Raw genomic sequence first — 70016 nt, 5'->3', positions numbered from 1 at the left:
ACTTCATGATCTTCACTGAAGTAACGCACAGCACTGCAGCTGTGCGCCATTGCTCCCATACACCTCACATACTCTGGTCACTGTAAGGGTGCAGGGCGCCCTGGGCAGCAATATAAACCTCTTTTTGCCAAAAATATAACATATATACAGCTGAGCACTGTATATATGTATGAGCCCCCGCCAATTTTACAGTTTAAGCGGGACAGAAGCCCGCCGCCGAGGGGGCGGGGCTTCTCCCTCAGCACTCACCAGCGCCATTTTTTCTCCACAGCACCGCTGAGGCAGCTCCCCAGACTCTCGCCTGCTGAAACCACGGTAGACAAGAGGGTTGAAAAGAGGGGGGGGGGGCACATAATTCGGCGCAAATTACATACAGCAGCACTACTGGGCAAACATTAAGTTACTGTGTTATTCCTGGGTTATATAGCGCTGGGGTGTGTGCTGGCATACTCTCTCTCTCTGTCTCTCCAAAGGGCCTTGTGGGGAAACTGTTTTCAGAAAAAGCATTCCCTGTGTGTGTGGTGTGTCGGTACACGTGTGTCGACATGTCTGAGGAAGAAGGCTATATTAGAGAGGAGCGGGAGCAAATTAATGTGGTGTCTCTGCGACAGCTGATTGGATGGATATGTGGAATGTTTTAAATGCTAGTGTAAACTCAGTGCACAAAAGATTAGACAAGGCTGAAGCTTTGGGACAGTCAGGGTCTCAACCCATGCCTGATCCTATGTCGCAGGGACTGTCAGGGTCTCATAAGCGCCCACTATCCCAGATTGTTGACACAGATACTGACACGGATTCTGACTCCAGTGTCGATTACGATGATGCAAAGTTACAGCCAAAATTGGCAAAATCCATTCGATATAGGATTATGGCAATAAAAGATGTTTTGCACATCACAGAGGAACCCCCTGTCCCTGACAAGAGGGTACATAAGTACAAGGGAAAGAAGCCTGAGGTAACCTTTCCCCCCTCACACGAGCTGAACGAGTTATGTGAAAAAGCCTGGGAATCTCAAGATAAAAGACTGCAGATTTCCAAAAGGATTCTTATGGCGTATCCTTTCCCATCAATGGATAGGTTAAGATGGGAATCCTCCCCTAGGGTGGACAAAGCATTAACACGCTTATCCAAGAAGGTAGCCCTCCCATCCCAGGATACGGCTACCCTCAAAGAGTCTGCTGACCGCAAACAGGAGATAACCCTGAAGTCCATTTATACACATTCGGGTACCTTACTCAGACCGGCAATTGCGTCGGTCTGGGTGTGTAGTGCTGTAGCAGCATTGACGGATACCTTATCTGAGGGGATGGATACCCTAGATAAGGATACTATTTTATTGACCCTGGGGCATATAAGAGATGCTGTCCTATATGTGTGTATGCAAAGTACAGGTGGTGCTGCAGGGCTCACACCCTTTTACTTGTCTTGTAGAGCAACTCTGGAGCTGTTATTGGATCCATCTGCTGCAGGCCTTCCCCCAGGAATGCTTGCACTAGTTGTTGCATTTGGTTTGTTGTTTGGGGGTGCTTCAGTATTAGGCAGCCTTCTGCCCTCCCACATTCATCTGAAAATGTGTTCTCCCTGCAGTTGTTGTCCCCAGATGAGAGTTCCCTTGTGCTTCCTCAGTTGAATCTCCTTAACTTGACGGGGGTGTGCCCGAGCAGCCGCCCTCCACAGCCCTATCCCAACACATACTTATCTTGCATATGAGATCTCTTGATCATGAAGATAGTTCTCACAGGGTGAGGTTCATCCATTACATTTTAAAGTAGGAAGGTACAAATTACATATTCGAATTACATATATGTGCTGGATTCAAATGTTTCCCCCCCTTCCTTTCTCAATTGTGCCCATCAGCAGCTATTCTTATGTTGCTGCCAATGGTTGTGACACATTTTTTTCTTCTGTGGGGTACACTGGACTCCACAAGGATTCATATTGGGGTGTAGAGTAGGATCTTGATCTGAGGCACCAACAAGCTCAAAGCTTTTGACTGTTCACAAGATACTCAGCGCTAGAGATGAGCGGGTTCGGTTTCTCTGAATCCGAACCCGCCAGAACTTCATGTTTTTTTTCACGGGTCCGAGCGACTCGGATCTTCCCGCCTTGCTCGGTTAACCCGAGCGCGCCCGAACGTCATCATGACGCTGTCGGATTCTCGCGAGGCTCGGATTCTATCGCGAGACTCGGATTCTATATAAGGAGCCGCGCGTCGCTGCCATTTTCACACGTGCATTGAGATTGATAGGGAGAGGACGTGGCTGGCGTCCTCTCCATTTAGATTATAAGAGACTGAGAGAGATTTACTGGAGCTGACTAGGAGGAGTACTGTTACTGTAGAAGTGTAGAGACTGAGTGGAGAGAGTTTACTAGTGAGGACAGTGCAGTTTACTTTATAATCCGTTCTCTGCCTGAAAAAAGCGATACACAGCACACAGTGACTCAGTCACATACCATATCTGTGTGCACTGCTCAGGCTCAGGCCAGTGTGCTGCATCATCTATTATCTATATATAATATTATATATATCTGTCTGACTGCTCAGCTCACACAGCTTATAATTGTGGGGGAGACTGGGGAGCACTACTGCAGTGCCAGTTATAGGTTATAGCAGGAGCCAGGAGTACATAATATATTATATAGTGAGTGACCACCAGACACACAGTGCAGTTTATTTAATATATCCGTTCTCTGCCTGAAAAAAGCGATACACACAGTGACTCAGTCAGTCACATACCATATCTGTGTGCACTGCTCAGGCTCAGGCCAGTGTGCTGCATCATCTATTATCTATATATAATATTATATATATCTGTCTGACTGCTCAGCTCACACAGCTTATAATTGTGGGGGAGACTGGGGAGCACTACTGCAGTGCCAGTTATAGGTTATAGCAGGAGCCAGGAGTACATAATATATTATATAGTGAGTGACCACCAGACACACAGTGCAGTTTATTTAATATATCCGTTCTCTGCCTGAAAAAAGTGATACACACAGTGACTCAGTCAGTCACATACCATATCTGTGTGCACTGCTCAGGCTCAGGCCAGTGTGCTGCATCATCTATTATCTATATATAATATTATATATATCTGTCTGACTGCTCAGCTCACACAGCTTATAATTGTGGGGGAGACTGGGGAGCACTACTGCAGTGCCAGTTATAGGTTATAGCAGGAGCCAGGAGTACATATTATATTAAAATTAAACAGTGCACACTTTTGCTGCAGGAGTGCCACTGCCAGTGTGACTGACCAGTGACCTGACCACACTGACCACCAGTATAGTTAGTAGTATACTTATATTGTGATTGCCTGAAAAAGTTAAACACTCGTCGTGTGACTTCACTTGTGTGTTTTTTTTTTTTTTATTCTATAAAAATAAAACTCATTCTGCTGACAGACAGTGTCCAGCAGGTCCGTCATTATATAATATATAATATATACCTGTCCGGCTGCAGTAGTGATATATATATATTTTTTATATCATTTATCATCCAGTCGCAGCAGACACAGTACGGTAGTTCACGGCTGTGGCTACCTCTGTGTCTCTGCACTCGGCAGGCAGTCCGTCCATAATTGTAATACCACCTAACCGTGGATTTTTTTCATTCTTCTTTATACATACATAGTTACATAGACATCTTCTCTTTATCAACCAGTCTATATTAGCTGCAGACACAGTACAGTACGGTAGTTCACGGCTGTGGCTACCTCTGTGTCTGCACTCGGCAGGCAGTCCGTCCATAATTGTATACCACCTAACCGTGGTTTTTTTTCATTCTTCTTTATACATACATAGTTACATAGACATCTTCTCTTTATCAACCAGTCTATATTAGCTGCAGACACAGTACAGTACGGTAGTTCACGGCTGTGGCTACCTCTGTGTCTGCACTCGGCAGGCAGTCCGTCCATAATTGTATACCACCTAACCGTGGATTTTTTTCAGTCTTCTTTATACATACATAGTTACATAGACATCTTCTCTTTATCAACCAGTCTATATTAGCTGCAGACACAGTACAGTACGGTAGTTCACGGCTGTGGCTACCTCTGTGTCTGCAGTCGGCAGGCAGTCCATAATTGTATACTAGTATCCATCTCCATTGTTTACCTGAGGTGCCTTTTAGTTGTGCCTATTAAAATATGGAGAACAAAAATGTTGAGGTTCCAAAATTAGGGAAAGATCAAGATCCACTTCCACCTCGTGCTGAAGCTGCTGCCACTAGTCATGGCCGAGACGATGAAATGCCAGCAACGTCGTCTGCCAAGGCCGATGCCCAATGTCATAGTACAGAGCATGTCAAATCCAAAACACCAAATATCAGAAAAAAAAGGACTCCAAAACCTAAAATAAAATTGTCGGAGGAGAAGCGTAAACTTGCCAATATGCCATTTACCACACGGAGTGGCAAGGAACGGCTGAGGCCCTGGCCTATGTTCATGGCTAGTGGTTCAGCTTCACATGAGGATGGAAGCACTCAGCCTCTCGCTAGAAAAATGAAAAGACTCAAGCTGGCAAAAGCAGCACAGCAAAGAACTGTGCATTCTTCGAAATCCCAAATCCACAAGGAGAGTCCAATTGTGTCGGTTGCGATGCCTGACCTTCCCAACACTGGACGTGAAGAGCATGCGCCTTCCACCATTTGCACGCCCCCTGCAAGTGCTGGAAGGAGCACCCGCAGTCCAGTTCCTGATAGTCAGATTGAAGATGTCAGTGTTGAAGTACACCAGGATGAGGAGGATATGGGTGTTGCTGGCGCTGGGGAGGAAATTGACCAGGAGGATTCTGATGGTGAGGTGGTTTGTTTAAGTCAGGCACCCGGGGAGACACCTGTTGTCCGTGGGAGGAATATGGCCGTTGACATGCCAGGTGAAAATACCAAAAAAATCAGCTCTTCGGTGTGGAGGTATTTCACCAGAAATGCGGACAACAGGTGTCAAGCCGTGTGTTCCCTTTGTCAAGCTGTAATAAGTAGGGGTAAGGACGTTAACCACCTCGGAACATCCTCCCTTATACGTCACCTGCAGCGCATTCATAATAAGTCAGTGACAAGTTCAAAAACGTTGGGTGACAGCGGAAGCAGTCCACTGACCAGTAAATCCCTTCCTCTTGTAACCAAGCTCACGCAAACCACCCCACCAACTCCCTCAGTGTCAATTTCCTCCTTCCCCAGGAATGCCAATAGTCCTGCAGGCCATGTCACTGGCAATTCTGACGAGTCCTCTCCTGCCTGGGATTCCTCCGATGCATCCTTGCGTGTAACGCCTACTGCTGCTGGCGCTGCTGTTGTTGCCGCTGGGAGTCGATGGTCATCCCAGAGGGGAAGTCGTAAGCCCACTTGTACTACTTCCAGTAAGCAATTGACTGTTCAACAGTCCTTTGCGAGGAAGATGAAATATCACAGCAGTCATCCTACTGCAAAGCGGATAACTGAGGCCTTGGCATCCTGGGTGGTGAGAAACGTGGTTCCGGTATCCATCATTACTGCAGAGCCAACTAGAGACTTGTTGAAGGTACTGTGTCCCCGGTACCAAATACCATCTAGGTTCCATTTCTCTAGGCAGGCGATACCGAAAATGTACACAGACCTCAGAAAAAGAGTCACCAGTGTCCTAAAAAATGCAGCTGTACCCAATGTCCACTTAACCACGGACATGTGGACAAGTGGAGCAGGGCAGGGTCAGGACTATATGACTGTGACAGCCCACTGGGTAGATGTATGGACTCCCGCCGCAAGAACAGCAGCGGCGGCACCAGTAGCAGCATCTCGCAAACGCCAACTCTTTCCTAGGCAGGCTACGCTTTGTATCACCGGTTTCCAGAATACGCACACAGCTGAAAACCTCTTACGGCAACTGAGGAAGATCATCGCGGAATGGCTTACCCCAATTGGACTCTCCTGTGGATTTGTGGCATCGGACAACGCCAGCAATATTGTGTGTGCATTAAATATGGGCAAATTCCAGCACGTCCCATGTTTTGCACATACCTTGAATTTGGTGGTGCAGAATTTTTTTAAAAACGACAGGGGCGTGCAAGAGATGCTGTCGGTGGCCAGAAAAATTGCGGGACACTTTCGGCGTACAGGCACCACGTACAGAAGACTGGAGCACCACCAAAAACTACTGAACCTGCCCTGCCATCATCTGAAGCAAGAAGTGGTAACGAGGTGGAATTCAACCCTCTATATGCTTCAGAGGTTGGAGGAGCAGCAAAAGGCCATTCAAGCCTATACAATTGAGCACGATATAGGAGGTGGAATGCACCTGTCTCAAGTGCAGTGGAGAATGATTTCAACGTTGTGCAAGGTTCTGATGCCCTTTGAACTTGCCACACGTGAAGTCAGTTCAGACACTGCCAGCCTGAGTCAGGTCATTCCCCTCATCAGGCTTTTGCAGAAGAAGCTGGAGACATTGAAGGAGGAGCTAACACGGAGCGATTCCGCTAGGCATGTGGGACTTGTGGATGCAGCCCTTAATTCGCTTAACAAGGATTCACGGGTGGTCAATCTGTTGAAATCAGAGCACTACATTTTGGCCACCGTGCTCGATCCTAGATTTAAAGCCTACCTTGGATCTCTCTTTCCGGCAGACACAAGTCTGCTGGGGTTGAAAGACCTGCTGGTGACAAAATTGTCAAGTCAAGCGGAACGCGACCTGTCAACATCTCCTCCTTCACATTCTCCCGCAACTGGGGGTGCGAGGAAAAGGCTCAGAATTCCGAGCCCACCCGCTGGCGGTGATGCAGGGCAGTCTGGAGCGACTGCTGATGCTGACATCTGGTCCGGACTGAAGGACCTGACAACGATTACGGACATGTCGTCTACTGTCACTGCATATGATTCTCTCAACATTGATAGAATGGTGGAGGATTATATGAGTGACCGCATCCAAGTAGGCACGTCACACAGTCCGTACTTATACTGGCAGGAAAAAGAGGCAATTTGGAGGCCCTTGTACAAACTGGCTTTATTCTACCTAAGTTGCCCTCCCACAAGTGTGTACTCCGAAAGAGTGTTTAGTGCCGCCGCTCACCTTGTCAGCAATCGGCGTACGAGGTTACATCCAGAAAATGTGGAGAAGATGATGTTCATTAAAATGAATTATAATCAATTCCTCCGCGGAGACATTGACCAGCAGCAATTGCCTCCACAAAGTACACAGGGAGCTGAGATGGTGGATTCCAGTGGGGACGAATTGATAATCTGTGAGGAGGGGGATGTACACGGTGATATATCGGAGGGTGAAGATGAGGTGGACATCTTGCCTCTGTAGAGCCAGTTTGTGCAAGGAGAGATTAATTGCTTCTTTTTTTGGGGGGGTCCAAACCAACCCGTCATATCAGTCACAGTCGTGTGGCAGACCCTGTCACTGAAATGATGGGTTGGTTAAAGTGTGCATGTCCTGTTTTGTTTATACAACATAAGGGTGGGAGGGAGGGCCCAAGGACAATTCCATCTTGCACCTCTTTTTTCTTTTCTTTTTCTTTGCATCATGTGCTGATTGGGGAGGGTTTTTTGGAAGGGACATCCTGCGTGACACTGCAGTGCCACTCCTAGATGGGCCCGGTGTTTGTGTCGGCCACTAGGGTCGCTAATCTTACTCACACAGTCAGCTACCTCATTGCGCCTCTTTTTTTCTTTGCGTCATGTGCTGTTTGGGGAGGGTTTTTTGGAAGGGACATCCTGCGTGACACTGCAGTGCCACTCCTAGATGGGCCCGGTGTTTGTGTCGGCCACTAGGGTCGCTAATCTTACTCACACAGCTACCTCATTGCGCCTCTTTTTTTCTTTGCGTCATGTGCTGTTTGGGGAGGGTTTTTTGGAAGGGACATCCTGCGTGACACTGCAGTGCCACTCCTAGATGGGCCCGGTGTTTGTGTCGGCCACTAGGGTCGCTTATCTTACTCACACAGCGACCTTGGTGCAAATTTTAGGACTAAAAATAATATTGTGAGGTGTGAGGTATTCAGAATAGACTGAAAATGAGTGTAAATTATGGTTTTTGAGGTTAATAATACTTTGGGATCAAAATGACCCCCAAATTCTATGATTTAAGCTGTTTTTTAGTGTTTTTTGAAAAAAACACCCGAATCCAAAACACACCCGAATCCGACAAAAAAAATTCGGTGAGGTTTTGCCAAAACGCGTTCGAACCCAAAACACGGCCGCGGAACCGAACCCAAAACCAAAACACAAAACCCGAAAAATTTCAGGCGCTCATCTCTACTCAGCGCCCCCTCCTCTATAACCTCGCTTCCATGAACAGGGAGCTCAGTTTGTAGTTGGTGCCTTCAGTAGCAGGCCACTTAACAGGGGGCTGCCTCAGGCAGCCTATTCTTAGCTATTAATTTTGACAAGAAAAGAAGAACTTTTTTAATAAGAATCTACAAGGGCTGCAGCAGGCTAGGTCTAATAGACATATTTACTGCAGCTCCATCACTCCCAGCGGCACAGTATACTCCAGTGCCCCGGTTGCTGGGTCACTGCAGCGGAGGCTCCGGTTTCTTCCTAAGGTCAGTCACACACACACCGCCCTCCGGGATCACGAGGCCGCTGATGAAAGGGTGGTAAGGGGCTTCTGTGCCCACTTTATACCGTGATCCAGCGTGGCTGTAGGGGGCGGGCCGTGTGCGCACTGGCGTGGACACTGATTACTGGGCAGCTGCTCCACTAGCCACCAGGGACAGTTAAGGAGCACAGCTCTGGGGGTTTTTCTCCTATATTAACCCCATTTTGTACTACCCGCAGTGCATTGTGATAGGTAATAGGGCCTGATTCAGGTTGGATTGCAATCGCAATAAGCAATCCAACTGCAAAAATTGCTAAGAGCATACGCATCCGCCTGCAGATAATGCGATCGCCTCTGCCTGTCAATCGGTGCAGGGGGGGGGGGGGGGGTCAACAACACTCCATTTCCAAGTCGGAGATGGAGCGGTGCGGGGGCAGGGTTTTCAATATTGGGTCGGCAATGGAGAAACAGGAGGCGTGGTCAGAGCGGCTGCATGACATCACATGGGCCGGACTCCGCCAGTGGAGCCCCAGCGTCATGCAGTAGATTTTGTAGAGGCCGGGGAGGACTTCTGTTCCTGGGAGCTAGCTGTGTTGTGCATCTTTTTTCCTCTGCCCCTACCTCTGGCAAGAAAGGACGCACCTCGCACTTTCTTGTTTCTTTGTGACCGAAAGGACTGCATTTGATAATGCAGAGCTTTCTTATGCTGTGAGGGAACATAAGGTAAAAAATTTGATTTTCCAGCTGTAGCTGTGCGTGTTAATGCTTTGTCCATCCTAGGGGAGGATTCCCATCGTAACCTATCCGTTGATGGGAAAGGATACGCCATAAGAATCCTTTTGGAAATCTGCAGTCTTTTATCTGGAGATTCCCAAGCTTTTTCACATAACTCGTTCAGCTCGTGTGAGGGGGGAAAGGTTACCTCAGGCTTTTTTCCCTTGTACATATGTACCCTCTTGTCAGGGACAGGGGGTTCCTCTGTGATGTGCAAAACATCTTTTATTGCCATAATCCTATATCGAATGGATTTTGCCAATTTTGGCTGTAACTTTGCATCAACGTAATCGACACTGGAGTCAGAATCCGTGTCGGTATCTGTGTCAACAATCTGGGATAGTGGGCACTTATGAGACCCTGACAGTCCCTGCGACATAGGATCAGGGATGAGTTGAGACCCTGACTGTCCCAAAGCTTCAGCCTTGTCTAATCTTTTGTGCAATGAGTTTACACTAGCATTTAAAACATTCCACATATCCATCCAATCAGGTGTCGGCGGAGACACCACATTCATTTGCTCCCGCTCCTCTCTAATATAGCCTTCTTCCTCAGACATGTCGACACACGTGTACCGACACACCACACACACACAGGGAATGCTTTTTCTGAAGACAGTTTCCCCACAAGGCCCATTGGAGAGACAGAGAGAGAGAGTATGCCAGCACACACCCCAGCGCTATATAACCCAGGAATAACACAGTAACTTAATGTTTGTCCAGTAGCGCTGCTGTATGTCATTTGCGCCGAATTATGTGCCCCCCCTCTCTTTTCAACCCTCTTGTCTACCATGGTATAAGCAGGGGAGAGTCCGGGCAGCTTCCTCTCAGCGGTGCTGTGGAGAAAAAATGGCGCTGGTGAGTGCTGAGGGAGAAGCCCCGCCCCCTCGGCGGCGGGCTTCTGTCCCGCTTAAACTGTAAAATTGGCAGGGGCTCATACATATACAGTGCCCAGCTGTATATATGTTATATTTTTGCCAAAAAGAGGTTTATATTGCTGCCCAGGGCGCCCCCCCTGCGCCCTGCACCCTTACAGTGACCGGAGTATGTGAGGTGTATGGGAGCAATGGTGCACAGCTGCAGTGCTGTGCGTTACCTCAGTGAAGATTATGAACTCTTCTGCCGCCTCTGAAGTCTTCTTTTCTTCTCATACTCACCCTGCTTCTATCTTCTGAATCTGCAAGGGGGACGGCGGCGCGGCTCTGGGACGGACGGCGAGGGTGAGATCCTGCGTACCAATCCCTCTGGAGCTAATGGTGTCCAGTAGCCTAAGAAGCAGGACCTTGCAACTCAGAGAGTAGGGCTGCTTCTCTCCCCTCAGTCCCTCGATGCAGGGAGTCTGTTGCCAGCAGTGCTCCCTGAAAATTAAAAACCTAACAAAATACTTTCTGTCAGAAAGCTCAGGAGAGCTCCTGAAAAGCACCCAGTCTCAACTGGGCACAGTATCAAACTGAGGTATGGAGGAGGGGCATAGAGGGAGGAGCCAGTGCACACCCAGAACTAAAGTCTTTCTTAAAGTGCCCATGTCTCCTGCGGAGCCCGTCTATCCCCATAGTCCTTACGGAGTCCCCAGCATACTCTAGGACATTAGAGAAACTAGAATTTTAATACCTACCGGTAAATCCTTTTCTCTTAGTCCGTAGAGGATGCTGGGCACCCGTCCCAGTGTGTACTGTGTCTGCTGTTATTAAATGGCCCTTAACTCTAGAACATTTATGTGGAGACAACTTTCCTGACTTGACCATCTTCCTTGGACGTTTTCCCCCTGTGTGACTGCTCCCCACCTCGAAAGGGTTGCATCCGTGGTCCCTAGGATCCAGTCCTGGATCCCGAACCATCGCCCCTCTAGGAGGTGAGAACTGTGCAGCCACCAATGGAGTGAGATTCTGGTCTTGGAAGACAGGATTATCCTCCGGTGCATGTGTAAGTGGGATCCGGACCACTTGTCCAACAGGTCCCACTGGAACACTCTGGCATGGAACCTGCCAAACTGAATGGCCTCGTAGGCCAAAACCATTTTCCCCAGCAACCGAATGCATTGATGGATTAACACTCTTGCTGGTTTCAGAATTTGTTTGACCAGACTCTGGATCTCCATAGCCTTTCCACTGGAGGAAAACCTCTTCTGTGTCCAGTATCACTCCCAAAAACAACAACCGCGTCATTGGGACCAACTGCGATTTTGGCAAGTTTAGGAGCCAACCATGTTGTTGAAGAACTGTCAGGGAGAGTGCAATGTTTTGCACCAACTGGTCCCTGGATCTCGCCTTTATCAGGAGAACATCCAAGTACGGGATAATTGTGACTCCTTGCTTGCGAAGGAGAACCATCATTTCCGCCATCACCCTGGTGAAAATCCTCGGAGCCGTGGACAGACCAAATGGCAACGTCTGAAATTAGTAATGACAATCCTGAATTGCAAACCTCAGGTAGCTTGATGCAGTGGCTAAATGGGAACATGTAAGTAGGCATCCTTTAAGTTTACCAAAACCATGAAATCTCCTTCCTCCGGACTGGAGATCACTACCGTGAGAGATTCCATCTTGAAATTGAATTTCTTTAGGTAGAAATTGAGGGATTTCAGATTTCAGATTGGTCTGACTGAGCCGTCCGGCTTCGGGACCACGAAGCGGCTTGAATAAAAACCTTCTCACTGCTGACTAAGGCTGATTTGAACAATCGGTGAGGGGGAACGTCTTGAAACCCCAGTTTGTACCCTTGGGACACTATTTATAAAACCCACGAGTCCAGGTCCGAATGAATCCAGAACTGACTGAAGAGTTTTAGACGTGCCCCCACTGGTGCGGGCTCCTGCAAGAAAGCCCTAGCGTCATGCAGTGGATTTGGCAGAAGCAGAGGACAATCTCTGCTCCTGCAATCTTGAAGAGGCTACAGACCTCTTCCCTCTTCTCCTTCCTCTACCTGCAAAGAAAGGGGAATCTTAACTTCTTGCATATCTATTGGGCCGAAATGACTGCATCAGATAATGATGCGTCTTTATCCGTTGAGAGGGAACATAGTGCAAGAAGGTTGACTTACCTGCGGGAGCTGCCGAGATCAAATTAACTAGGCCGTCGCCAAACAAGGCTTCACCTTCATAGGGAAGAGACTCCCTTTCTTCTTGGAGTCAGTATCAGCATTTCCTTGGTGAATCCAGATATACAGGGAATGGGGGGAAGGGGATGTGTTCTGCACCAGCTATTAAATTCTAAATATTTGTATGAAGAGGCCCCAATAAATGTCCATCAGTTATATTAAATATTAATTGTAGGACGTTCGGGGGTGCTACCAGAGACAAGTAATGTTATGCAGGAAAGGAGAAGAGAAAAGAATGTCTCTTTTGCTGGCGCACAAATGATGATTTAAAAATTAACTTTTAATAAATTCGTTAAAATTGTCTAAACACGAAATAAAGTACAATAAGTTTGTATAATGTAATTACCATATATAATAAATGGAAATACATTTATTAATATCAAGGTTCGCTACCTGTGTTATGTCTTTATTATTGATCCAAATTGACTATATCAATTAGTCTGATACTGAATTACTGGACACTATGTAATATTAGTTGAATGTATATTAGTAATTCACTTGACAAATGTCAGAACCTGGCAATAGTTCTACATATCATACACTTACAGCACTCTTTCCACAATATTTTCCCTTTATTCCAGATCAAATGGTATAATCCCCCACAGTAATTATTCCTGTTGTAGTATAGTACAGTATGGTTGCTGGGGACGTCTTTAATGAAAAGAGAGGGAACATCTAATGTGTCTCCTTATGGGTAAAATACTTGCAAGCTAAGTGCTATGAATAGCATCAGCATGTAGATAAATGCTGAGTGTTAGGTGAGTAATGCAGATAAATAGGGATATCTAATAATTCTATAGAATAGTGGGTGAATTATTAGATATCCCTATTTATCTGCACCTCTAAGCACACTATTTGACTGTCCACACCCTGCTGTGCCTATTACCCATCTCCTCCACCACCCTCAACACTGACCCACACATCATTCACCCACAAAGATACAATAAAGGTAGTTTGGATAAATTAGCTAAATGAAATGGATTTAACCAATTTATCTAAATGACCATTTTTGGATGTTTTCCAGTGTTTGGGAGCAAATGGTCAATTGTCATTTGCTGCCACATATTAGCATAATTTTGTTTCAACTAGAAAAAAAAATTGGACAGATAATCTAAGTGTGGATCCAGTTTAATGCTGATTTCAGAGCCAACTATAGACTTGATTGAGGTACTGTGTCCCCGGTACCAAATACCAATTAAAATAATATTGTGAGGTGTGAGGTGTTCAAAAAAGACTGAAAATGAGTGGAAATTATGGTTATTGAGGTTAATAATACTATGGGATCAAAATGACCCCCAAATTCTATGATTTAAGCTGTTTTTTAGGGTTTTTTGAAAAAAACACCCGAATCCAAAACACACCCGAATCCGACAAAAAAATTTCGGTGAGGTTTTGCCAAAACGCGTCCGAACCCAAAACACGGCCGCGGAACCGAACCCAAAACCAAAACCCGAAAAATTTCCGGTGCACATCACTACTTAATTAGAACTTCGGTCAATGTGAATTAATTATTGGACTCAACCATGGTTATCCTTAAAACCCAGGGGTCTATTTAAGATCGATCTTAATCGATGTTGGGCTTCCAGGTTGAAAAAAACACACATTTACTAACATTTTAAAATTTATATAAAAAAATCATCTGTTCGTAAATGCAGTGCACATGGTTTTGCCCAACTGCTAACAAAATTCCTGCTGCGATCAACTTGGAATTACCCCCATCGATTGATGTTTTCACACTGCTCGTTCCAACCCCAAAAACTATGAAGAGGATGGGGGCATATACGCAGGGTCCATTCTGTGCATGTGCCTACATTTTCTCCGGGTGCCCCGCAGAAAATGCGAATGCCTCTGCCTGTCAATCAATAGAGGGCGTACCTTCGCAGGTATATCGCGATCATGAGCCATGTCTCCCATTTTTGTCATTATAGGTGCTCTGTGAGCTGCTGACCATGCCCCAGCCCCTCTGTCTCCCGTGAATAGACATTCGGGCTTATTCAGACCAGATCGCTTCAATTTATTTTCACCCAGCGGGCAATCAGGGCAATCAGGTCACATGCGTATGCGCCACAATGCGTAGGTGCACAAGAAGATTGACAAGAAGAGGGTGTTTGTGTGGGTGGCAACTGAATGTTTCTAGGGAGTGTCCGGAAAAACACTGGAGGGACCCGGCGTTTTGTGGGAGGATTTGTGACGTCACCTCAATGGCTGAGTAAGTGCTGAGCTGTGCAGCTCTTGTGCACATGTGATCACACACCTGCACAGCAAATTTTCCCTTCCGCTGTAGGCGGCAACCACCTGATCACAGGGATGCAAAAAACACACCCTAGCGATCAGGTCTGAATTACCCACAATGTGCATATTTGCAGAGCAACAAGCTACAGGGAGCCTTCCACCCCCCCCCCCCCCTTCCCCATGACTATGGGACACTGGGGGGGGGGGGTTGTTTGGGTTAGCTGGACATTCCCAAAAAAAGTGACTGTCCTGCAAAAATTGGGTTAGTTGGGAGGTATGTGCAAATACATTTATTGTTTTGCATGCAGGGTAAATACTGGCTTCTTTGACATTTAGCCACAAATGCTGCACAGTTGAATTACAGTATTACACTGCAATTAACAGTTATGCTAGGACATTCCTTCTCCCAAAATCTACCTCTCTTTGCATGTTACATCTGTCCCACAGTGGCGTGCGGTGAGGTCAGTGGCTAGTGAGGCACTACAGCCATAATGTCCGCCGAATCCTGCCGATGACCCTTAGCCAATGCCCGCTACTGCCTCTGAGCCGATACCCACTGCCACCGCCAATGGCTTACAAACTCTCCCACAATCAACTGACCCAGCCCTCCACCACTAATTTCTATCTCAGTCCGATGCCGCCAATGCCCGCTGCCTGCCTGCTCATTGTTCTTGTGATATATTATAAATTTTTAAAGAAAAAAAATGAGTGTTTGGGACTGGGAAGGGTGAGGGAGGAGGACATGAATGCAATTTTGTTGTCCAGGGCTTCCATTAACTTAAAGGAGAAGGGTCTGAATGGGTTAAAAAAAAATGTGTGAGGACCCCCCTCCTTAGTATAACCAGCCTCTTTGAGCCGGTCCTGGTTATTTAAATACTGGGGGAAAAATTGGACAGAGGTTCCCCGTATTTAGACAACCAGCACCGGGCTCTTAGACGGGTCCTGGTTCCAAAAATACGTGGGACAAAATATGTAGTGGTCCCCCATATTTTTAAAACCAGCACCGGGCTCCACTAGCCAGAGAGATAATGCCACAGCCAGGGGACACTTTTATGTAGGTCCCTGCGGCCCTGGCATTACCCCTCCAACTAGTCACCCCTGGCCGGGGTTCCCTGGAGGAGTGGGGATCCCTTAAATCAAGAGGTTCCTCCCCTCGAGGCACCCAAGGGCCAGGGGTGAAGCCCGAGGCTGTCCCCAGCACCCCTGGGTGGTGGGTGCCGGGCTGATAGCCATATGTGTAAAAAAAGAATATTGTTTTTTTGTTGTGGAACTACAAGGCCCAGCAAGCCTCCCCCACTTGCTGGTACTTGGAGAACCTCAAGTACCAGCAGGCGGGGAAATAACGGGCTCGCTGGTACCTGTAGTTCTACAACAACAAAAAATACCCAAATAAAAACACAAATACACACACCGTGACAGTAAAATTATTGAGACAGGCTGTAGCATGTGGATGCATGTAACCCTATAAAAGTGATGGATTGGGTGACTATTACAATACCCACTGTTGCTGTCTGAAAAATGATGGATATATAGATTGCTCTGCCGAGATATGTTTTTTTTCTAAAATGCACCACAGGTATGGATGGATAGTATACTTGACGACACAGAGGTAGGTAGAGCAGTGGCCTACTGTACCGTACTGCTATATATTATATTATTTATTATTATTATCCTTTATTTATATGGCGCCACAAGGGTTCTGCAGCACCAAATTACAGAGTACATAAACAAATAATCAAACAGGAAAACAGCAACTTACAGTTGATGACAATATAGGACAAGTACAGGGTAAATAAACATAGCTACATCAGCAGATGACACTGGAATAAGTATCAGGTGGCAGAAGACTGCTGGATTTGGTGCAGCTGAAGATTATTAAAGTAAGAAAAGAGTAAGCACATGAGGGAAGAGGGCCCTGCTCATGAGAGCTTACATTCTAAAGGGGAGGGGTAGACAGACAGGGGTGAGACAGATGGGGTACATAGAGAGCGTGGAACAGAGGTTTAGGATGAGATTTGGCTGGGTTTGGTGAAGAAGTGGGTCTTTAGAGCCCATTTGAAGTTTTGTAGAGAGGTGGAGAGTCTGAGGGGGAGAGGTAGGGAATTCCAGAGAAGTGGTGCAGCACGTGAAAAATCTTGGAGGTAGGAGTGGGAGGAAGTAATCCGTAGGCAGGAGAGTCGGCGTGCATTAGCAGAGCGAAGAGGACGGGTGGGAGTGTAAAGCGAGATAAGATCAGAGATGTAGATGGGAGAGGAGTGGGTGAGGGTTTTGTAAGCAAGTGTGAGAAGCTTGAAATGGATTCTGAAAGGGAAGGGGAGCCAGTGAAGGACTAGTAAGAGAGGAGAGGTGGACGTAGTGCATTTGGTGAGGAAAATGAGCCGGGCAGCAGCATTGAGGATAGATTGGAGTGGAGAGAGGTATTTGTCAGGAATGCCAGTCAGGAGGAGATTACAGTAGTCCAGTCTGGAGATGACCAGTGAGTGGATAAGAGTCTTAGTAGTATCCTGGGTCAGAAAGGGTCTGATCCTGGAAATATTTTTTAGATGAAAACGGCAGGTTTGTGAGAGGTGCTGAATGTGTGGTTTGAAGGAGAGGGAGGAGTCAAGGATTACTCCAAGACAGCGCACTTGGGGGGTAGAGGAGATAGTAGTGCCATCAATAGATAATGAGATTGTAGGAGGTGAGGTTATGCGGGAGGGAGGGAAGATGATCAGCTCGGTCTTAGACATGTTAAGTTTAAGAAAGCGCTGGGACATCCAGGAAGAGATAGCAGAGAGACAGTTGGAGATACGAGTGAGGAGAGTAGGGGAGAGGTCTGGAGAGGAAAGATAGATTTGAGTGTCATCAGCATAGAGATGATATTGGAAACCAAAAGAACTAATGAGCTTACCTAGTGAGGACGTATAGAGAGAGAAGAGGACCAAGGACAGAACCTTGGGGTACCCCTACAGTTAGTGGAAGTGAGGGGGAGGTGGAGTCATGAGAGGAGACAGAGAATGAACGGTCAGAAAGGTAGGACGACAACCAAGAGAGGGCAGTGTTACGCAGACCAATGGAGTGAAGGATTTGCAGTAGGAGAGGATGGTCCACAGTGTCAAAAGCAGCAGAGAGATCAAGTAGAATAAGTAGAGAGTAGTGTCCCGTAGATTTAGCAGCATGGAGGTCATTGCATACTTTTGTAAGGGCAGTTTCAGTGGAGTGGAGAGTACGGAAGCCAGACTGGAATGGGTCAAGCAGTGAGTGTGAGGAAAGAAAGGAAGTAAGGCGGTCGTAGACAATACGCTCAAGGAGTTTGGAGGCAAAAGGGAGAAGAGAGATGGGTCGGTAGTTGGAGAGAGTGTTTGAATCAAGGGTAGGTTTTTTTAAGAATAGGAGAGATGAGAGCGTGCTTGAAGGCAGAGGGGACAGTGCCTGATGAGAGGGAGAGATTGAGAAGGTGGGAAAGATGGGAACAAGCAGAAGAAGAGATGTGGCAGAGGAGGCGGGAGGGGATAGGGTCAAGTGGGGAGGTGGTGAGGGGACAGGAACGAATGAGGGCCATGACTTCCTCTCCAGATGCATGGGAGAAAGATGACAGAGTTGGTGCGAGGGATGGGGAGGGTTGGTAAGGGATGGGAGAAGGCTGGTTACTGATAGTCTGGTGTGATGTGATGTCCTGACGTATGGAGTCAATTTTGGATGTGAAGTAAGTGGCAAATTCAAGAGCAGAGAGTGAGGAAGGGAGACGAGGTGGAGGTGGGCAGAGGAGTGAGTTGAGAGTGGCAAAGAGGCGCCGGGGGTTGGAAGACTGGGAGGAGATGAGGTTCTTGAAGTATGACTGTTTAGCAAGAGAAAGGGCAGCACTGAAGGATGAGAGCATAAGTTTGAAATGGAGGAAGTCTGCCTTAGAGCGTGATTTCCTCCAGTGTCGCTCAGCAGTACGTGAGCATTTTTGCAGATATCTGGTGCATTTGGTGTGCCAGGGTTGAGGTGTTAATTTGCGAGGGTGAACAGTGGTTGGTGGAGCAACAGAGTCAAGAGCAGAAGTAAGGGAAGCATTGTATGTGGAAGTGGCTTGTTCAGGGCATGAGAGAGAGAGAGAGAATAGGAGAGAGAAGTGAGTCAAACAGGGAGGAAAGGAATGTGGTGTCAATAGCTTCAATGTTACGCTTAGTGATGGTAGCCTTAGGAGGTTGAGATGGGGAAGTCGAGAGAGATAGGTTGAAGGAGAGCAGGTGGTGGTCAGAGAGGGGAAATGGGGAGTTGGAAAAATCAGAAATATCACAGCGGTGAGTGAAGACCAGATCCAGTGAGCTCCCATTCACATGGGAGGGTGAGGAGGTCCACTGGGAGAGACCAAGTGAAGAGGTGAGGTTAAGGAGTTTAGAGGCAGGGGATTGTGTGGGGATGTCAATAGGGATGTTGAAATCGCCTAGGATAATGGTGGGAATGTCAGAAGAGAGGAAGTGAGGAAGCCAGGAAGCAAAGTTGTCGATGAATTTGGAAGCAGTGCCAGGGGGGCGGTAAATGACAGCTACTCTAAGATGGACTGGTTGGAAGAGACATATGGAGTGGACCTCAAATGTAGATAATATAAGGGATGGTTCTGGTGGTATGAGTTGGTAGGAGTAACTAGAAGGTAAAAGGACCCCAACACCACCCCCATGGCGACCCCCAGGTCGGGGGGTGTGTGTGAATGTAAGGCCCCCAGCAGAGAGAGCAGCAGCAGAAGTAGTGTCAGAGGGCGTAATCCAAGTTTCAGTAATGGCTAGTAGGTGTAGGGAGTTGGAAATGAAAAGGTCATGAGTGGGGACCAGTTTGTTACAAACGGATCTGGCATTCCAGAGGGCACAGGATAGGGGGTATGAGTTTGTGGGAGAGATGTGAATTAGATTTTCAGGGTTGCTGTAGCGATGAGGTGGGATTAACTTTTAAGGGCAGGGATGAGAGAGTAGTGATGGTACGGGTGCCTGAGATAGGAGGGTAAACTGCAGGAGGTGGGCAGGGAGGGAGGTCAGTGTGATGTGGATGGGGGTGTGGGGAGGTGACAGGGAAGGGAGAGAGGGAGCAGGGCTGAGTTGTGGGGTAGCAGGACCATGGGGCAGAGGTGAATGAAAGTGGGGTAACAGGAAAGGTGGGGGAAGGAAACAGAGGGATGGAGGGGAGACAGAGGAGGAGGTGGAGGAGACTAGGGGGGGAAGGATAAAGATACATTATTAGGTAGACACTGAGTGATGTGGGGAGTATAAGAAAGCATTCACATAGTGTTAAGAAGGTAAATAGGTTGAGGGAAAGTGGAAGTAGGAGAGGAGACTGTAAGGGAATCCGAGCAGAAGAATTGTAGAAATGCAGGTGAGAAAAGCAGTGTAGGCTCAATTTAGTATGAAATGAGTCAAAAGCGTAGATAAAGTGGGTGCAGAAATGTATTTGGAGTGTAAGAAATGAAAGGATTGTGAGAGGTTTAAGAAGCAATGGTAATTATGTTAGATGTTTTAAGTGTTTGCAGGTAAAATTGCATTGGTGCAGCTGTGCTTAAAAAACAAAATTACAATAATACAGATACAGGCATTTGTAGGTGAAATGGATGGTTTATGAAATGTCCAAGTAAGGTAGTTCTGTGCTATGTAATCAGATGCAACAATCAGGAGGTGAGTGATCTGAGGAGTAAGTGACTCACATTTGTTATTAGTTCTTCAGTTTTCTTTGTTTTGTTAGATTGGTGTGCTTCTGTTTTCCTTCTTTTTCACTTCGATTGAACGCTAATTGAACACTGCTGTTATGTGTCAATTTTATCACGCTTTTATAAAAATGCACGCTTAGATCAATAAATGCACAGCCAAATGGCTTTGCACAGCCTACACCATTGGACTTTAGTAGAAGACTATTACAAGTGAAACCAATAATTGAAATCTGTAACCACACCCCACCCCCTCAAATGCCAGGCAATAAATTACCTTAAAAACAACAACCAGGCATTCCACAAAGATTAAACTGGGTCTATATCATTCAAAACTTTAAAAAAGTACTTCAAAATCACATACTATGCAATAATGTTTCAATTTGCATTACCCAGCAGAATTAGCTTTGCATATATAGATATAGTGCAGCAGAATAGATTGGTGGTTGTAGTCAATTGTAATTACCCAGCAGAATTAGCTTTGCATATATAGATATAGTGCAGCAGAATAGATTGGTGGTTGTAGTCAATTGTAATTACCTGTAGGTGACAAGAAGAGAAGAAACGTCAATTCACAATCGATATCAGCTGAAGATAAATTAACGCTGATTGAACGCTGCGTTATGTGTCAATTTTATCACGCTTTGATAAAAATGCATGCTTAGATCAATAAATGCACAGCCAAACAGCTTTGCACATCCTACACCATTGGACTTAAGTAGAAGTCTGGTGGTCAGCAAAATTTTGCACTGTCCTCCTACTATATATAGTGCGCACAACTACTAAAATACACCACAGGTATGGATGGATAGTATACTTGATGACACAGAGGTAGGTAGAGCAGTGGCCTACTGTACCGTATTGCTATATATTATATACTGGTGGTCAGCAAAATTCTGCCCTGTCCTCCTACTATATATACTGTGCACAACTACTAAAATACACCACAGGTATGGATGGATAGTATACTTGACGACACAGAGGTAGGTAGAGCAGTGGCCTACTGTACCGTACTGCTATATATTATATACTGGTGGTCAGCAAAATTCTGCCCTGTCCTCATACTATATAATACAATGCAGCACAGATATGGAGCATTTTTCAGGCAGAGAACGTAGATATTTTCAGCACACTGAGCACAGATATTTGCAAGCACACTGAGCACAGATATTTGCAGCACACTGAACACAGAAACTGAGAAAACGCTGCACGTCCTCTCCCTATCATCTCCAATGCACAAGTGAAAATGGCGGCGACTCGTGGCTCCTTATATAGAATAGAATAGCTGCTGACGGGCACGATTGAGGGAGGAAAGGGACATTTGAATCCAGCCCATAGATGCAATGTGAATATGTAATTTGTACCTTCCTATCTTAAAATGTATATACAGTGTATATGTCACAACTGAGGGCCTGAGCTGACTGGAGGCAGCCTCAGTTGTAGGGGCTGAGGTGTAGTGGAACCTGGGAGGTTGTATCAGACCCCTGGACATGTAAGTTAAATGTAGAAGAATTGCCCGAAGGCGTGCTCACGACAACCAGGATAAAAGTCAATGATGTTTATTTTGACAAACTCCATGCATCACAGCAGTAATAAAAGAGAAACATAAAATCAGCAGAGAAATAATACAGTTCCTGGGTACTACAGGAGGACAAGGACCACAGGGCTCTGGTAGTATGAGACAGTTCTTATTATCTTCTAGTTGGAAAGTCCTTACCAGGCCCGACTGTAGCAATGGAGATAGCCCAGGATCATACTAGCTGGTGTTCCAGGAAAAGCTGGGCTGCTGTGGATAAAATGGCTGCTGTGGGTACTGGCTGAAACCAGACTGATGTAAGCACGGAGTGGATTGCTGGATGGAACCAGCCAAATAATAAATGAAGCTTGAGAGCGATGAAATATGATTGATATATGGAGTTTGAGAGCGGTGAAATAATAGTGCCGGTGGTGAGTGGTAATCTGCGGAAATGATACCGGCACTTTAAGAAGAGCTGATCTCTGCTGGAAGCTAGGCTGGAAGCAGGTAAATCTGTAACTGGAAACAGATGAGTCCCAGAGGACTGGAGAGTCAGGCTGCACCGCAGGTGGTAGACTAGAGCGGGTCTCTTTAGTGGAGGTTTGGAGATGGTAACTGGAACCTGGAAAACAACCACGGGAGAGAGACAAACTGGAACTAGGTTTGACAACCAAATCACTGACGCCTTCCTTGCTCAGGCACAGAATACTTATACCTGCAGCAAGGAAGGGATTGGCTAGGCAATTATGCAGATTACAATGGAAACAGCGGATTGGTGGAAATGAACAGGTGACAGAATCCAACATGGCTGCGCCCATACAGACACTTGGAGGGAAGATTGGTTTGATAATCCATGTGGGAACTTTAACAGCAATGGCGGCGCCGGCCACAGTAAACAGGAGACGCCAGACTGATGAGTGCACATTTGAACCACGCGGGCAACAGCGGAGGCCGCGGCTGACATAAGCGCCACTCTGACATCCTGCATGCAGAAACTCAGGGACGGCGGCGGAGGCCGCGGGAGATGCCATTCAAGATGTAACATGGCGCCGCTGTGACAGCGTCTCAGAGTGACAGGAGAGGAGGCAGGAATGGGGACATCAGAATAACAGATGGGATCCGGTCCTGGAGCGCTGAGCCAGCCTTAGGAGGCATCTGAAAGGTAAGTTATGGCGTCCAGATACCCGGATCGTGACAGTATACACTAGAGGTCTTTCCGAACCCCCTAATCCTAACATTGTAATTTGCTTTAGGGCGCACCTCCAATTAGTCTAGTGTTTCTTGCTGCCTTTCCAATGAAGCAAGTTTAATTTAGTAATAGGTGAAAAACCATCCCTACAAAGGTGTTAATCAGAGACTTGGCTTTGTGGACACTTTTCAGAGAACAACTTTGTTAGCATAAAAGTAAAGCCAGAAAATGAAGAGCTGTTTAATCACTCAATTGGATTTTTTTGCCAGCATATTTCTTTTTCTCTGCAACCCACTGCTAAATTGTGCTTCCTAGCTGTTTTTATAAAATCACTGAATCAAATCTAACTCTGATTACATCAGAGAAGGCCAGGTACCCTACACCATAACAGGGGGTTTGAAATTTTGACTTGTCTACTTAAAGATCACCAAAATCTGATCACAAGGTCAATTACGTCCCTGGGTGGGATTGAACCACCAACCTTTTGGTTAATAGCCGAACACACTAACCGATTGCGCCACAGAGACACTTTGCAAAATGTACATACTGACAAAGGCTAATAAGCATTTATCTAGAACGTTTCCTAGAAAAACTTTAAAAAGTCAATAATCTGGAGAGTTTTTGTAAGATGTTTCTTCCATCAACCAACGAAGAAACACATTGGTACTTTTCCATGATGAGTGAGTGCTTCAGGTTCTCTTGCACTTACATGTGCAGCAGAGTACTGCAATGGAAGCATGCTGGGCCCATAACCCAGAGGTAGGCAGATTGAAACTATCCTCTGCTATATGCATTTTTTTTTTGTTAATTAAAGTAATCCAAAACTGGGATTGATATTTTGGTTCTTTTATTTTTACTTAAAGTACAATAACTTTTACCATTTTAATTTGTTTTAATAGTATATTGACAGTATTGTTTTCTTTCAAAAATCCACTTAATTTTCTTTACCCTATTATTAAAATGGTAATTGACAAAAACAAACTACATTGTCACCAGAAGAGCAATACAAAATGTACAAGTGATATATTAAAATCATCTTTCCAGCTTGAATTTCAATGATGCATTGGGGCAACGATTTTGTTAGCAACATCTTCACCCTTAAATAAAGATTTTCTTAATTCCTTACCTGTGTGCTAATTAGATATCACCTTGTTTTCACATTAAACAGACTTCCACATGAGAAAGCAGCAAGGATGCAGTGGCGTTAATGTTTCCTGGTGTCAACCCGTATTATTTCAGTAGACATTGAAATGAGGATGCATCTTGCTGCCTTTCCAATGAAGCAAATTTAATTTAGTAATAGGTGAAAAACCATCCCTACAAAGGTGTTAATCAGAGACTTGGCTTTGTGGACACTTTTCAGAGAACAAATTTGTTAGCATAAAAATAAAGCCAGAAAATTAAGAGCTGTTTAATCACTCAATTGGATTTTTTTGCCAGCATATTTCTTTTTCTCTGCAACCCACTGCTAAATTGTGCTTCCTAGCTGTTTTTATAAAATCACTGAATCAAATCTAACTCTGATTACATCAGAGAAGGCCAGGTACCCTACACCATAAGAGGGGGTTTGAAATTTTGACTTGTCTACTTAAAGATCACCAAAATCTGATAACAAGGTCAATTACGTCCCTGGGTGGGATTGAACCACCAACCTTTTGGTTTATAGTCGTACACACTAACCGATTGCGCCACAGAGACACTTTGCAAAAGTCCATACTGACAAAGGCTAATAAGCATTCATCTAAAACGTTTCCTAAAAAAACTTTAAAAAGTCAATAATCTGGAGAGTTTTTGTAAGATGTTTCTTCCATCAACCAACGAAGAAACACATTGGTACTTTCCCATGATGAGTGAGTGCTTCAGGATCTATGGCACTTACATGTGCAGCAGAGTACAGCAATGGAAGCATGCTGGGCACATAACCCAGAGGTAGGCAGATTGAAACTATCCTCTGCTATATGCATTTTTTTTTGTTAATTAAAGTAATCCAAAACTGGGATTGATATTTTGGCTCTTTTATTTTTACTTAAAGTACAATAACTTTTACCATTTTAATTTGTTTTAATAGTATATTGACAGTATTGTTTTCTTTCAAAAATCCACTTAATTTTCTTTACCCTATTATTAAAATGGTAATTGACAAAAACAAACTACATTGTCACCAGAAGAGCAATACAAAATGTACAAGTGATATATTAAAATCATCTTTCCAGCTTGAATTTCAATGATGCATTGGGGCAACGATTTTGTGAGAAACATCTTCACCCTTAAATAAAGATTTTCTTAATTCCTTACCTGTGTGCTAATTAGATATCACCTTTCTTTCACATTAAACAGACTTCCACATGAGAAAGCAGCAAGGATACAGTGGCGTTAATGTTTCCTGGTCTCAACCTGTATTATTTCAGTAGACATTGAAATGAGGATGCATCTTGCTGCCTTTCCAATGAAGCAAGTTTAATTTAGTAATAGGTGAAAAACCATCCCTACAAAGGTGTTAATCAGAGACTTGGCTTTGTGGACACTTTTCAAAGAACAAATTTGTTAGCAAAAAAATAAAGCCAGAAAATAAAGAGCTGTTTAAATCACTCAATTGGATTTTTTTTGCCAGCATATTTCTTTTTCTCTGCAACCCACTGCTAAATTGTGCTTCCTAGCTGTTTTTATAAAATCACTGAATCAAATCTAACTCTGATTACATCAGAGAAGGCAAGGTACCCTACACCATAACAGAGGGTTTGAAATTTTGACTTGTCTACTTAAAGATCACCAAAATCTGATAACAAGGTCAATTACGTCCCTGGTTGGGATTGAACCACCAACCTTTTGGTTAGTAGCCAGACACACTAACCGATTGCGCCACAGAAACACTTTACAAAAAGTACATACTGACAAAGTCTAATAAGCATACATCTAGAACGTTTCCTAGAAAAACTTTAAAAAGTCAATAATCTGGAGAGTTTTTGTAAGATGTTTCTTCCATCAACCAATGAAGAAACACATTGGTACTTTCCCATGATGAGTGAGTGCTTCAGGATCTCTTGCACTTACATGTGCAGCAGAGTACTGCAATGGAAGCATGCTGAGCCCATAACCCAGAGGTAGGCAGATTGAAACTATCCTTTGCTATATGCATTTTTTTTGTTAATTTAAGTAATCAAAACTTGGATTGATATTTTTGCTCTTTTATTTTTACTTAAAGTACAATAACTTTTACCATTTTAATTTGTTTTAATAGTATATTGACAGTATAGTTTTCTTTAAAAAATCCACTTAATTTTCTTTACCCTATTATTAAAAGGGTAATTGACAAAAATAAACTACATTGTCACCAGAAGAGCAATACAAAATGTACAAGTGATATATTAAAATCATCTTTCCAGCTTGAATTTCAATGATGCATTGGGGCAACGATTTTGTGAGAAACATCTTCACCCTTAAATAAAGATTTTCTTAATTCCTTACCTGTGTGCTAATTAGATATCACCTTGTTTTCACATTAAACAGACTTCCACATGAGAAAGCAGCAAGGATGCAGTGGCGTTAATGTTTCCTGGTGTCAACCTGTATTATTTCAGTAGAAATTGAAATGAGGATGCATCTTGCTGCCTTTCCAATGAAGCAAGTTTAATTTAGTAATAGGTGAAAAACCATCCCTACAAAGGTGTTAATCAGAGACTTGGCTTTGTGGACACTTTTCAGAGAACAAATTTGTTAGCATAAAAATAAAGCCAGAAAATGAAGAGCTGTTTAATCACTCAATTGGATTTTTTTTGCCAGCATATTTCTTTTTCTCTGCAACCCACTGCTAAATTGTGCTTCCTATCTGTTTTTATAAAATCACTGAATCAAATCTAACTCTGATTACATCAGAGAAGGCCAGGTACCCTACACCATAACAGGGGGTTTGAAATTTTGACTTGTCTACTTAAAGATCACCAAAATCTGATAACAAGGTCAATTACGTCCCTGGGTGGGATTGAACCACCAACCTTTCGGTTAGTAGCCAGACACACTAACCGATTGCGCCACAGAGACACTTTGTAAAAAGTACATACTGACAAAGGCTAATAAGCATACATCTAGAACGTTTCCTAGAAAAACTTTAAAAAGTCAATAATCTGGAGAGTTTTTGTAAGATGTTTCTTCCATCAACCAACGAAGAAACACATTGGTACTTTCCCATGATGAGTGAGTGCTTCAGGATCTCTTGCACTTACATGTGCAGCAGAGTACTGCAATGGAAGCATGCTGGGCCCATAACCCAGAGGTAGGCAGATTGAAACTATCCTTTGCTATATGCATTTTTTTTTTGTTGATTTAGGTAATCAAAACTGGGATTGATATTTTTGCTCTTTTATTTTTACTTAAAGTACAATAACTTTTACCATTTTAATTTGTTTTAATAGTATATTGAAAGTATTGTTTTCTTTTAAAAATCCACTTAATTTTCTTTACCCTATTATTAAAATGGTAATTGACAAAAACAAACTACATTGTCACCAGAAGAGCAATACAAAATGTACAAGTGATATATTAAAATCATCTTTCCAGCTTGAATTTCAATGATGCATTGGGGCAACGATTTTGTGAGAAACATTTTCACCCTTAAATAAAGATTTTCTTAATTCCTTACCTGTGTGCTAATTAGATATCACCTTGTTTTCACATTAAACAGACTTCCACATGAGAAAGCAGCAAGGATGCAGTGGCGTTAATGTTTCCTGGTGTCAACCTGTATTATTTCAGTAGACATTGAAATGAGGATGCATCTTGCTGCCTTTCCAATGAAGCAAGTTTAATTTAGTAATAGGTGAAAAACCATCCTTACAAAGGTGTTAATCAGAGACTTGGCTTTGTGGACACTTTTCAGAGAACAAATTTGTTAGCATAAAAATAAAGCCAGAAAATGAAGAGCTGTTTAATCACTCAATTGGATTTTTCTACCAGCATATTTTTTTCTCTGCAACCCATTGCTAAATTGTGCTTCCTAGCTGTTTTTTATAAAATCACTGAATCAAATCTAACTCCGATTACATCAGAGAAGGCCAGGTACCCTACACCAAAAGAGGGGGTTTGAAATTTTGACTTGTCTACTTAAATATCACCAAAACCTTATCACAAGGTCAATCATGTCCCTGGGTGGGATTGAACCACCAACCTTTTGGTTAATAGCCAGACACACTAACCGATTGCGCCACAGAGACACTTTGCAAAAAGTACATACTGACAAAGGCTAATAAGCATTAATCTAGAACGTTTCCTAGAAAAACTTTAAAAAGTCAATAATCTGGAGAGTTTTTGTAAGAATTTTCTTAAATCAACCAACGAAGAAACACATTGGTACTTTCCCATGATGAGTGAGTGCTTCAGGTTCTCTTGCACTTACATGTGCAGCAGAGTACTGCAATGGAAGCATGCTGGGCCCATAACCCAGAGGTAGGCAGATTGAAACTATCCTCTGCTATATGCATTTTTTTTGTTAAAGTAATCCAAAACTGGGATTGATATGTTAGCTATTTTTTATTTAATTAAAGTACAATAACTTTTACCATTTTAATTTGTTTTAATAGTATATTGACAGTATTGTTTTCTTTCAAAAATCCACTTAATTGTCTTTACCCTATTATTAAAATGGTAATTGACAAAAACAAACTACATTGTCACCAGAAGAGCAATACAAAATGTACAAGTGATATATTAAAATCATCTTTCCAGCTTGAATTTCAATGATGCATTGGGGCAACGATTTTGTGAGAAACATTTTCACCCTTAAATAAAGATTTTCTTAATTCCTTACCTGTGTGCTAATTAGATATCACCTTGTTTTCACATTAAACAGACTTCCACATGAGAAAGCAGCAAGGATGCAGTGGCGTTAATGTTTCCTGGTGTCAACCTGTATTATTTCAGTAGACATTGAAATGAGGATGCATCTTGCTGCCTTTCCAATGAAGCAAGTTTAATTTAGTAATAGGTTAAAAACCATCCTTACAAAGGTGTTAATCAGAGACTTGGCTTTGTGGACACTTTTCAGAGAACAAATTTGTTAGCATAAAAATAAAGCCAGAAAATTAAGAGCTGTTTAATCACTCAATTGGATTTTTTTTGCCAGCATATTTCTTTTTCTCTGCAACCCACTGCTAAATTGTGCTTCCTAGCTGTTTTTATAAAATCACTGAATCAAATCTAACTCTGATTACATCAGAGAAGGCCAGGTACCCTACACCAGAACAGGGGGTTTGAAATTTTGACTTGTCTACTTAAAGATCACCAAAATCTGATAACAAGGTCAATTACGTCCCTGGTTTGAATTGAACTACCAACCTTTTGGTTAGTAGCCGGACACACTAACCGATTGCGCCACAGAGACACTTTGCGAAAAGTATATACTGACAAAGTCTAATAAGCATACATCTAGAACGTTTCCTAGAAAAACTTTAAAAAGTCAATAATCTGGAGAGTTTTTGTAAGATGTTTCTTCCATCAACCAATGAAGAAACACATTGGTACTTTCCCATGATGAGTGAGTGCTTCATGATCTCTTGCACTTACATGTGCAGCAGAGTACTGCAATGGAAGCATGCTGGGCCCATTACCCAGAGGTAGGCAGATTGAAACTATCCTTTGCTATATGCATTTTTTTTGTTAATTAAAGTTATCAAAACTGGGATTGATATTTTTGCTCTTTTATTTTTACTTAAAGTACAATAACTTTTACCATTTTAATTTGTTTTAATAGTATATTGACAGTATTGTTTTCTTTAAAAAATCCACTTAATTTTCTTTACCCTATTATTAAAAGGGTAATTGACAAAAACAAACTACATTGTCACCAGAAGAGCAATACAAAATGTACAAGTGATATATTAAAATCATCTTTCCAGCTTGAATTTCAATGATGCATTGGGGCAACGATTTTGTGAGAAACATCTTCACCCTTAAATAAAGATTTTCTTAATTCCTTACCTGTGTGCTAATTAGATATCACCTTGTTTTCACATTAAACAGACTTCTACATGTGAAAGCAGCAAGGATGCAGTGGCGTTAATGTTTCCTGGTGTCAACCTGTATTATTTCAGTAGACATTGAAATGAGGATGCATCTTGCTGCCTTTCCAATGAAGCAAGTTTAATTTAGTAATAGGTGAAAAACCATCCCTACAAAGGTGTTAATCAGAGACTTGGCTTTGTGGACACTTTTCAGAGAACAAATTTGTTAGCATAAAAATAAAGCCAGAAAATGAAGAGCTGTTTAATCACTCAATTGGATTTTTTTTGCCAGCATATTTCTTTTTCTCTGCAACCCACTGCTAAATTGTGCTTCCTAGCTGTTTTTATAAAATCAATGAATCAAATCTAACTCTGATTACATCAGAGAAGGCCAGGTACCCTACACCATAACAGGGGGTTTGAAATGTTGACTTGTCTACTTAAAGATCACCAAAACCTGATAACAAGGTCAATTACGTCCCTGGGTGGGATTGAACCACCAACCTTTTGGGTAGTAGCCGGACACACTAACCGATTGCGCCACAGAGACACTTTGCAAAAGATACATACTGACAAAGGCTAATAAGCATACATCTAGAACGTTTCCTAGAAAAACTTTAAAAAGTCAATAATCTGGAGAGTTTTTGTAAGATGTTTCTTCCATCAACCAACGAAGAAACACATTGGTACTTTCCCATGATGACTGAGTGCTTCAGGATCTCTTCCACTTACATGTGCAGCAGAGTACTGCAATGGAAGCATGCTGGGCCCATAACCCAGAGGTAGGCAGATTGAAACTATCCTTTGCTATATGCATTTTTTTTTGTTAATTTAAGTAATCAAAACTGGGATTGATATTTTTGCTCTTTTATTTTTACTTAAAGTACAATAACTTTTACCATTTTAATTTGTTTTAATAGTATATTGACAGTATAGTTTTCTTTAAAAAATCCACTTAATTTTCTTTACCCTATTATTAAAAGGGTAATTGACAAAAACAAACTACATTGTCACCAGAAGAGCAATACAAAATGTACAAGTGATATATTAAAATCATCTTTCCAGCTTGAATTTCAATGATGCATTGGGGCAACGATTTTGTGAGAAACATCTTCACCCTTAAATAAAGATTTTTTTAATTCCTTACCTGTGTGCTATTTAGATATCACCTTGTTTTCACATTAAACAGACTTCTACATGAGAAAGCAGCAAGGATGCAGTGGCGTTAATGTTTCCTGGTGTCAACCTGTATTATTTCTGTAGACATTGAAATGAGGATGCATCTTGCTGCCTTTCCAATGAAGCAAGTTTAATTTAGTTATAGGTGAAAAACCATCCCTACAAAGGTGTTAATCAGAGACTTGGCTTTGTGGACACTTTTTAGAGAACAAATTTGTTAGCATAAAAATAAAGGCAGAAAATGAAGAGCTGTTTAATCACTCAATTGGATTTTTCTGCCAGCATATTTTTTTTCTCTGCAACCCATTGCTAAATTGTGCTTCCTAGCTGTTTTTATAAAATCACTGAATCAAATCTAACTCTGATTACATCAGAGAAGGCCAGGTACCCTACACCATAAGAGGGGATTTGAAATTTTGACTTGTCTACTTAAAGATCACCAAAATCTGATAACAAGGTCAATTACGTCCCTGGGTGGGATTGAACCACCAACCTTTTGGTTTATAGCCGTACACACTAACTGATTGCGCCACAGAGACACTTTGCAAAAGTACATACTGACAAAGGCTAATAAGCATTCATCTAAAACGTTTCCTAGAAAAACTTTAAAAAGTCAATAATCTGGAGAGTTTTTGTAAGATGTTTCTTCCATCCACCAACGAAGAAACACATTGGTACTTTCCCATGATGAGTGAGTGCTTCAGGATCTCTTGCACTTACATGTGCAGCAGAGTACTGCAATGGAAGCATGCTGGGCCCATAACCCAGAGGTAGGCAGATTAAAACTATCCTCTGCTATATGCATTTTTTTTGTTAATTAAAGTAATCCAAAACTGGGATTGATATTTTTGCTCTTTTATTTTTCATTAAAGTACAATAACTTTTACCATTTTAATTTGTTTTAATAGTATATTGAAAGTATTGTTTTCTTTTAAAAATCCACTTAATTTTCTTTACCCTATTATTAAAATGGTAATTGACAAAAACAAACTACATTGTCACCAGAAGAGCAATACAAAATGTACAAGTGATATATTAAAATCATCTTTCCAGCTTGAATTTCAATGATGCATTGGGGCAACGATTTTGTGAGAAACATTTTCACCCTTAAATAAAGATTTTCTTAATTCCTTACCTGTGTGCTAATTAGATATCACCTTGTTTTCACATTAAACAGACTTCCACATGAGAAAGCAGCAAGGATGCAGTGGCGTTAATGTTTCCTGGTGTCAACCTGTATTATTTCAGTAGACATTGAAATGAGGATGCATCTTGCTGCCTTTCCAATGAAGCAAGTTTAATTTAGTTATAGGTGAAAAACCATCCTTACAAAGGTGTTAATCAGAGACTTGGCTTTGTGGACACTTTTCAGAGAACAAATTTGTTAGCATAAAAATAAAGCCAGAAAATGAAGAGCTGTTTAATCACTCAATTGGATTTTTTTTGCCAGCATATTTCTTTTTCTCTGCAACCCACTGCTAAATTGTGCTTCCTAGCTGTTTTTATAAAATCACTGAATCAAATCTAACTCTGATTACATCAGAGAAGGCCAGGTACCCTACACCATAAGAGGGGGTTTGAAATTTTGACTTGTCTACTTAAAAATCACCAAAATCTGATAACAAGGTCAATTACGTCCCTGGGTGGGATTGAACCACCAACCTTTTGGTTAATAGCCATACACACTAACTGATTGCGCCACAGAGCCACTTTGCAAAAGTCCATACTGACAAAGGCTAATAAGCATTCATCTAAAACGTTTCCTAGAAAAACTTTAAAAAGTCAATAATCTGGAGAGTTTTTGTAAGATGTTTCTTCCATCAACCAACGAAGAAACACATTGGTACTTTCCCATGACGAGTGAGTGCTTCAGGATCTATTGCACTTACATGTGCAGCAGAGTACAGCAATGGAAGCATGCTGGGCACATAACCCAGAGGTAGGCAGATTGAAACTATCCTCTGCTATATGCATTTTTTTTTTGTTAATTAAAGTAATCCAAAACTGGGATTGATATGTTGGCTCTTTTATTTTTACTTACAGTACAATAACTTTTACCATTTTAATTTGTTTAATAGTATATTGACAGTATTGTTCTCCCAGGGTGAGGTTCATTCATTGCATTCTGGGTATGCTGACCCCTGTGATTTCCCCAAATGTGGGAAACTCGACTGCATTATTTGTGGTAGTGGGGGACTGTGTTTGTGCTTTCCTCTGGTCAGCTCTGGTAAAAGTCAGATTTCTTTGTCTCAGATCTTCCTCTAGCCTTGTTCCTCTTTCGAGAGTTCCCTTGTGCTGCCTCAGTTGGATCTCCTTCACTTGACAGGGAAGTGCCCGAGCAGCGACCCTCCCCAGCTCTAGCCCAACTCCTACTTACCTGCCAGGTGAGATACTATGATAAGGAAGGTGCTTCTTCCAGGGCAAGGCTCACCCATTGCACTCTGGGTGTGCTGCCCCTGTGATTTCCCCAAATGTGGGAAACTTGACTGCATAATTTGTATTTCCAGTGGTCGGCTTTCATATAATTCAGATCTCTTTGTCTCAGGTCTCTCTCCAGCCTAGTTTGCTGTCTGTTTCCACTTCTTTTTTTTTGAGCCCCTCCCTTCTATACCCTTGTGCACTATCCTGACTTCTCCTCTTGTCTGCTTACTTTGGGCCTTCCAATGCACAATGCAAATTACAGGCAGTGCTGCAGGGCCCACACCCTTTTACTTGCCTTACAGAGCAGCTCTGGAGCTGTTACAGTGCCAAGCTGCTGCAAGAAATCAGCTTGAATGCTTCTGGGGCTGGGGCATTGCCAATATGAGCCCCACACCGAAGGAGGGTGGGGGTGTTTAATGCAAACTAAGGGTCATCCAAGCGCCGCAAAAGGCCGCCATGCCCTGCATACCCCTATTCTCTTTTCATATGCAGATGAGGGTTCCAGCCAACTTTGGCCCACTGCTTGGATGACATCACTGTATGCAGATCCGTCTTCTGCAGACCTTCCCCCAGGAATGCTTGTACTAGTTGTTGCATTTGGTTTGTTGTTTGGGGGTGCTTCAGTATTAGGCAGCCTTCTGTCCTCCCATGTTCATTTGAAAATAAGTGTTCTCCCTGCAGTTGTTGTCCCCAGATGAGAGTTCCCTTGTGCTGCCTCAGTTGAATCTCCTTTACTTGACAGAGATATGCCTGAGCAGCTAGGGCCCCCAGCCCTATCCCAAATCATACTTATTTTGCATAGGAGATACCATGGTCATGAAGATTGTTCTCCCAGGGTGAGGTTCATTCATTGCATTCTGGGTATGCTGACCCCTGTGATTTCCCCAAATGTGGGAAACTCGACTGCATTATTTGTGGTAGTGGGGGACTGTGTTTGTGCTTTCCTCTGGTCAGCTCTGGTAAAAGTCAGATTTCTTTGTCTCAGATCTTCCTCTAGCCTTGTTCTTCTTTCGAGAGTTCCCTTGTGCTGCCTCAGTTGGATCTCCTTCACTTGACAGGGGGGTGCCCGAGCAGCGACCCTCCCCAGCTCTAGCCCAACTCCTACTTACCTGCCAGGTGAGATACTATGATCAGGAAGGTACTTCTCCCAGGGCAAGGCTCACCCATTGCACTCTGGGTGTGCTGCCCCTGTGATTTCCCCAAATGTGGGAAACTTGACTGCATAATTTGTATTTCCACTGGTCGGCTTTCATATAATTCAGATCTCTTTGTCTCAGGTCTCTCTCCAGCCTAGTTTGCTGTCTGTTTCCACTTCTTTTTTTTTGGAGCACCTCCCTTCTATACCCTTGTGCACTATCCTGACTTCTCCTCCTGTCTGCTTACTTTGGGCCTTCCAATGCACAATGCAAATTACAGGCAGTGCTGCAGGGCCCACACCCTTTTACTTGCCTTACAGAGCAGCTCTGGAGCTGTTACAGTGCCAAGCTGCTGCAAGAAATCAGCTTGAATGCTTCTGGGGCTGGGGCATTGCCAATATGAGCTCCACACCGAAGGAGGGTGGGGGTGTTTAATGCAAACTAAGGGTCATCCAAGCGCCGCAAAAGGCCGCCATGCCCTGCATACCCCTTTTCTCTTTTCATATGCAGATGAGGGTTCCAGCCAACTTTGGCCCACTGCTTGGATGACATCACTGTATGCAAATCCGTCTTCTGCAGATCTTCCCCCAGGAATGCTTGTACTAGTTGTTGCATTTGGTTTGTTGTTTGGGGGTGCTTCAGTATTAGGCAGCCTTCTGTCCTCCCATGTTCATTTGAAAATAAGTGTTCTCCCTGCAGTTGTTGTCCCCAGATGAGAGTTCCCTTGTGCTGCCTCAGTTGAATCTCCTTTACTTGACAGAGATATGCCTGAGCAGCGGCCCTCCCCAGCCCTATCCCAAATCATACTTATTTTACATAGAAGATACCATGGTCATGAAGATTGTTCTCCCAGGGTGAGGTTCATTCATTGCATTCTGGGTATGCTGACCCCTGTGATTTCCCCAAATGTGGGAAACTCGACTGCATTATTTGTGGTAGTGGGGGACTGTGTTTGTGCTTTCCTCTGGTCAGCTCTGGTAAAAGTCAGATTTCTTTGTCTCAGATCTTCCTCTAGCCTTGTTCTTCTTTCGAGAGTTCCCTTGTGCTGCCTCATTTGGATCTCCTTCACTTGACAGGGGGGTGCCCGAGCAGCGACCCTCCCCAGCTCTAGCCCAACTCCTACTTACCTGCCAGGTGAGATACTATGATCAGGAAGGTACTTCTCCCAGGGCAAGGCTCACCCATTGCACTCTGGGTGTGCTGCTCCTGCGATTTCCCCAAATGTGGGACACTTAACTGCATAATTTGTGTTTCCACTGGTCGGCTTTCATATAATTCAGATCTCTTTGTCTCAGGTCTCTCTCCAGCCTTGTTTGCTGTCTGTTTCCACTTCTTTTTTTTTTAGCCCCTCCCTTCTATACCCTTGTGCACTATCCTGACTTCTCCTCCTGTCTGCTTACTTTGTGCCTTCCAACGCACAATGCGAACTACAGGTAGTGCTGCAGGGCCCACACCCTTTTACTTGCCTTACAGAGCAGCTCTGGAGCTGTTACAGTGCCAACCTGCTGCAAGAAATCAGCTTGAATGCTTCAGGGGCTGGGGCATTGCCAACATGAGCCCCACACCGAAGGAGGGTGGGGGTGTTTAATGCGAACTAAGGGTCATCCAAGCACCGCAAAAGGCCGCCATGCCCTGCATACCCCTTTTCTCTTTTCATATGCAGATGAGGGTTCCAGCCAACTTTGGCCCACTGCTTGGATGACATCACTGTATGCAAATCCGTCTTCTGCAGACCTTCCCCCAGGAATGCTTGTACTAGTTGTTGCATTTGGTTTGTTGTTTGGGGGTGCTTCAGTATTAGGCAGCCTTCTGCCCTCCCATGTTCATTTGAAAATATGTGTTCTCCCTGCAGTTGTTGTCCCCAGATGAGAGTTCCCTTGTGCTGCCTCTGTTGAATCTCCTTTACTTGACAGAGATGTGCCTGAGCAGCGGCCCTCCCCAGCCCTATCCCAATCATACTTATTTTGCATAGGAGATACCATGGTCATGAAGATTGTTCTCCCAGGGTGAGGTTCATTCATTGCATTCTGGGTATGCTGACCCCTGTGATTTCCCCAAATGTGGGAAACTCGACTGCATTATTTGTGGTAGTGGGGGACTGTGTTTGTGTTTTCCTCTGGTCAGCTCTGGTAAAAGTCAGATTTCTTTGTCTCAGATCTTCCTCTAGCCTTGTTCTTCTTTCGAGAGTTCCCTTGTGCTGCCTCAGTTGGATCTCCTTCACTTGACAGGGGGGTGCTTGAGCAGCGACCCTCCCCAGCTCTATCCCAAATCTTACTTACCTGCCAGGTGAGATACTATGATCATGAAGGTGCTTCTCCCAGGGCAAGGCTCACCCATTGCACTCTGGGTGTGCTGCTCCTGCGGTTTCCCCAAATGTTGGACACTTGACTGCATAATTTGTGTTTCCCCTGGTCGGCTCTCGTATAATTCAGATCTCTTTGTCTCAGGTCTCTCTCCAGCCTAGTTTGCTGTCTGTTTCCACTTCTCTTTTCTTGAGCCGCTCCCTTCTATGCCCTTGCGCACTATCCTGACTTCTCCCGTCTGCTTACTTTGTGCCTTCCAACGCACAATGCAAACTACAGGTAGTGCTGCAGGGCCCACGCCCTTTTACTTGCCTTACAGAGCAGCTCTGGAGCTGTTACAGTGCCCAGCTGCTGCAAGAAATCAGCTTGAATGCTTCAGGGGCTGGGGCATAGCCAACATGAGCCCCACACCGAAGGAGGGTGGAGGTGTTTAATGCGAACTAGGGGTCATCCAAGCGCCGCAAAAGGCCGCCATGCCCTGCACGCCACTTTTCTCTTTTCATATGCAGATGAGGGTTGAAGCCAACTTTGACCCACTGCTTGGATGACATCACCATATGCAAATCCATCTGCTGCATGCCTTCCTCCGGGAATGCTTGCACTAGTTGTTGCATTTGGTTTGTTGTTTGGGGATGCTTCAGTATTAGGCAGCCTTCTGCCCTACCATGTTCATCTGAAAATATGTGTTCTCCCTGCAGTTGTTGTCCCCAGATGAGAGTTCCCTTGTGCTGCCTCAGTTGAATCTCCTTTACTTGACAGAGATGTGCCTGAGCAGCGGCCCTCCCCAGCCCTATCCCAAATCATACTTATTTTGCATAGGAGATACCATGGTCATGAAGATTGTTCTCCCAGGGTGAGGTTAATACATTGCATTCTGGGTATGCTGACTCCTATGATTTCCCCAAATGTGGGAAACTCGACTGCATTATTTGTGGTAGTGGGGGACTGTGTTTGTTCTTTCCTCTAGTCAGCTCTGGTAAAAGTCAGATTTATTTGTCTCAGATCTTCCTCTAGCCTTGTTCTTCTTTCGAGAGTTTCCTTGTGCTGCCTCGGTTGGATCTCCTTCACTTGACAGGGGGGTGCCCGAGCAGCGACCCTCCCCAGCTCTATCCCAAATCTTACTTACCTGCCAGGTGAGATACTATGATCATGAAGGTGCTTCTCCCAGGGCAAGGCTCACCCATTGCACTCTGGGTGTGCTGCTCCTGCGATTTCCCCAAATGTGGGAAACTTGACTGCATAATTTGTGTTTCCCCTGGTCGGCTCTCGTATAATTCAGATCTCTTTGTCTCAGGTCTCTCTCCAGCCTAGTTTGCTGTCTGTTTCCACTTCTCTTTTCTTGAGCCGCTCCCTTCTATGCCCTTGCGCACTATCCTGACTTCTCCCGTCTGCTTACTTTGTGCCTTCCAACGCACAATGCAAACTACAGGTAGTGCTGCAGGGCCCACGCCCTTTTACTTGCCTTACAGAGCAGCTCTGGAGCTGTTACAGTGCCCAGCTGCTGCAAGAAATCAGCTTGAATGCTTCAGGGGCTGGGGCATAGCCAACATGAGCCCCACACCGAAGGAGGGTGGAGGTGTTTAATGCGAACTAGGGGTCATCCAAGCGCCGCAAAAGGCCGCCATGCCCTGCACGCCCCTTTTCTCTTTTCATATGCAGACGAGGGTTGAAGCCAACTTTGACCCACTGCTTGGATGACATCACCATATGCAAATCCATCTGCTGCAGGCCTTCCCCCAGGAATGCTTGCACTAGTTGTTGCATTTGGTTTGTTGTTTGGGGGTGCTTCAGTATTAGGCAGCCTTCTGCCCTACCATGTTCATCTGAAAATATGTGTTCTCCCTGCAGTTGTTGTCCCCAGATGAGAGTTCCCTTGTGCTGCCTCAGTTGAATCTCCTTTACTTGACAGAGATGTGCCTGAGCAGCGGCCCTCCCCAGCCCTATCCCAAATCATACTTATTTTGCATAGGAGATACCATGGTCATGAAGATTGTTCTCCCAGGGTGAGGTTAATACATTGCATTCTGGGTATGCTGACTCTTTTGATTTCCCCAAATGTGGGAAACTCGACTGCATTATTTGTGGTAGTGGGGGACTGTGTTTGTTCTTTCCTCTGGTCAGCTCTGGTAAAAGTCAGATTTATTTGTCTCAGATCTTCCTCTAGCCTTGTTCTTCTTTCGAGAGTTTCCTTGTGCTGCCTTGGTTGGATCTCCTTCACTTGACAGGGGGGTGCCCGAGCAGCGACCCTCCCCAGCTCTATCCCAAATCTTACTTACCTGCCAGGTGAGATACTATGATCATGAAGGTGCTTCTCCCAGGGCAAGGCTCACCCATTGCACTCTGGGTGTGCTGCTCCTGCGATTTCCCCAAATGTGGGAAACTTGACTGCATAATTTGTGTTTCCCCTGGTCGGCTCTCGTATAATTCAGATCTCTTTGTCTCAGGTCTCTCTCCAGCCTAGTTTGCTGTCTGTTTCCACTTCTCTTTTCTTGAGCCGCTCCCTTCTATGCCCTTGCGCACTATCCTGACTTCTCCCGTCTGCTTAATTTGTGCCTTCCAACGCACAATGCGAACTACAGGTAGTGCTGCAGGGCCCACACCCTTTTACTTGCCTTACAGATCAGCTCTGGAGCTGTTACAGTGCCCAGCTGCTGCAAGAAATCAGCTTAAATGCTTCAGGGGCTGGGGCATAGCCAACATGAGCCCCACACCGAAGGAGGGTGGAGGTGTTTAATGCGAACTAGGGGTCTTCCAAGCGCCGCAAAAGGCTGCCATGCCCTGCACGCCCCTTTTCTCTTTTCATATGCAGACGAGGGTTGAAGCCATCTTTGACCCACTGCTTGGATGACATCACCATATGCAAATCCATCTGCTGTAGGCCTTCCCCCAGGAATGCTTGCACAAGTTGTTGCATTTGGTTTGTTGTTTGGGGGTGCTTCAGTATTAGGCAACCTTCTGCCCTCCCATGTTCATCTGAAAATATGTGTTCTCCCTGGAGTTGTTGTCCCCAGCTGAGAGTTCCCTTGTGCTGCCTCAGTTGAATCTCCTTTACTTGACAGAGATGTGCCTGAGCAGCGGCCCTCCCCAGCCCTATCCCAAATCATACTTATTTTGCATAGGAGATACCATGGTCATGAAGATTGTTCTCCAAGGGTGAGGTTCAGTCATTGCATTCTGGGTATGCTGACCCCTGTGATTTCCCCAAATGTGGGAAACTCGACTGCATTATTTGTGGTAGTGGGGGACTGTGTTTGTGCTTTCCTCTGGTCAGCTCTGGTAAAAGTCAGATTTCTTTGTCTCAGATCTTCCTCTATCCTTGTTCTTCTTTCGAGAGTTCCCTTGTGCTGCCTCAGTTGGATCTCCTTCACTTGACAGGGGGGTGCCCGAGCAGCGACCCTCCCCAGCTCTAGCCCCACTTCTACTTACCTGCCAGGTGAGATACTATGATCAGGAAGGTGCTTCTCCCAGGGCAAGGCTCACCCATTGCACTCTGGGTGTGCTGCTCCTGTGATTTCCCCAAATGTGGGACACTTGACTGCATAATTTGTGTTTCCTCTGGTCGGCTCTCGTATAATTCAGATCTCTTTGTCTCAGGTCTCTCTCCAGCCTAGTTTGCTGTCTGTTTCCACTTCTCTTTTCTTGAGCCGCTCCCTTCTATGCCCTTGCGCACTATCCTGACTTCTCCCGTCTGCTTAATTTGTGCCTTCCAACGCACAATGCGAACTACAGGTAGTGCTGCAGGGCCCACACCCTTTTACTTGCCTTACAGAGCAGCTCTGGAGCTGTTACAGTGCCCAGCTGCTGCAAGAAATCAGCTTGAATGCTTCAGGGAATGGGGCATAGCCAACATGAGCCCCACACCGAAGGAGGGTGGAGGTGTTTAATGCGAACTAGGGGTCATCCAATCGCCGCAAAAGGCTGCCATGCCCTGTACGCCCCTTTTCTCTTTTCATATGCAGACGAGGGTTGAAGCCAACTTTGACCCATTGCTTGGATGACATCACCATATGCAAATCCATCTGCTGCAGGCCTTCCCCCAGGAATGCTTACACTAGTTGTTGCATTTGGTTTGTTGTTTGGGGGTGCTTCAGTATTAGGCGGCCTTCTGCCCTCCCATGTTCATCTGAAAATATGTGTTCTCCCTGCAGTTGTTGTCCCCAGATGAGAGTACCCTTGTGCTGCCTCAGTTGAATCTCCTACTCTTGACAGAGATGTGCCTGAGCAGCGGCCCTCCCCAGCCCTATCCCAAATCATACTTATTTTGCATAGGAGATACCATGGTCATGAAGATTGTTCTCCCAGGGTGAGGTTCATTCATTGCATTCTGGGTATGCTGACCCCTATGATTTCCCCAAATGTGGGAAACTCGACTGCATTATTTGTGGTAGTGGGGGACTGTGTTTGTGCTTTCCTCTGGTCAGCTCTGGTAAAAGTTAGATTTCTTTGTCTCAGATCTTCCTCTAGCCTTGTTCTTCTTTCGAGAGTTCCCTTGTGCTGTCTCAGTTGGATCTCCTTCACTTGACAGGGGGGTGCCCGAGCAGCGACCCTCCCCAGCTCTAGCCCAACTCCTGCTTACCTGCCAGGTGAGATACTATGATCATGAAGTTGCTTCTCCCAGGGCAAGGCTCACCCATTGCACTCTGGGTGTGCTGCCCATACGATTTCCCCAAATGTGGGAAACTTGACTGCATAATTTGTGTTTCCCCTGGTCGGCTCTCATATAATTCAGATCTCTTTGTCTCAGGTCTCTCTCCAGCCTAGTTTGCTGTCTGTTTCCACTTCTTTTTTTCTTGAGCCCCTCCTTTCAATACCCTTGTGCACTAACCTGACTTCTCCTCCCGTCTGCTTACTTTGTGCCTTACAATGCACAATGCAAACTACAGGTAGTGCTGCAGGGCCCACACCCTTTTACTTGCCTTAAAGAGCAGCTCTGGAGCTATTACAGTGCCCAGCTGCTGCAAGAAATCAGCTTGAATGCTTCAGGGGCATGGGCATGGCCAACATGAGCCCTACACCGAAGGAGGGTGGTGGTGTTTAATGCGAACTAGGGGTCATCCAAGCGCCGCAAAAGGCCGCCATGCCCTGCATACCCCTTTTCTCTTTTCATATGCAGATGAGGGTTCCAGCCAATTTTGGCCCACTGCTTGGATGACATCACCGTATGCAAATCCGTCTTCTGCAGACCTTCCCCCAGGAATGCTTGTACTAGTTGTTGCATTTGGTTTGTTGTTTGGGGGTGCTTCAGTATTAGGCAGCCTTCTGCCCTCCCATGTTCATCTGAAAATATGTGTTCTCCCTGCAGTTGTTGTCCCCAGATGAGAGTTCCCTTGTGCTGCCTCAGTTGAATCTTCTTTACTTGACAGAGATGTGCCTGAGCAGCGGCCCTCCCCAGCCCTATCCCAAAACATACATATTTTGTATAGGAGATACCATGGTCATGAAGATTGTTCTCCCAGGGTGAGGTTCATTCATTGCATTCTGGGAATGCTGACCCCTGTGATTTCCCCAAATGTGGGAAACTCAACTGCATTTTATGTGGTAGTGGGGGACTGTGTTTGTGCTTTCCTCTGGTCAGCTCTGGTAAAAGTCAGATTTCTTTGTCTCAGATCTTCCTCTAGCCTTATTCTTCTTTCGAGAGTTCCCTTGTGCTGCCTCAGTTGGATCTCCTTCACTTGACAGGGGGGTGCCCGAGCAGCGACCCTCCCCAGCTCTAGCCCATCTCTTACTTACCTGCCAGGTGAGATACTATGATCAGGAAGGTGCTTCTCCCAGGGCAAGGCTCACCCATTGCACTCTGGGTGTGCTGCTCCTCTGATTTCCCCAAATGTGGGACACTTGACTGCATAATTTGTGTTTCCTCTGGTCGGCTCTCGTATAATTCAGATCTCTTTGTCTCAGGTCTCTCTCCAGCCTAGTTTGCTGTCTGTTTCCACTTCTCTTTTATTGAGCCGCTCCCTTCTATGCCCTTGCGCACTATCCTGACTTCTCCCGTCTGCTTACTTTGTGCCTTCCAACGCACAATGCGAACTACAGGTAGTGCTGCAGGTCCCACACCCTTTTATTTGCCTTACAGAGCAGCTCTGGAGCTGTTACAGTGCCCAGCTGCTGCAAGAAATCAGCTTGAATGCTTCAGGGGCTGGGGCATAGCCAACATGAGCCCCACACCGAAGGAGGGTGGAGGTGTTTAATGCGAACTAGGGGTCATCCAAGCGCCGCAAAAGGCCGCCATGCCCTGCACTCCCCTTTTCTCTTTTCATATGCAGACGAGGGTTGAAGCCAACTTTGACCCACTGCTTGGATGACATCACCATATGCAAATCCATCTGCTGCAGGCCTTCCCCCAGGAATGCTTGCCTAGTTGTTGCATTTGGTTTGTTGTTTGGGGGTGCTTCAGTATTAGGCAGCCTTCTGCCCTCCCATGTTCATCTGAAAATATGTGTTCTCCCTGCAGTTGTTGTCCCCAGATGAGAGTTCCCTTGTGCTGCCTCAGTTGAATCTCCTTTACTTGACAGAGATGTGCCTGAGCAGCGGCCCTCCCCAGCCCTATCCCAAATCATACTTATTTTGCATAGGAGATACCATGGTCATGAAGATTGTTCTCCCAGGGTGAGGTTCATTCATTGCATTCTGGGTATGCTGACCCCTATGATTTCCCCAAATGTGGGAAACTCAACTGCATTATTTGTGGTAGTGGGGTACTGTGTTTGTTCTTTCCTCTGGTCAGCTCTGGTAAAAGTCAGATTTATTTGTCTCAGATCTTCCTCTAGCCTTGTTCATCTTTCGAGAGTTTCCTTGTGCTGCCTCAGTTGGATCTCCTTCACTTGACAGGGGGGTGCCCGAGCAGCAACCCTCCCCAGCTCTAGCCCAACTCCTACTTACCTGCCAGGTGAGATACTATGATCATGAAGTTGCTTCTCCCAGGGCAAGGCTCACCCAATGCACTCTGGGTGTGCTGCTCCTGCGATTTCCCCAAATGTGGGAAACTTGACTGCATAATTTGTGTTTCCCCTGGTCGGCTCTCGTATAATTCAGATCTCTTTGTCTCAGGTCTCTCTCCAGCCTAGTTTGCTGTCTGTTTCCACTTCTCTTTTCTTGAGCCGCTCCCTTCTATGCCCTTGCGCACTATCCTGACTTCTCCCGTATGCTTAATTTGTGCCTTCCAACACACAATGCGAACTACAGGTAGTGCTGCAGGGCCCACACCCTTTTACTTGCCTTACAGAGCAGCTCTGGAGCTGTTACAGTGCCCAGCTGCTGCAAGAAATCAGCTTGAATGCTTCAGGGGCTGGGGCATAGCCAACATGAGCCCCACACCGAAGGAGGGTGGAGGTGTTTAATGCGAACTAGGGGTCATCCAAGCGCCGCAAAAGGCCGCCATGCCCTGCATACCCCTTTTCTCTTTTCATATGCAGACGAGGGTTCCAGCCAACTTTGGCCCACTGCTTGGATGACATCACCGTATGCAAATCCGTCTTCTGCAGACCTTCCCCCAGGAATGCTTGTACTAGTTGTTGCATTTGGTTTGTTGTTTGGGGGTTCTTCAGTATTAGGCAGCCTTCTGCCCTCCCATGTTCATCTGAAAATATGTGTTCTCCCTGCAGTTGTTGTCCCCAGATGAGAGTTCCCTTGTGCTGCCTCAGTTGAATCTCCTTTACTTGACAGAGATGTGCCTGAGCAGCGGCCCTCCCCAGCCCTATCCCAAATCATACTTATTTTGCATAGGAGATACCATGGTCATGAAGATTGTTCTCCCAGGGTGAGGTTCATTCATTGCATTCTGGGTATGCTGACCCCTGTGATTTCCCCAAATGTGGGAAACTCGACTGCATTATTTGTGGTAGTGGGGGACTGTGTTTGTGCTTTCTTCTGGTCAGCTCTTGTAAAAGTCAGATTTCTTTGTATCAGATCTTCCTCTAGCCTTGTTCTTCTTCGAGAGTTCCCTTGTGCTGCCTCAGTTGGATCTCCTTCACTTGACAGGGGGGTGCCCGAGCAGCGACCCTCCCCAGCTCTAGCCCAACTCCTACTTACCTGCCAGGTGAGATACTATTAAGTTGATTTTTGAAAGAAAACAATACTGTCAATATACTATTAAAACAAATTTAAATGGTAAAAGTTATTGTACTTTAAGTAAAAATAAAAGAGCTAAAATATCAATCCCAGTTTTGGATTACTTTAATTAACAAAAAAAATGCATATAGCAGAGGATAGTTTCAATCTTCCTACCTCTGGGTTATGGGCCCAGCATGCTTCCATTGCAGTACTCTGCTGCACATGTAAGTGCAAGAGATCCTGAAGCACTCACTCATCATGGGAAAGTACCAATGTGTTTCTTCGTTGGTTGATCTAAGAAACATCTTACAAAAACTCTCCAGATTATTGACTTTCTAAAGTTTTTCTAGGAAACGTTCTAGATGAATGCTTATTAGCCTTTGTCAGTATGCAAATTTGCAAAGTGTCTCTGTTGCGCAATCAGTTAGTGTGTTTGGCTACTAACCAAAAGGTTGATGGTTCAATCCCACCCAGGGATGTAATTGACCTTGTGATCAGGTTTTGGTGATCTTTAAGTAGACAAGTCAAAATTTCAAACCCCCTCTTATGATGTAGGGTACCTGGCCTTCTCTGATGTAACCAGAGTTAGATTTGATTAAGTGATTTTATAAAAAACAGCTAGGAAGCACAATTTAGCAGTGGGTTGCAGAGAAAAAAATATATGCTGGCAGAAAAATCCAATTGAGTGATTAAACAGCTCTTCATTTTCTGGCTTTATTTTTATGCTAACAAATTTGTTCTCTGAAAAGTGTCCACAAAGCCAAGTCTCTGATGAACACCTTTGTAGGGATGGTTTTTCACCTATTACTAAATTAAACTTGCTTCATTGGAAAGGCAGCAAGATGCATCCTCATTTCAATGTCTACTGAAATAATACGGATTGACACCAGGAAACATTAACGCCAATGCATCCTTGCTGCTTTCTCATGTGGAAGTCTGTTTAATGTGAAAACAAGGTGATATCTAAGTAGCACACAGGTAAGGAATTAAAAAAATCTTTATTTAAGGGTGAAGATGTTTCTCACAAAATTGTTGCCCCAATGCATCATTGAAATTCAAGCTGGAAAGATGATTTTAATATATCACTTGTACATTTTGTATTGCTCTTCTGGTGACAATGTAGTTTGTTTTTGTCAATTACCATTTTAATAATAGGGTAAAGAAAATTAAGTTGATTTTTGAAAGAAAACAATACTGTCAATATACTATTAAAACAAATTAAGATGGTAAAAGTTATTGTACTTTAAGTAAAAATAAAAGAGCTAAAATATCAATCCCAGTTTTGGATTACTTTAATTAAAAAAAAATGCATATAGCAGAGGATAGTATCAATCTGCCTACCTCTGGGTTATGGGCCCAGCATGCTTCCATTGCAGTACTCTGCTGCACATGTAAGTGCAAGAGATCCTGAAGCACTCACTCATCATGGGAAAGTACCAATGTGTTTCTTCGTTGGTTGATGGAAGAAACATCTTACAAAAACTCTCCAGATTATTGACTTTTCAAAGTTTTTCTAGGAAACGTTTTAGATGAATGCTTATTAGCCTTTGTCAGTATAGACTTTTGCAAAGTGTCTCTGTGGCGCAATCAGTTAGTGTGCACGGCTATTAACTAAAAGGTTGGTGGTTCAATCCCACCCAGGGACGTAATTGACCTTGTTATCAGATTTTGGTGATCTTTAAGTAGACAAGTCAAAATTTCAAACCCCCTCTTATGATGTAGGGTACCTGGCCTTCTCTGATGTAATCAGAGTTAGATTTGATTAAGTGATTTTATAAAAAACAGCTAGGAAGCACAATTTAGCAGTGGGTTGCAGAGAAAAAAAATATGCTGGCAGAAAAATCCAATTGAGTGATTAAACAGCTCTTAATTTTCTGGCTTTATTTTTATGCTAACAAATTTGTTCTCTGAAAAGTGTTCACAAAGCCAAGTCTCTGATGAACACCTTTGTAAGGATGGTTTTTCACCTATTACTAAATTAAACTTGCTTCATTGGAAAGGCAGCAAGATTCATCCTCATTTCAATGTCTACTGAAATAATACAGGTTGACACCAGGAAACATTAACGCCAATGCATCCTTGCTGCTTTCTCATGTGGAAGTCTGTTTAATGTGAAAACAAGGTGATATCTAATTAGCACACAGGTAAGGAATTAAGAAATTCTTTATTTAAGGGTGAAGATGTTTCTCACAAAATCGTTGCCCCAATGCATCATTGAAATTCAAGCTGGAAAGATGATTTTAATATATCACTTGTACATTTTGTATTGCTCTTCTGGTGACAATGTAGTTTGTTTTTGTCAATTACCATTTTAATAATAGGGTAAAGAAAATTAAGTGGATTTTTGAAAGAAAACAATACTGTCAATATACTATTAAAACAAATTAAAATGGTAAAAGTTATTGTACTTTAAGTAAACATAAAATAGCTAACATATCAATCCCAGTTTTGGATTACTTTAATTAACAAAAAAAATGCATATAGCAGAGGATAGTTTCAATCTGCCTACCTCTGGGTAATGGGCCCAGCATGCTTCCATTGCAGTACTCTGCTGCACATGTAAGTGCAAGAGATCCTGAAGCACTCACTCATCATGGGAAAGTACCAATGTGTTTCTTCGTTGGTTGATTTAAGAAAATTCTTACAAAAACTCTCCAGATTATTGACTTTTTAAAGTTTTTCTAGGAAACTTTCTAGATGAATGCTTATTAGCCTTTGTCAGTAAGTACTTTTGCAAAGTGTCTCTGTGGCGCAATCAGTTAGTGTGTACAGCTATTAACCAAAAGGTTGGTGGTTCAATCCCACCCAGGGACGTAATTGACCTTGTTATCAGATTTTGGTGATCTTTAAGTAGACAAGTCAAAATTTCAAACCCCCTGTTATGGTGTAGGGTACCTGGCCTTCTCTGATGTAATCAGAGTTAGATTTGATTCAGTGATTTTATAAAAACAGCTAGGAAGCACAATTTAGCAGTGGGTTGCAGAGAAAAAGAAATATGCTGGCAAAAAAATCCAATTGAGTGATTAAACAGCTCTTCATTTTCTGGCTTTATTTTTATGCTAACAAATTTGTTCTCTGAAAAGTGTCCACAAAGCCAAGTCTCTGATTAACACCTTTGTAAGGATGGTTTTTCACCTATTACTAAATTAAACTTGCTTCATTGGAAAGGCAGCAAGATGCATCCTCATTTCAATGTCTACTGAAATAATACAGGTTGACACCAGGAAACATTAACGCCACTGCATCCTTGCTGCTTTCTCATGTGGAAGTCTGTTTAATGTGAAAACAAGGTGATATCTAATTAGCACACAGGTAAGGAATTAAGAAAATCTTTATTTAAGGGTGAAAATGTTTCTCACAAAATCGTTGCCCCAATGCATCATTGAAATTCAAGCTGGAAAGATGATTTTAATATATCACTTGTACATTTTGTATTGCTCTTCTGGTGACAATGTAGTTTGTTTTTGTCAATTACCATTTTAATAATAGGGTAAAGAAAATTAAGTGGATTTTTAAAAGAAAACAATACTTTCAATATACTATTAAAACAAATTAAAATGGTAAAAGTTATTGTACTTTAATGAAAAATAAAAGAGCAAAAATATCAATCCCAGTTTTGGATTACTTTAATTAAAAAAAAATGCATATAGCAGAGGATAGTTTTAATCTGCCTACCTCTGGGTTATGGGCCCAGCATGCTTCCATTGCAGTACTCTGCTGCACATGTAAGTGCAAGAGATCCTGAAGCACTCACTCATCATGGGAAAGTACCAATGTGTTTCTTCGTTGGTTGATGGAAGAAACATCTTACAAAAACTCTCCAGATTATTGACTTTTTAAAGTTTTTCTAGGAAACGTTTTAGATGAATGCTTATTAGCCTTTGTCAGTACGTATTTTTGCAAAGTGTCTCTATGGCGCAATCAGTTAGTGTGTACGGCTATTAACCAAAAGGTTGGTGGTTCAATCCCACCAAGGGACGCAATTGACCTTGTTATCAGATTTTGGTGACCTTTAAGTAGACAAGTCAAAATTTCAAACCCCCTCTTATGGTGTAGGGTACCTGGCCTTCTCTGATGTAATCAGAGTTAGATTTGATTCAGTGATTTTATAAAAACAGCTAGGAAGCACAATTTAGCAGTGGGTTGCAGAGAAAAAGAAATATGCTGGCAAAAAAATCCAATTGAGTGATTAAACAGCTCTTCATTTTCTGGCTTTATTTTTATGCTAACAAATTTGTTCTCTGAAAAGTGTCCACAAAGCCAAGTCTCTGATTAACACCTTTGTAAGGATGGTTTTTCACCTATTACTAAATTAAACTTGCTTCATTGGAAAGGCAGCAAGATGCATCCTCATTTCAATGTCTACTGAAATAATACAGGTTGACACCAGGAAACATTAACGCCACTGCATCCTTGCTGCTTTCTCATGTGGAAGTCTGTTTAATGTGAAAACAAGGTGATATCTAATTAGCACACAGGTAAGGAATTAAGAAAATCTTTATTTAAGGGTGAAAATGTTTCTCACAAAATCGTTGCCCCAATGCATCATTGAAATTCAAGCTGGAAAGATGATTTTAATATATCACTTGTACATTTTGTATTGCTCTTCTGGTGACAATGTAGTTTGTTTTTGTCAATTACCATTTTAATAATAGGGTAAAGAAAATTAAGTGGATTTATAAAAGAAAACAATACTTTCAATATACTATTAAAACAAATTAAAATGGTAAAAGTTATTGTACTTTAAGTAAAAATAAAAGAGCTAAAATATCAATCCCAGTTTTGGATTACTTTAATTAAAAAAAAATGCATATAGCAGAGGATAGTTTTAATCTGCCTACCTCTGGGTTATGGGCCCAGCATGCTTCCATTGCAGTACTCTGCTGCACATGTAAGTGCAAGAGATCCTGAAGCACTCACTCATCATGGGAAAGTACCAATGTGTTTCTTCTTTGGTTGATCTAAGAAACATCTTACAAAAACTCTCCAGATTATTGACTTTTTAAAGTTTTTCTAGGAAACGTTCTAGATGAATGCTTATTAGCCTTTGTCAGTATCCACTTTTGCAAAGTGTCTCTGTGGTGCAATCAGTTAGTGTGTTTGGCTACTAACCAAAAGGTTGGTGGTTCAATCCCACCCAGGGATATAAGTGACCTTGTGATCAGGTTTTGGTGATCTTTAAGTAGACAAGTCAAAATTTCAAACCCCCTCTTATGATGTAGGGTACCTGGCCTTCTCTGATGTAATCAGAGTTAGATTTGATTAAGTGATTTTATAAAAAACAGCTAGGAAGCACAATTTAGCAGTGGGTTGCAGAGAAAAAAAATATGCTGGCAGAAAAATCCAATTGAGTGATTAAACAGCTCTTCATTTTCTGGCTTTATTTTTATGCTAACAAATTTGTTCTCTGAAAAGTGTCCACAAAGCCAAGTCTCTGATGAACACCTTTGTAAGGATGGTTTTTCACCTATTACTAAATTAAACTTGCTTCATTGGAAAGGCAGCAAGATGCATCCTCATTTCAATGTCTACTGAAATAATACAGGTTGACACCAGGAAACATTAACGCCAATGCATCCTTGCTGCTTTCTCATGTGGAAGTCTGTTTAATGTGAAAACAAGGTGATATCTAATTAGCACACAGGTAAGGAATTAAGAAAATCTTTATTTAAGGGTGAAGATGTTTCTCACAAAATCGTTGCCCCAATGCATCATTGAAATTCAAGCTGGAAAGATGATTTTAATATATCACTTGTACATTTTGTATTGCTCTTCTGGTGACAATGTAGTTTGTTTTTGTCAATTACCATTTTAATAATAGGGTAAAGAAAATTAAGTGGATTTTTGAAAGAAAACAATACTGTCAATATACTATTAAAACAAATCAAAATGGTAAAAGTTATTGTACTTTAAGTAAAAATAAAAGAGCAAAAATATCAATCCCAGTTTTGATTACTTAAATTAACAAAAAAAAACGCATATAGCAAAGGATAGTTTCAATCTGCCTACCTCTGGGTTATGGGCCCAGCATGCTTCCATTGCAGTACTCTGCTGCACATGTAAGTGCAAGAGATCCTGAAGCACTCACTCATCATGGGAAAGTACCAATGTGTTTCTTCGTTGGTTGATGGAAGAAACATCTTACAAAAACTCTCCAGATTATTGACTTTTTAAAGTTTTTCTAGGAAACGTTCTAGATGTATGCTTATTAGCCTTTGTCAGTACGTACTTTTTACAAAGTGTCTCTGTGGTGCAATCGGTTAGTGTGTCTGGCTACTAACCAAAAGGTTGGTGGTTCAATCCCACCCAGGGACGTAATTGACCTTGTTATCAGATTTTGGTGATCTTTAAGTAGACAAGTCAAAATTTCAAACCCCCTGTTATGGTGTAGGGTACCTGGCCTTTTCTGATGTAATCAGAGTTAGATTTGATTCAGTGATTTAATAAAAACAGCTAGGAAGCACAATTTAGCAGTGGGTTGCAGAGAAAAAGAAATATGCTGGCAAAAAAAATCCAATTGAGTGATTAAACAGCTCTTCATTTTCTGGCTTTATTTTTATGCTAACAAATTTGTTCTCTGAAAAGTGTCCACAAAGCCAAGTCTCTGATTAACACCTTTGTAGGGATGGTTTTTCACCTATTACTAAATTAAACTTGCTTCATTGGAAAGGCAGCAAGATGCATCCTCATTTCAATGTCTACTGAAATAATACAGGTTGACACCAGGAAACATTAACGCCACTGCATCCTTGCTGCTTTCTCATGTAGAAGTCTGCTTAATGTGAAAACAAGGTGATATCTAATTAGCACACAGGTAAGGAATTAAGAAAATCTTTATTTAAGGGTGAAGATGTTTCTCACAAAATCGTTGCCCCAATGCATCATTGAAATTCAAGCTGGAAAGATGATTTTAAAATATCACTTGTACATTTTGTATTGCTCTTCTGGTGACAATGTAGTTTGTTTTTGTCAATTACCCTTTTAATAATAGGGTAAAGAAAATTAAGTGGATTTTTTAAAGAAAACTATACTGTCAATATACTATTAAAACAAATTAAAATGGTAAAAGTTATTGTACTTTAAGTAAAAATAAAAGAGCCAAAATATCAATCCCAGTTTTGGATTACTTTAATTAACAAAAAAAAATGCATATAGCAGAGGATAGTTTCAATCTGCCTACCTCTGGGTTATGGGCCCAGCATGCTTCCATTGCTGTACTCTGCTGCACATGTAAGTGCAAGAGATCCTGAAGCACTCACTCATCATGGGAAAGTACCAATGTGTTTCTTCGTTGGTTGATGGAAGAAACATCTTACAAAAACTCTCCAGATTATTGACTTTTTAAAGTTTTTCTAGGAAACGTTTTAGATGAATGCTTATTAGCCTTTGTCAGTATGGTCTTTTGCAAAGTGTCTCTGTGGCGCAATCAGTTAGTGTGCACGGCTATTAACCAAAAGGTTGGTGGTTCAATCCCACCCAGGGACGTAATTGACCTTGTTATCAGATTTTGGTGATCTTTAAGTAGACAAGTCAAAATTTCAAACCCCCTGTTCTGGTGTAGGGTACCTGGCCTTCTCTGATGTAATCAGAGTTAGATTTGATTCAGTGATTTTATAAAAACAGCTAGGAAGCACAATTTAGCAGTGGGTTGCAGAGAAAAAGAAATATGCTGGCAAAAAAATCCAATTGAGTGATTAAACAGCTCTTCATTTTCTGGCTTTACTTTTATGCTAACAAAGTTGTTCTCTGAAAAGTGTCCACAAAGCCAAGTCTCTGATTAACACCTTTGTAGGGATGGTTTTTCACCTATTACTAAATTAAACTTGCTTCATTGGAAAGGCAGCAAGAAACACTAGACTAATTGGAGGTGCGCCCTAAAGCAAATTACAATGTTAGGATTAGGGGGTTCGGAAAGACCTCTAGTGTATACTGTCACGATCCGGGTATCTGGACGCCATAACTTACCTTTCAGATGCCTCCTAAGGCTGGCTCAGCGCTCCAGGACCGGATCCCATCTGTTATTCTGATGTCCCCATTCCTGCCTCCTCTCCTGTCACTCTGAGACGCTGTCACAGCGGCGCCATGTTACATCTTGAATGGCATCTCCCGCGGCCTCCGCCGCCGTCCCTGAGTTTCTGCATGCAGGATGTCAGAGTGGCGCTTATGTCAGCCGCGGCCTCCGCTGTTGCCCGCGTGGTTCAAATGTGCACTCATCAGTCTGGCGTCTCCTGTTTACTGTGGCCGGCGCCGCCATTGCTGTTAAAGTTCCCACATGGATTATCAAACCAATCTTCCCTCCAAGTGTCTGCATGGGCGCAGCCATGTTGGATTCTGTCACCTGTTCATTTCCACCAATCCGCTGTTTCCATTGTAATCTGCAAAATTGCCTAGCCAATCCCTTCCTTGCTGCAGGTATAAGTATTCTGTGCCTGAGCAAGGAAGGCGTTAGTGATTTGGTTGTCAAACCTAGTTCCAGTTTGTCTCTCTCCCGTGGTTGTTTTCCAGGTTCCAGTTACCATCTCCAAACCTCCACTAAAGAGACCCGCTCTAGTCTACCACCTGCGGTGCAGCCTGACTCTCCAGTCCTCTGGGACTCATCTGTTTCCAGTTACAGATTTACCTGCTTCCAGCAGAGATCAGCTCTTCTTAAAGTGCCGGTATCATTTCCGCAGATTACCACTCACCACCGGCACTATTATTTCACCGCTCTCAAACTCCATATATCAATCATATTTCATCGCTCTCAAGCTTCATTTATTATTTGGCTGGTTCCATCCAGCAATCCACTCCGTGCTTACATCAGTCTGGTTTCAGCCAGTACCCACAGCAGCCATTTTATCCACAGCAGCCCAGCTTTTCCTGGAACACCAGCTAGTATGATCCTGGGCTATCTCCATTGCTACAGTCGGGCCTGGTAAGGACTTTCCAACTAGAAGATAATAAGAACTGTCTCATACTACCAGAGCCCTGTGGTCCTTGCCCTCCTGTAGTACTCAGGAACTGTATTATTTCTCTGCTGATTTTATGTTTCTCTTTTATTACTGCTGTGATGCATGGAGTTTGTCAAAATAAACATCATTGACTTTTATCCTGGTTGTCGTGGGCACGCCTTCGGGCAATTCTTCTACATTTAACTTACATGTCCAGGGGTCTGATACAACCTCCCAGGTTCCACTACACCTCAGCCCCTACAACTGAGGCTGCCTCCAGTCAGCTCAGGCCCTCAGTTGTGACATATACACTGTATATACATTTTAAGATAGGAAGGTACAAATTACATATTCACATTGCATCTATGGGCTGGATTCAAATGTCCCTTTCCTCCCTCAATCGTGCCCGTCAGCAGCTATTCTATTCTATATAAGGAGCCACGCGTCGCCGCCATTTTCACTTGTGCATTGGAGATGATAGGGAGAGGACGTGCAGCGTTTTCTCAGTTTCTGTGTTCAGTGTGCTGCAAATATCTGTGCTCAGTGTGCTTGCAAATATCTGTGCTCAGTGTGCTGAAAATATCTACGTTCTCTGCCTGAAAAATGCTCCATATCTGTGCTGCATTGTATTATATAGTATGAGGACAGGGCAGAATTTTGCTGACCACCAGTATATAATATGTAGCAGTACGGTACAGTAGGCCACTGCTCTACCTACCTCTGTGTCGTCAAGTATACTATCCATCCATACCTGTGGTGTATTTTAGTAGTTGTGCGCAGTATATATAGTAGGAGGACAGGGCAGAATTTTGCTGACCACCAGTATATAATATATAGCAATACGGTACAGTAGGCCACTGTTCTACCTACCTCTGTGTCGTCAAGTATACTATCCATCCATACCTGTGGTGTATTTTAGTAGTTGTGCGCACTATATATAGTAGGAGGACAGTGCAAAATTTTGCTGGCCACCAGACTTCTACTTAAGTCCAATGGTGTAGGATGTGCAAAGCTGTTTGGCTGTGCATTTATTGATCTAAGCATGCATTTTTATCAAAGCGTGATAAAATTGACACATAACGCAGCGTTCAATCAGCGTTAATTTATCTTCAGCTGATATCGATTGTGAATTGACGTTTCTTCTCTTCTTGTCACCTACAGGTAATTACAATTGACTACAACCACCAATCTATTCTGCTGCACTATATCTATATATGCAAAGCTAATTCTGCTGGGTAATTACAATTGACTACAACCACCAATATATTCTGCTGCACTATATCTATATATGCAAAGCTAATTCTGCTGGGTAATGCAAATTGAAACATTATTGCATAGTATGTGATTTTGAAGTACTTTTTTAAAGTTTTGAATGATATAGACCCAGTTTAATCTTTGTGGAATGCCTGGTTGTTGTTTTTAAGGTAATTTATTGCCTGGCATTTGAGGGGGTGGGGTGTGGTTACAGATTTCAATTATTGGTTTCACGTGTAATAGTCTTCTACTAAAGCCCAATGGTGTAGGCTGTGCAAAGCCATTTGGCTGTGCATTTATTGATCTAAGCGTGCATTTTTATAAAAGCGTGATAAAATTGACACATAACAGCAGTGTTCAATTAGCGTTCAATCGAAGTGAAAAAGAAGGAAAACAGAAGCACACCAATCTAACAAAACAAAGAAAACTGAAGAACTAATAACAAATGTGAGTCACTTACTCCTCAGATCACTCACCTCCTGATTGTTGCATCTGATTACATAGCACAGAACTACCTTACTTGGACATTTCATAAACCATCCATTTCACCTACAAATGCCTGTATCTGTATTATTGTAATTTTGTTTTTTAAGCACAGCTGCACCAATGCAATTTTACCTGCAAACACTTAAAACATCTAACATAATTACCATTGCTTCTTAAACCTCTCACAATCCTTTCATTTCTTACACTCCAAATACATTTCTGCACCCACTTTATCTACGCTTTTGACTCATTTCATACTAAATCTACACCCCTTGAGCCTACACTGCTTTTCTCACCTGCATTTCTACAATTCTTCTGCTCGGATTCCCTTACAGTCTCCTCTCCTACTTCCACTTTCCCTCAACCTATTTACCTACTTAACACTATGTGAATGCTTTCTTATACTCCCCACATCACTCAGTGTCTACCTAATAATGTATCTTTATCCTTCCCCCCTAGTCTCCTCCACCTCCTCCTCTGTCTCCCCTCCATCCCTCTATTTCCTTCCCCCACCTTTCCTGTTACCCCACTTTCATTCACCTCTGCCCCATGGTCCTGCTACCCCACAACTCAGCCCTGCTCCCTCTCTCCCTTCCCTGTCACCTCCCCACACCCCCATCCACATCACACTGACCTCCCTCCCTGCCCACCTCCTGCAGTTTCCCCTCCTATCTCAGGCACCCGTACCATCACTACTCTCTCATCCCTGCCCTCAAAGTTAATCCCACCTCATCGCTACAGCAACCCTGAAAATCTAATTCACATCTCTCCCACAAACTCATACCCCCTATCCTGTGCCCTCTGGAATGCCAGATCCGTTTGTAACAAACTGGTCCCCACTCATGACCTTTTCATTTCCAACTCCCTACACCTACTAGCCATTACTGAAACTTGGATTACGCCCTCTGACACTACTTCTGCTGCTGCTCTCTCTGCTGGGGGCCTTACATTCACACACACCCCCCGACCTGGGGGTCGCCATGGGGGTGGTGTTGGGGTCCTTTTACCTTCTAGTTACTCCTACCAACTCATACCACCAGAACCATCCCTTATATTATCTACATTTGAGGTCCACTCCATATGTCTCTTCCAACCAGTCCATCTTAGAGTAGCTGTCATTTACCGCCCCCCTGGCACTGCTTCCAAATTCATCGACAACTTTGCTTCCTGGCTTCCTCACTTCCTCTCTTCTGACATCCCCACCATTATCCTAGGCGATTTCAACATCCCTATTGACATCCCCACACAATCCCCTGCCTCTAAACTCCTTAACCTCACCTCTTCACTTGGTCTCTCCCAGTGGACCTCCTCACCCTCCCATGTGAATGGGAGCTCACTGGATCTGGTCTTCACTCACCGCTGTGATATTTCTGATTTTTCCAACTCCCCATTTCCCCTCTCTGACCACCACCTGCTCTCCTTCAACCTATCTCTCTCGACTTTCCCATCTCAACCTCCTAAGGCTACCATCACTAAGCGTAACATTTAAGCTATTGACACCACATTCCTTTCCTCCCTGTTTGACTCACTTCTCTCTCCTATTCTCTCTCTCTCTCTCATGCCCTGAACAAGCCACTTCCACATACAATGCTTCCCTTACTTCTGCTCTTGACTCTGTTGCTCCACCAACCACTGTTCACCCTCGCAAATTAACACCTCAACCCTGGCACACCAAATGCACCAGATATCTGCAAAAATGCTCACGTACTGCTGAGCGACACTGGAGGAAATCACGCTCTAAGGCAGACTTCCTCCATTTCAAACTTATGCTCTCATCCTTCAGTGCTGCCCTTTCTCTTGCTAAACAGTCATACTTCAAGAACCTCATCTCCTCCCAGTCTTCCAACCCCCGGCGCCTCTTTGCCACTCTCAACTCACTCCTCTGCCCACCTCCACCTCGTCTCCCTTCCTCACTCTCTGCTCTTGACTTTGCCACTTACTTCACATCCAAAATTGACTCCATACGTCAGGACATCACATCACACCAGACTATCAGTAACCAGCCTTCTCCCATCCCTTACCAACCCTCCCCATCCCTCGCACCAACTCTGTCATCTTTCTCCCATGCATCTGGAGAGGAAGTCATGGCCCTCATTCGTTCCTGTCCCCTCACCACCTCCCCACTTGACCCTATCCCCTCCCGCCTCCTCTGCCACATCTCTTCTTCTGCTTGTTCCCATCTTTCCCACCTTCTCAATCTCTCCCTCTCATCAGGCACTGTCCCCTCTGCCTTCAAGCACGCTCTCATCTCTCCTATTCTTAAAAAACCTACCCTTGATCCAAACACTCTCTCCAACTACCGACCCATCTCTCTTCTCCCTTTTGCCTCCAAACTCCTTGAGCGTATTGTCTACAACCGCCTTACTTCCTTTCATTCCTCACACTCACTGCTTGACCCATTCCAGTCTGGCTTCCGTCCTCTCCACTCCACTGAAACTGCCCTTACAAAAGTATGCAATGACCTCCATGCTGCTAAATCTAAGGGACACTACTCTCTACTTATTCTACTTGATCTCTCTGCTGCTTTTGACACTGTGGACCATCCTCTCCTACTGCAAATCCTTCACTCCATTGGTCTGCGTAACACTGCCCTCTCTTGGTTGTCGTCCTACCTTTCTGACCGTTCATTCTCTGTCTCCTCTCATGACTCCACCTCCCCCTCACTTCCACTAACTGTAGGGGTACCCCAAGGTTCTGTCCTTGGTCCTCTTCTCTCTCTATACGTCCTCACTAGGTAAGCTCATTTAGTTCTTTTGGTTTCCAATATCATCTCTATGCTGATGACACTCAAATCTATCTTTCCTCTCCAGACCTCTCCCCTACTCTCCTCACTCGTATCTCCAACTGTCTCTCTGCTATCTCTTCCTGGATGTCCCAGCGCTTTCTTAAACTTAACATGTCTAAGACTGAGCTGATCATCTTCCCTCCCTCCCGCATAACCTCACCTCCTACAATCTCATTATCTATTGATGGCACTACTATCTCCTCTACCCCCCAAGTGCGCTGTCTTGGAGTAATCCTTGACTCCTCCCTCTCCTTCAAACCACACATTCAGCACCTCTCACAAACCTGCCGTTTTCATCTAAAAAATATTTCCAGGATCAGACCCTTTCTGACCCAGGATGCTACTAAGACTCTTATCCACTCACTGGTCATCTCCAGACTGGACTACTGTAATCTCCTCCTGACTGGCATTCCTGACAAATACCTCTCTCCACTCCAATCTATCCTCAATGCTGCTGCCCGGCTCATTTTCCTCACCAAATGCACTACGTCCACCTCTCCTCTCTTACTATTCCTTCACTGGCTCCCCTTCCCTTTCAGAATCCATTTCAAGCTTCTCACACTTGCTTACAAAACCTTCACCCACTCCTCTCCCATCTACATCTCTGATCTTATCTCGCTTTACACTCCCACCCGTCCTCTTCGCTCTGCTAATGCACGCCGACTCTCCTGCCTACGGATTACTTCCTCCCACTCCTACCTCCAAGATTTTTCACGTGCTGCACCACTTCTCTGGAATTCCCTACCTCTCCCCCTCAGACTCTCCACCTCTCTACAAAACTTCAAATGGGCTCTCAAGACCCACTTCTTCACCAAACCCAGCCAAATCTCATCCTAAACCTCTGTTCCACGCTCTCTATGTACCCCATCTGTCTCACCCCTGTCTGTCTACCCCTCCCCTTTAGAATGTAAGCTCTCATGAGCAGGGCCCTCTTCCCTCATGTGCTTACTCTTTTCTTACTTTAATAATCTTCAGCTGCACCAAATCCAGCAGTCTTCTGCCACCTGATACTTATTCCAGTGTCATCTGCTGATGTAGCTATGTTCATTTACCCTGTACTTGACCTATATTGTCATCAACTGTAAGTTGCTGTTTTCCTGTTTGATTATTTGTTTATGTACTCTGTAATTTGGTGCTGCGGAACCCTTGTGGCGCCATATAAATAAAGGATAATAATAATAAATAATATAATATATAGCAGTACGGTACAGTAGGCCACTGCTCTACCTACCTCTGTGTCGTCAAGTATACTATCCATCCATACCTGTGGTGCATTTTAGAAAAAAAACATATCTCGGCAGAGCAATCTATAAATCCATCATTTTTCAGACAGCAACAGTGGGTATTGTAATAGTCACCCAATCCATCACTTTTATAGGGTTACATGCATCCACATGCTACAGCCTGTCTCAATAATTTTACTGTCACGGTGTGTGTGTTTGTGTTTTTATTTGGGTATTTTTTGTTGTTGTAGAACTACAGGTACCAGCGAGCCCGTTATTTCCCCGCCTGCTGGTACTTGAGGTTCTCCAAGTACCAGCAAGTGGGGGAGGCTTGCTGGGCCTTGTAGTTCCACAACAAAAAAACAATATTCTTTTTTTACACATATGGCTATCAGCCCGGCACCCACCACCCAGGGGTGCTGGGGACAGCCTCGGGCTTCACCCCTGGCCCTTGGGTGCCTCGAGGGGAGGAACCTCTTGATTTAAGGGGTCCCCACTTCTCCAGGGAACCCCGGCCAGGGGTGACTAGTTGGAGGGGTAATGCCAGGGCCGCAGGGACCTACATAAAAGTGTCCCCTGGCTGTGGCATTATCTCTCTGGCTAGTGGAGCCCGGTGCTGGTTTTAAAAATATGGGGGACCCCTACATCTTTTGTCCCACGTATTTTTGGAACCAGGACCCGTCTAAGAGCCCGGTGCTGGTTGTCTAAATACGGGGAACCTCTGTCCAATTTTTCCCCCAGTATTTAAATAACCAGGACCGGCTCAAAGAGGCTGGTTATACTAAGGAGGGGGGACTTCACACATTTTTTTTAACCCATTCAGACCCTTCTCCTTTAAGTTAATGGAAGCCCTGGACAACAAAATTGCATTCATGTCCTCCTCCCTCACCCTTCCCAGTCCCAAACACTCATTTTTTTTCTTTAAAAATTTATAATATATCACAAGAACAATGAGCAGGCAGGCAGCGGCCATTGGCGGCATCGGACTGAGATAGAAATTAGTGGTGGAGGGCTGGGTCAGTTGATTGTGGGAGAGTTTGTAAGCCATTGGCGGTGGCAGTGGGTATCGGCTCAGAGGCAGTAGCGGGCATTGGCTAAGGGTCATCGGCAGGATTCGGCGGACATTATGGCTGTAGTGCCTCACTAGCCACTGACCTCACCGCACGCCACTGTGGGACAGATGTAACATGCAAAAAGAGGTAGATTTTGGGAGAAGGAATGTCCTAGCATAACTGTTAATTGCAGTGTAATACTGTAATTCAACTGTGCAGCATTTGTGGCTAAATGTCAAAGAAGCCAGTATTTACCCTGCATGCAAAACAATAAATGTATTTGCACATACCTCCCAACTAACCCAATTTTTGCAGGACAGTCACTTTTTTTGGGAATGTCCAGCTAACCCAAACAACCCCCCCCCCCCCCAGTGTCCCATAGTCATGGGGAAGGGGGGGGGGTGGAAGGCTCCCTGTAGCTTGTTGCTCTGCAAATATGCACATTGTGGGTAATTCAGACCTGATCGCTAGGGTGTGTTTTTTGCATCCCTGTGATCAGGTGGTTGCCGCCTACAGCGGAAGGGAAAATTTGCTGTGCAGGTGTGTGATCACATGTGCACAAGAGCTGCACAGCTCAGCACTTACTCAGCCATTGAGGTGACGTCACAAATCCTCCCACAAAACGCCGGGTCCCTCCAGTGTTTTTCCGGACACTCCCTAGAAACATTCAGTTGCCACCCACACAAACACCCTCTTCTTGTCAATCTTCTTGTGATCTCCGGAACGTCGCACCTACGCATTGTGGCGCATACGCATGTGCAGTGCAGACCTGATTGCCCGCTGGGTGAAAATAAATTGAAGCGATCTGGTCTGTATAAGCCCCAATGTCTATTCACGGGAGACAGAGGGGCTGGGGCATGGTCAGCAGCTCACAGAGCACCTATAATGACAAAAATGGGAGACATGGCTCATGATCGCGATATACCTGCGAAGGTACGCCCTCTACTGATTGACAGGCAGAGGCATTCGCATTTTCTGCGGGGCACCCGGAGAAAATGTAGGCACATGCACAGGATGGACCCTGCGTATATGCCCCCATCCTCTTCATAGTTTTTGGGGTTGGAACGAGCAGTGTGAAAACATCAATCGATGGGGGTAATTCCAAGTTGATCGCAGCAGGAATTTTGTTAGCAGTTGGGCAAAACCATGTGCACTGCATTTACGAACAGATGATTTTTTATATAAATTTTAAAATGTTAGTAAATGTGTGTTTTTTTCAACCTGGAAGCCCAACATCGATTAAGATCGATCTTAAATAGACCCCTGGGTTTTAAGGATAACCATGGTTGAGTCCAATGGTTAATTCACATTGACCGAAGTTCTAATTAAGTAGTGATGTGCACCGGAAATTTTTCGGGTTTTGGTTTTGGGTTCGGTTCCGCGGCCGTGTTTTGTGTTCGGACGCGTTTTGGCAAACCCTCACCGAAATTTTTTTGTCGGATTCGGGTGTGTTTTGGATTCGGGTGTTTTTTTCAAAAAACCCTAAAAAACAGCTTAAATCATAGAATTTGTGGGTCATTTTGATCCCATAGTATTATTAACCTCAATAACGATAATTTCCACTCATTTTCAGTCTTTTTTGAACACCTCACACCTCACAATATTATTTTAATTGGTATTTGGTACCGGGGACACAGTACCTCAATCAAGTCTATAGTTGGCTCTGAAATCAGCATTAAACTGGATCCACACTTAGATTATCTATCCAATTTTTTTTTCTAGTTGAAACAAAATTATGCTAATATGTGGCAGCAAATGACAATTGACCATTTGCTCCCAAACACTGGAAAACATCCAAAAATGGCCATTTAGATAAATTGGTTAAATCCATTTCATTTAGCTAATTTATCCAAACTACCTTTATTGTATCTTTGTGGGTGAATGATGTGTGGGTCAGTGTTGAGGGTGGTGGAGGAGATGGGTAATAGGCACAGCAGGGTGTGGACAGTCAAATAGTGTGCTTAGAGGTGCAGATAAATAGGGATATCTAATAATTCACCCACTATTCTATAGAATTATTAGATATACCTATTTATCTGCATTACTCACCTAACACTCAGCATTTATCTACATGCTGATGCTATTCATAGCACTTAGCTTGCAAGTATTTTACCCATAAGGAGACACATTAGATGTTCCCTCTCTTTTCATTAAAGACGTCCCCAGCAACCATACTGTACTATACTACAACAGGAATAATTACTGTGGGGGATTATACCATTTGATCTGGAATAAAGGGAAAATATTGTGGAAAGAGTGCTGTAAGTGTATGATATGTAGAACTATTGCCAGGTTCTGACATTTGTCAAGTGAATTACTAATATACATTCAACTAATATTACATAGTGTCCAGTAATTCAGTATCAGACTAATTGATATAGTCAATTTGGATCAATAATAAAGACACAACACAGGTAGCGAACCTTGATATTAATAAATGTATTTCCATTTATTATATATGGTAATTACATTATACAAACTTATTGTACTTTATTTCGTGTTTAGACAATTTTAACGAATTTATTAAAAGTTAATTTTTAAATCATCATTTGTGCGCCAGCAAAAGAGACATTCTTTTCTCTTCTCCTTTCCTGCATAACATTACTTGTCTCTGGTAGCACCCCCGAACGTCCTACAATTAATATTTAATATAACTGATGGACATTTATTGGGGCCTCTTCATACAAATATTTAGAATTTAATAGCTGGTGCAGAACACATCCCCTTCCCCCCATTCCCTGTATATCTGGATTCACCAAGGAAATGCTGATACTGACTCCAAGAAGAAAGGGAGTCTCTTCCCTATGAAGGTGAAGCCTTGTTTGGCGACGGCCTAGTTAATTTGATCTCGGCAGCTCCCGCAGGTAAGTCAACCTTCTTGCACTATGTTCAATCTCAACGGATAAAGACGCATCATTATCTGATGCAGTCATTTCGGCCCAATAGATATGCAAGAAGAGGTGGACGTAGTGCGTTTGGTGAGGAAAATGAGCCGGGAAGCAGCATTGAAGATAGATTGGAGTGGAGAGAGGTATTTGTCAGGAATGCCAGTCAGGAAGAGATTACAGCAGTCCAGTCTGGAGATGACCAGTGAGTGGATAAGAGTCTTAGTAGCATCCTGGGTCAGAAAGGGTCTGATCCTGGAAATATTTTTTAGATGAAAATGGCAGGTTTGTGAGAGGTGCTGAATGTGTGGTTTGAAGGAGAGGGAGGAGTCAAGGATTACTCCAAGACAGCGCACTTGGGGGGTAGAGGAGATAGTAGTGCCATCAATAGATAATGAGATTGTAGGAGGTGAGGTTATGCGGGAGGGAGGGAAGATGATCAGCTCGGTCTTAGACATGTTAAGTTTAAGAAAGAGCTGGGACATCCAGGAAGAGATAGCAGAGAGACAGTTGGAGATACGAGTGAGGAGAGTAGGGGAGAGGTCTGGAGAGGAAAGATAGATTTGAGTGTCATCAGCATAGAGATGATATTGGAAACCAAAAGAACTAATGAGCTTACTTAGTGAGGACGTATAGAGAGAGAAGAGAAGAGGACCAAGGACAGAACCTTGGGGTACCCCTACAGTTAGTGGAAGTGAGGGGGAGGTGGAGTCATGAGAGGAGACAGAGAATGAACGGTCAGAAAGGTAGGACGACAACCAAGAGAGGGCTGTGTTACGCAGACCAATGGAGTGAAGGATTTGCAGTAGGAGAGGATGGTCCACAGTGTCAAAAGCAGCAGAGAGATCAAGTAGAATAAGTAGAGAGTAGTGTCCCTTAGATTTAGCAGCATGGAGGTCATTGCATACTTTTGTAAGGGCAGTTTCAGTGGAGTGGAGAGGACGGAAGCCAGACTGGAATGGGTCAAGCAGTGAGTGTGAGAAAAGAAAGGAAGTAAGGCGGTTGTAGACAATAAGCTCAAGGAGTTTGGAGGCAAAAGGGACACTTTAAGTTTACCAAAACCATGAAATCTCCTTCCTCCGGACTGGAGATCACTACCGTGAGAGATTCCATCTTGAAATTGAATTTCTTTAGGTAGAAATTGAGGGATTTCAGATTTCAGATTGGTCTGACTGAGCAGTCCGGCTTCGGGACCACGAAGCGGCTTGAATAAAAACCTTCTCCCTGCTGACTAAGGCTGATTTGAACAATCGGTGAGGGGGAACGTCTTGAAACCCCAGTTTGTACCCTTGGGACACTATTTATAAAACCCACGAGTCCAGCTCCAAATGAATCCAGAACTGACTGAAGAGTTTTAGACGTGCCCCCACTGGTGCGGGCTCCTGCAAGAAAGCCCTAGCGTCATGCAGTGGATTTGGCAGAAGCAGAGGACAATCTCTGCTCATGCAATCTTGAAGAGGCTACAGACCTCTTCCCTCTTCTCCTTCCTCTACGTGCAAAGAAAGGGGAATCTTAACTTCTTGCATATCTATTGGGCCGAAATGACTGCATCAGATAATGATGCGTCTTTATCCGTTGAGATTGAACATAGTGCAAGAAGGTTGACTTACCTGCGGGAGCTGCCGAGATCAAATTAACTAGGCCGTCGCCAAACAAGGCTTCACCTTCATAGGGAAGAGACTCCCTTTCTTCTTGGAGTCAGTATCAGCATTTCCTTGGTGAATCCAGATATACAGGGAATGGGGGGAAGGGGATGTGTTCTGCACCAGCTATTAAATTCTAAATATTTGTATGAAGAGGCCCCAATAAATGTCCATCAGTTATATTAAATATTAATTGTAGGACGTTCGGGGGTGCTACCAGAGACAAGTAATGTTATGCAGGAAAGGAGAAGAGAAAAGAATGTCTCTTTTGCTGGCGCACAAATGATGATTTAAAAATTAACTTTTAATAAATTCGTTAAAATTGTCTAAACACGAAATAAAGTACAATAAGTTTGTATAATGTAATTACCATATATAATAAATGGAAATACATTTATTAATATCAAGGTTCGCTACCTGTGTTGTGTCTTTATTATTGATCCAAATTGACTATATCAATTAGTCTGATACTGAATTACTGGACACTATGTAATATTAGTTGAATGTATATTAGTAATTCACTTGACAAATGTCAGAACCTGGCAATAGTTCTACATATCATACACTTACACAATATTTTCCCTTTATTCCAGATCAATGGTATAATCCCCCACAGTAATTATTCCTGTTGTAGTATAGTACAGTATGGTTGCTGGGGACGTCTTTAATGAAAAGAGAGGGAACATCTAATGTGTCTCCTTATGGGTAAAATACTTGCAAGCTAAGTGCTATGAATAGCATCAGCATGTAGATAAATGCTGAGTGTTAGGTGAGTAATGCAGATAAATAGGGATATCTAATAATTCTATAGAATAGTGGGTGAATTATTAGATATCCCTATTTATCTGCACCTCTAAGCACACTATTTGACTGTCCACACCCTGCTGTGCCTATTACCCATCTCCTCCACCACCCTCAACACTGACCCACACATCATTCACCCACAAAGATACAATAAAGGTAGTTTGGATAAATTAGCTAAATGAAATGTGTCACGATCTAGGTAATTCCTTATCAGTATTTACCTTCCAAATGTCTCCTGAGACTGTCCCAGTGTTCCAAGCCTGGATTCCATCTGCACTGTCTGTGTGCAGCACGCTGCATCTCATTGTTTCTAATCTCTTTACTGTGATTCTGGCAGCATCAGGGTTAAGTTTCACATGCAAGTTACAAACAGTCTTTCCCTCCAAGTTCAAACATGGGCGCAGCCATGTTTGTTTTCATCACATGTTACTTTTCAGCCTATCAGCTGTACTCTGCTCTCGGCCTGATTACCCAGCAGCTGCACTCTGGACTCTGCTTAATCAGCCAGCCAATCCCTGTTTCCCAGGTGGTATAAATATCTTGTTCCTGGGCTGGAAAGGGTTGTCAGTGCTTCAATTGTCTTCAGTGATTCCAGTGTGCAGTTCTTCCATGGACTTTCTCTGCTGTACATCCTGACTCTGCAGTGTCTACATTGCTCCCTGTGACTGGCAGTTACCTGAGACCGGCTTCCAGCTTCTAGCTTCCAGCGGTGCTCTGCCCTCCCAGTAACCATCGGTGCTCCGCCATCGATCCCAAGTCTCCATCGGTGCTCCGCCATCGATCCCAAGTCTCCATCGGTGCTCCGCCATCGATCCCAAGTCTCCATCGGTGCTCCGCCATCGATCCCAAGTATTTCTCTGAACTGTGATTCCTGTTACCTGTACCAAGTCATCCGTATTCCTCTGAACTGTGTTTAATAAACCTTTGAACTTTCCTTCGTTGTCTTGGTCACGCCTTCGGGCATTTGTTCTAAAGGTTCCCTGCTTGTCTAAGAACCCTGTACTGCCCCCCAGGTACACATATACCTCAGCCCCTACAACTGAGGCTCCCCTGGTCAGCACCAGCCCTCAGTTTGTGACAGTAAGCACTGACCCCATGGATCCGGCCGGAGACCAGGTCCAAGCGACCAGGCCGATGCAAGAACTTGCAGCCTGCCTTGAACGTCAGGAGACTGCACAGGGCCATGTGATCCGCTGTCTCCAGGACCTCTCCTCTCGGCTGGATGGAATACAAGTAACCCTCCGTGGTTCAGGGGCGTCCAGTGTGCCGACTGCAGTACCTTTGGTGGTATCCCCACCCACCATTCCTGTTTCTGCTCCTTGTCTCCATTTACCGACACCTGCCAAGTTTGATGGTTCCCCAAAAGCCTGTCGGGGTTTCCTAAATCAGTGTGAGATATATTTCGAGTTACAGCCTGGCAGTTTCCCAACTGACCGCACCAAGGTTGCTTACATCATCTCCCTCCTCAGTGGCTCCGCCCTCGATTGGGCATCACCTCTATGGGAGAAGTCTGATGTCCTGCTCTCTTCATACACAGATTTCGTGGCAACCTTCAGGCGCATGTTTGATGAACCAGGTCGTGTGACCTCTGCCTCCTCTGATATCCTCCGGCTACGTCAGGGGACACAAACAGTCGGTAAATATCTGGTACTGTACCAGATCCTAGTGTCCGAACTTTCCTCAGCCCTAGAAGGGGCGTCTGTGTCTACAGCCCAAGAAGGGGCGTCTGTGTCTACAGCCCAAGAAGGGGCGTCTGTGTCTACAGCCCAAGAAGGGGCGTCTGTGTCTACAGCCCAAGTTGGGGCGTTCGTTTCTGCAACCCCAGGAGGGGTATCCAATGTTCAAGCTCTAGTTGGGGCATATGAGTCTTCTCAAAAAGGAGTTTCTGATCTGTCAGCCCCAGGAGGGGTGCTGGAGAAAACAACCCTGAGAGAGGTGTCTGATTCGTCAACCCCAGGAGGGGTCACCAAAGTTTCAGCCCCAAGGGAAGTATCCAGAGCCAAGTTCCCAGATGGAAATTTTTGTGCTACAGATGCAGTTATGAACTCCTGTTTGCCGTCTTCAGAGAGCACCACCCTGTTGGCATCCAGCATGGACCATGTCCAGGATGGTCTAACTGAACACTCAGATACCACTTATTCCGGTTCTAACCGGATTCAGACTCCTTCAGTTCCAGCTGATTCGAATGTCAATCCAAAGACTCCTCCGGTCCCAGCCGGTTCAAGCTTTTCTGGACCCAATCCGGTTCCATCCGTAGGTCCAAAGACTACTTCAGTTCCAGCTGATTCAACGGTCTCCAAACTCAATCCTGTCCTATCCGTCTGCCCAAAGTCTCCGCCGGTCTCAGCCGGTTCAAGTTTGTCTGGACTCAATCTGGTCTCGTCCATAGGTCCAGTACAGTCTCATCTGGTTCCAGCCAGTTCAAGTTCATCAGGATTCAATCTAGATCCTTCCGTTTGTTCAGGTAAAGAATTTATAAGAAGTGTCCTGGGGCCACTCCTAAAGGAGGGGGTGCTGTCACGATCTAGGTAATTCCTTATCAGTATTTACCTTCCAAATGTCTCCTGAGACTGTCCCAGTGTTCCAAGCCTGGATTCCATCTGCACTGTCTGTGTGCAGCACGCTGCATCTCATTGTTTCTAATCTCTTTACTGTGATTCTGGCAGCATCAGGGTTAAGTTTCACATGCAAGTTACAAACAGTCTTTCCCTCCAAGTTCAAACATGGGCGCAGCCATGTTTGTTTTCATCACATGTTACTTTTCAGCCTATCAGCTGTACTCTGCTCTCGGCCTGATTACCCAGCAGCTGCACTCTGGACTCTGCTTAATCAGCCAGCCAATCCCTGTTTCCCAGCTGGTATAAATATCTTGTTCCTGGGCTGGAAAGGGTTGTCAGTGCTTCAATTGTCTTCAGTGATTCCAGTGTGCAGTTCTTCCATGGACTTTCTCTGCTGTACATCCTGACTCTGCAGTGTCTACATTGCTCCCTGTGACTGGCAGTTACCTGAGACCGGCTTCCAGCTTCTAGCTTCCAGCGGTGCTCTGCCCTCCCAGTAACCATCGGTGCTCCGCCATCGATCCCAAGTCTCCATCGGTGCTCCGCCATCGATCCCAAGTCTCCATCGGTGCTCCGCCATCGATCCCAAGTCTCCATCGGTGCTCCGCCATCGATCCCAAGTATTTCTCTGAACTGTGATTCCTGTTACCTGTACCAAGTCATCCGTATTCCTCTGAACTGTGTTTAATAAACCTTTGAACTTTCCTTCGTTGTCTTGGTCACGCCTTTGGGCATTTGTTCTAAAGGTTCCCTGCTTGTCTAAGAACCCTGTACTGCCCCCCAGGTACACATATACCTCAGCCCCTACAACTGAGGCTCCCCTGGTCAGCACCAGCCCTCAGTTTGTGACAAAATGGATTTAACCAATTTATCTAAATGACAATTTTTGGATGTTTTCCAGTGTTTGGGAGCAAATGGTCAATTGTCATTTGCTGCCACATATTAGCATAATTTTGTTTCAACTAGAAAAAAAAATTGGACAGATAATCTAAGTGTGGATCCAGTTTAATGCTGATTTCAGAGCCAACTATAGACTTGATTGAGGTACTGTGTCCCCGGTACCAAATACCAATTAAAATAATATTGTGAGGTGTGAGGTGTTCAAAAAAGACTGAAAATGAGTGGAAATTATGGTTATTGAGGTTAATAATACTATGGGATCAAAATGACCCACAAATTCTATGATTTAAGCTGTTTTTTAGGGTTTTTTGAAAAAAACACCCGAATCCAAAACACACCCGAATCCGACAAAAAAAGTTCGGTGAGGTTTTGCCAAAACGCGTCCGAACCCAAAACACGGCCGCGGAACCGAACCCAAAACCAAAACCCGAAAAA

The 70016-nt window shown here is 43.9% G+C and overlaps 20 non-coding genes and 3 pseudogenes across 20 annotated transcripts; 22 read left to right on the top strand and 1 right to left on the bottom strand.

Moving 5' to 3' along the window:
• Positions 1-26945: 26945 nt before the first annotated feature.
• Positions 26946-27019, bottom strand: TRNAS-ACU (transfer RNA serine (anticodon ACU)). Its single transcript has one exon. It is a non-coding gene; the product is annotated as a tRNA-Ser (tRNA).
• Positions 27020-33226: 6207 nt separating this feature from the next.
• Positions 33227-33369, top strand: LOC135036834 (U1 spliceosomal RNA; annotated as a pseudogene).
• Positions 33370-33521: 152 nt separating this feature from the next.
• Positions 33522-33656, top strand: LOC135036832 (U1 spliceosomal RNA; annotated as a pseudogene).
• Positions 33657-34358: 702 nt separating this feature from the next.
• Positions 34359-34522, top strand: LOC135036813 (U1 spliceosomal RNA). The gene has a single exon (XR_010231460.1). It is a non-coding gene; the product is annotated as a U1 spliceosomal RNA (small nuclear RNA).
• Positions 34523-34674: 152 nt separating this feature from the next.
• LOC135036828 (U1 spliceosomal RNA) lies at positions 34675-34837 on the top strand. Its single transcript, XR_010231474.1, has one exon. It is a non-coding gene; the product is annotated as a U1 spliceosomal RNA (small nuclear RNA).
• Positions 34838-35512: 675 nt separating this feature from the next.
• On the top strand, positions 35513-35676 carry LOC135036821 (U1 spliceosomal RNA). The gene has a single exon (XR_010231467.1). It is a non-coding gene; the product is annotated as a U1 spliceosomal RNA (small nuclear RNA).
• A 152-nt stretch (positions 35677-35828) lies between these two features.
• Positions 35829-35991, top strand: LOC135036830 (U1 spliceosomal RNA). Its single transcript, XR_010231476.1, has one exon. It is a non-coding gene; the product is annotated as a U1 spliceosomal RNA (small nuclear RNA).
• A 673-nt stretch (positions 35992-36664) lies between these two features.
• LOC135036816 (U1 spliceosomal RNA) lies at positions 36665-36828 on the top strand. Its single transcript, XR_010231462.1, has one exon. It is a non-coding gene; the product is annotated as a U1 spliceosomal RNA (small nuclear RNA).
• A 152-nt stretch (positions 36829-36980) lies between these two features.
• LOC135036831 (U1 spliceosomal RNA) lies at positions 36981-37143 on the top strand. The gene has a single exon (XR_010231477.1). It is a non-coding gene; the product is annotated as a U1 spliceosomal RNA (small nuclear RNA).
• Positions 37144-37814: 671 nt separating this feature from the next.
• On the top strand, positions 37815-37978 carry LOC135036820 (U1 spliceosomal RNA). The gene has a single exon (XR_010231466.1). It is a non-coding gene; the product is annotated as a U1 spliceosomal RNA (small nuclear RNA).
• Positions 37979-38130: 152 nt separating this feature from the next.
• Positions 38131-38293, top strand: LOC135036825 (U1 spliceosomal RNA). The gene has a single exon (XR_010231471.1). It is a non-coding gene; the product is annotated as a U1 spliceosomal RNA (small nuclear RNA).
• A 671-nt stretch (positions 38294-38964) lies between these two features.
• On the top strand, positions 38965-39128 carry LOC135036822 (U1 spliceosomal RNA). The gene has a single exon (XR_010231468.1). It is a non-coding gene; the product is annotated as a U1 spliceosomal RNA (small nuclear RNA).
• Positions 39129-39280: 152 nt separating this feature from the next.
• On the top strand, positions 39281-39443 carry LOC135036824 (U1 spliceosomal RNA). Its single transcript, XR_010231470.1, has one exon. It is a non-coding gene; the product is annotated as a U1 spliceosomal RNA (small nuclear RNA).
• Positions 39444-40114: 671 nt separating this feature from the next.
• On the top strand, positions 40115-40278 carry LOC135036818 (U1 spliceosomal RNA). Its single transcript, XR_010231464.1, has one exon. It is a non-coding gene; the product is annotated as a U1 spliceosomal RNA (small nuclear RNA).
• A 152-nt stretch (positions 40279-40430) lies between these two features.
• LOC135036827 (U1 spliceosomal RNA) lies at positions 40431-40593 on the top strand. Its single transcript, XR_010231473.1, has one exon. It is a non-coding gene; the product is annotated as a U1 spliceosomal RNA (small nuclear RNA).
• A 671-nt stretch (positions 40594-41264) lies between these two features.
• LOC135036814 (U1 spliceosomal RNA) lies at positions 41265-41428 on the top strand. Its single transcript, XR_010231461.1, has one exon. It is a non-coding gene; the product is annotated as a U1 spliceosomal RNA (small nuclear RNA).
• A 152-nt stretch (positions 41429-41580) lies between these two features.
• LOC135036833 (U1 spliceosomal RNA) lies at positions 41581-41722 on the top strand (annotated as a pseudogene).
• A 696-nt stretch (positions 41723-42418) lies between these two features.
• Positions 42419-42582, top strand: LOC135036823 (U1 spliceosomal RNA). The gene has a single exon (XR_010231469.1). It is a non-coding gene; the product is annotated as a U1 spliceosomal RNA (small nuclear RNA).
• A 152-nt stretch (positions 42583-42734) lies between these two features.
• On the top strand, positions 42735-42897 carry LOC135036826 (U1 spliceosomal RNA). The gene has a single exon (XR_010231472.1). It is a non-coding gene; the product is annotated as a U1 spliceosomal RNA (small nuclear RNA).
• Positions 42898-43567: 670 nt separating this feature from the next.
• LOC135036819 (U1 spliceosomal RNA) lies at positions 43568-43731 on the top strand. Its single transcript, XR_010231465.1, has one exon. It is a non-coding gene; the product is annotated as a U1 spliceosomal RNA (small nuclear RNA).
• A 152-nt stretch (positions 43732-43883) lies between these two features.
• Positions 43884-44046, top strand: LOC135036829 (U1 spliceosomal RNA). The gene has a single exon (XR_010231475.1). It is a non-coding gene; the product is annotated as a U1 spliceosomal RNA (small nuclear RNA).
• Positions 44047-44717: 671 nt separating this feature from the next.
• LOC135036817 (U1 spliceosomal RNA) lies at positions 44718-44881 on the top strand. Its single transcript, XR_010231463.1, has one exon. It is a non-coding gene; the product is annotated as a U1 spliceosomal RNA (small nuclear RNA).
• A 6421-nt stretch (positions 44882-51302) lies between these two features.
• TRNAS-ACU (transfer RNA serine (anticodon ACU)) lies at positions 51303-51376 on the top strand. The gene has a single exon. It is a non-coding gene; the product is annotated as a tRNA-Ser (tRNA).
• Positions 51377-70016: the final 18640 nt, after the last annotated feature.

The sequence above is a fragment of the Pseudophryne corroboree genome, unplaced genomic scaffold (assembly GCF_028390025.1).
Source record: "Pseudophryne corroboree isolate aPseCor3 unplaced genomic scaffold, aPseCor3.hap2 scaffold_660, whole genome shotgun sequence".
Classification (NCBI taxonomy): domain Eukaryota; kingdom Metazoa; phylum Chordata; class Amphibia; order Anura; family Myobatrachidae; genus Pseudophryne; species Pseudophryne corroboree.
This window is presented reverse-complemented; position numbering and strand designations above follow the sequence as displayed.